This window comes from Homo sapiens, chromosome 22 (genome assembly GCF_000001405.40).
Source record: "Homo sapiens chromosome 22, GRCh38.p14 Primary Assembly".
NCBI lineage: Eukaryota > Metazoa > Chordata > Mammalia > Primates > Hominidae > Homo > Homo sapiens.
The window spans coordinates 38,786,412-38,847,359 of record NC_000022.11 but is presented as its reverse complement, the minus strand read 5'-3'; the positions used below and the strand labels follow the sequence as shown (position 1 = coordinate 38,847,359).

The 60,948-nt window shown below is 51.6% G+C and overlaps 2 protein-coding genes across 2 annotated transcripts in view, besides 2 other annotated features; both read left to right on the top strand.

The window, feature by feature from the left end:
• Positions 1 to 3,331: 3,331 nt before the first annotated feature.
• Positions 3,332 to 28,908, top strand: NPTXR (neuronal pentraxin receptor). Its single transcript, NM_014293.4, has 5 exons — positions 3,332 to 4,125; positions 18,848 to 19,073; positions 20,613 to 20,860; positions 24,098 to 24,277; positions 24,527 to 28,908. The coding sequence occupies exons 1-5, from the start codon at positions 3,502 to 3,504 to the stop codon at positions 24,749 to 24,751; spliced, it is 1,503 nt and encodes a 500-aa protein (NP_055108.2). The 5' UTR covers positions 3,332 to 3,501; the 3' UTR covers positions 24,752 to 28,908.
• Positions 3,744 to 3,813: a silencer, noted in NCBI's record as "silent region_13733". NCBI's record gives its function as "represses an Ori minimal core promoter by ATAC-STARR-seq in GM12878 lymphoblastoid cells {active_cell/tissue: GM12878}" and the evidence as "EXISTENCE:reporter gene assay evidence [ECO:0000049][PMID:35858748]".
• Positions 53,026 to 53,475: a silencer, noted in NCBI's record as "silent region_13732". NCBI's record gives its function as "represses an Ori minimal core promoter by ATAC-STARR-seq in GM12878 lymphoblastoid cells {active_cell/tissue: GM12878}" and the evidence as "EXISTENCE:reporter gene assay evidence [ECO:0000049][PMID:35858748]".
• DNAL4 (dynein axonemal light chain 4) overlaps positions 53,217 to 60,948 on the top strand; it is a 15,636-nt gene continuing 7,904 nt past the window's right edge. The window contains exon 1 of the mRNA NM_005740.3: positions 53,217 to 53,292. The gene's annotated coding sequence lies outside the window, so the exon portion shown is untranslated. The remainder of the gene's footprint in view (positions 53,293 to 60,948) is intronic.

Here is a 60,948-nt window from a genome sequence, read left to right as displayed (position 1 = left end):
ACCACCTGGCTAATTTTTGTATTTTTAGTAGAGACGGGGTTTCACCATGTTGGCCAGGCTGGCCTAGAACTCCTGACCTCAAACGATCCACCCGCCTTGGCCTCCCAAAGTGCTGGGATTACAGGCATGAGTCACCGCTCCCGGCCCTCTGTTATCTCTTTGTAACCCAGTCTCCAGACAACTGCCAGAGTGGTCTTTTAAAAACACAGTCCAGGTGATATCACTTCCGTGCTTCAGCCCTCCAGTTGGGCTTCGAGTCAGACCCACTCCCTTCCCGGAGCCTGTAAATCTCTACACGGCCCCCACCTTCCTGTCCAGCTTCCTCCCTCCCCTACATCTCACTCTGCCTCTAGCCCCACTCTGTTCCTTCTGTTCCTGAAATATATTACGCTCCTTTCTGCCCCAGGGCCTTTGCACTAGCGGTTCCCTCTGCCTAGAACACACCATCTTTCCCCAGACTTCTGCATGGCTGGTTTCCCAGGTCATTTAGGTCTGAGCTCCAATGCAGGCCTTTTCTGACCACCTTATAAATACTGCCCACCTCCCAATTCCCCCTTCCTACTTCCTGTAACTTTCTATAACATCACTTGAAGATTTTTCTTTGTCATTCTCATCATTATTGGAAATTAACTTGTTTACTTAGTTATTCATTTGTTTACTGCCTGCCTCCCCACTGGAATATAAACTGCGTGAGCTTGTCTTGTTCCCAGCTCTCTCCAATGCTTGGCACTATGCCTGGCACAATGTAGGTCTCAAAACATATTTTCTAAAATGAATTCCTATATTTGTTATATATGGCAGAATTCCCTTGGCCTAAGAATGGAATGAAAGTGAAGAAATTTAAAAAAAAAAAAACTAGGAGTCATGACAATTCAGAGGGAAAATATAGGAACTATTCCAGTTTTAGGGAAGTTCCCCTGAGAATACTTCTCTGCCCATCCCTTGAGGAATCCTGTGTTAGGATTAAGGGGGGTCTCTCCCAGGACCCAGGAGAGACGAGTTTTGGGACTTCTCTGTCCTCTCCTCCTTCCTCTGCCTCCAGCAGTGGCATTAGGAACTAGTTCAGCAAACATTCACCGAGAAGCTTCCCTGGGCAGGCTTCATGCTGAATGCTGGGGATAGAGATGGGCCAAGGAAGAAGGGAGAGGCTGGGCGCCATGGCTCACGCCTGTAATCCCAGCACTTTGGGAGGCCGAGGCAGGTGGATCACCTGAGGTCAGGAGTTCAAGACCAGCCTGGCCAACATATTGAAACTCCATCTCTACTAAAAATACAAAAATTAGCTGGGCGTGGTGGCGTGCACCTGTAGTCCCAGCTACTTGGGAGACTGAGGCAGGAGAATTGCTTGAACCCGCAAGGCAGAGGTTCCAGTGAGCCGAGATCACGCCACCGCACTGCAGCCTGGGTGACAGAGCAAGACTCTGTCTCAAAAATAAAATAAAATAAAAAATAAAGTCATTCTAGGAGATCAACAGACCAGTTTAAACACAATTTGACTCCAGCCTCTGGACCCATTTATCCAAACTGTCCCCAAAGTCTCAGGGGGCAGCTCAGGTAAAGGTGGCACCATTTGGTGCCCAAGTCACAGTGGCTCTGCTGCTCTTGGCAGCAGCCCTCTCTCTTGGCATCTCCTGTCCTTCCCTGGACTTCCTATGACAGTTTCTCCTGGGGATGCTATCTCCGTGTTTCTGTCTTCACGGCACACGTGTAGATGTACCAGGAGTCCCGATGTCTCATGCATCCCCAGGACTTTAGCAGGGCCTACCGCTGGCCTTTGCCTTCCAAGAGCCCAGCCCATCTCTCTGTCCATGAGATGCTTCCTCCAAGCCCAGCTGCCTGCCCTGGGTTTTGAGGTTACGACTTCAGTGAGCACCAGCACACATCCACGCACACACAGCACTCAGGTTCCTGGCATACAGCGCTTGTGTTTGCTTCTCTCCTCTTTCACAACTCAGGTATGGATGAAAATCCCTGGCTCCTAGAGATGGGTGAACAGGGTGGACATCATCCTAACATGTGTGGAGAGAGGGAGGTGGAGCACGTGTGCCTGGGAACACTGGACAAAATCCCCGTGGCTGGAGAGCGTCCCCCAGGGTTGTGGCTTCCTGGGAAACATTCCGGTCTCTCCCCACCACCAGCGCTATGTGAAGTACACTCGAAACCACAGTGGTAGCCGTGGTGGTCCAGAGATCCTGGTTTGCGCTTTCCCTTCAAGTCAAAAATGCAGGCTTGGAAGGGAGACAGAGCTGGGAATAACCACAGCCCTCCCAAGGCCCTTCCAGCCCTGGGAATCCGTATTGGTCAGGAAAGACCTCATGGAAAATTGGAGCTGGGGATAAAGTGTGGAGGATAGTAGGATTGTTTTTAAGTTTTTAATTGCAAAGTTAATTTTCAACAAAATATATATAGACATTTTTGACAGAAGAAAGTAAAACGCTCCTCTGCCACCCCCACAGCACAGCCCACTCCCATTCCTGCTGTTCCTTCTGGGCCTGGTCCACATGCCCACCAGGCACGTGGCACCGCTTGCCAACGAAGGCAGACTGCAGTGGGGGTGGGGGGTTTCTCTGGACCTGTGAGGCTCTAAGCCCCCAAGGATTCAGAGGAGAGAATTTCCATCATCCTCTGAGATCACAGGAAGATTCTGTAATGAGGGTGGCGGGGAGTGAACTCTGCTCCTTCAGAAGGTTGGAGGTGGGGGTGACGGGCAGGTGGCCACAGTATAAACAGAAGTTAGGTCAAAATCCGAGCCTCCCCCCAACCCCCAACACTGGCCTCTTCTCCACCTCTAACCGCTCCCACTCCAGCCCCATCCACAGTCTGGTCCGGTGAAACGTGCCTAAGCTCGCAGGCGGCTCCAACGCAGCCACCCGGTGACCTTGGACAGAGGCCTGACCTCAGGTGTCTCAGTTTCCTCATTTCTATTGTGAGCCTGTCCACGGCAAGGCTCAATTGCGACCGAGCTTGTGGCGCGCCCAGTGCACAGCCCCACCCGGAAGAAAGCTCCCTCCCGGGTGGATGTGAACATAACCGGCTTGGGGAGGGGGCCCGAGCACGGGAGGGCTGGGATGGGGGTCACCCAGGAGCCCCGCCGCGCGGCCCTCGGGTCGCCGGCCCCTGCGCTGTGACCGCGGCGAGATAAGGTCCCAGGCGCTGCCCTCGCTCCTCGCCGCATCCCCGGCGGCGCCCCCAGCCGGGCGCCCGGCACTGAACGGGTGCGGGGCTGGGCCGGGGCCAGGGCCGGCCCGGGGAAGCGAGTGGGGCGGGGCCGCCGCGCCCGCTCCCCCTCCCCGCCGCCTGCCGTCTTCTCCTCCTCCCGCCGCCCGGGCTCAGAGCGGCGGCAGCAGCGGCCGCGGCGACAGCTCCAGCTCCGGCTCCGGCTCCGGCTCCGGCTCCGGCTCCCGCGCCTGCCCCGCTCGGCCCAGCGCGCCCGGGCTCCGCGCCCCGACCCCGCCGCCGCGCCTGCCGGGGGCCTCGGGCGCCCCCGCCGCCCGCCTCACGCTGAAGTTCCTGGCCGTGCTGCTGGCCGCGGGCATGCTGGCGTTCCTCGGTGCCGTCATCTGCATCATCGCCAGCGTGCCCCTGGCGGCCAGCCCGGCGCGGGCGCTGCCCGGCGGCGCCGACAATGCTTCGGTCGCCTCGGGCGCCGCCGCGTCCCCGGGCCCGCAGCGGAGCCTGAGCGCGCTGCACGGCGCGGGCGGTTCAGCCGGGCCCCCCGCGCTGCCCGGGGCACCCGCGGCCAGCGCGCACCCGCTGCCGCCCGGGCCCCTGTTCAGCCGCTTCCTGTGCACGCCGCTGGCTGCTGCCTGCCCGTCGGGGGCCCAGCAGGGGGACGCGGCGGGCGCTGCGCCGGGCGAGCGCGAAGAGCTGCTGCTGCTGCAGAGCACGGCCGAGCAGCTGCGCCAGACGGCGCTGCAGCAGGAGGCGCGCATCCGCGCCGACCAGGACACCATCCGTGAGCTCACCGGCAAGCTGGGCCGCTGCGAGAGCGGCCTGCCGCGCGGCCTCCAGGGCGCCGGGCCCCGCCGCGACACCATGGCCGACGGGCCCTGGGACTCGCCTGCGCTCATTCTGGAGCTGGAGGACGCCGTGCGCGCCCTGCGGGACCGCATCGACCGCCTGGAGGTGAGCGCCGCGCGCCGTCGGGGGAGCCGCCCGGGTGGTGTGAGGGGCCGCCCGGCCGCGGTCGTCCGGCGGTCCCCGAGCCTCCGGTCTCCCGTCTGTGTTCCGGGGACGATCGCGCCTTCCTCGCTGGCGAGGCGGGGGGATTTCGATAGGGAACGCGGGCAGGCGTCTGGCACGGTGACTGAGGCACAGAGGGCGCGCCAGAAAGATTCGCTCCCCACCCTTTTCCGTCTCCAGGCACCTCTCTGAGCCTCAGTTTCTGTGTCTGTAAAATAGGTATAACAGTGTCCACTTGTAGTGGAAATTGAATCAAATGTAGGTGTGTGAAAATGCTTGGCACGTACTAGGACCTCATTAAATGTCCCTTTCATTTCCTTCTTCCGGACACCCCCAAATCAGCCCAGCTCCACGCTCACACTTTATGGCCAGGAGATGGATGCGCTGTCCAAAGGACTTGGGGTCCTCCCCTCATTACACAGAGCCGGGAACAGAGTGCCCTATAAGACAAACCTGGGTGCCCCTCACCACCTCCCTACCCTGAATCTCCCACTCTGGCTCAGACTATGACCCAAACCGCAGGAGCTCAGGTGCCAGGCGCCCAGCCTCACACACCTGGAAGCCCACAGCTCTTGGGTGGGGGCTGAATGGAGAACAGGGCCCCCCGAGCTCCTCCTCCTCCACTCACTTTTCCAGGCTTTCCTGACTCAGGCTTGGGGTCAGACACAAGGGGTCCAGCATGGGGGAACCCACTCTTGGCTCTCATGTGACCCTGGGCCAGTCATTTCCCCCCTGGAGTCCCATGGCCACCTTCCTCCCTGTAAGAATGAATTTGGGGCTCCCAGAAGTGCAAGGCAGACAGACTGGGCAGGACAAACATCCGGGACACATTCACTACCCCAGCCATGGCCTGACTTCCAGACCACAAGGAAGGGGGTTAAGCAACAAAATCAGATCTGTGGAAGGAAGAGAGAGAAAGAGGCCAAAGCCCGCGCTGCCCCCTCTGCTACCTCCACCCAGGTGGAGTGCAGCAGGCAAGTTGGAGGGAGGAGAGAGGCGGGGAGTAAATGCAGGGACCCCTTACTCCCGGGGCTTTTTAAGTTAAATCCTGGGCAAGCAGCACTGGTGATGCCCACTCACAAGGCTGAGGATGTCGTGGTCTGACAGCCCTCCAGGACGTCTGTACTGGTGTCAGCACCCTCCCCACAGGGTGTCAGAGTGCAGCCAGTCAGCCATTGCAGCCAACCCCTCACCTTACGGATGAGAAAACTCAGCTCAGAAACGTCCTAAGAGAGGTGGCAGAGGCAGGAGAAAAGCCGGGCCCATACCCACCTCTTCCCCGACTCCAGCTCTGGGGGATTTCTAGGATGAGAGAACCAAGAGCAGGAAAATAATCAGGAAAAAGGTGAAAGTATGCAATGAAGGGAAGTCTTAGTTTTCTCGCCTGTAAAATGGGGATAGTAATAGCACCTACCTCACTGGGATATTAGGAGGATTAAGTACTTTATATGAAAGGCCAAGAATAGTGCCTGGCACACAGGTATGTTCAGTCAATTTGAGTGATGGCTATTTTTATCATTAAGCTATAATATTACTCATTTTTAAAATACAGCCAAAACTCAAAATAGGAACAAACAGGTTTTAGGCAACAGGTTTTAGTCATGTAAAAAACAATTTTTGACTTTCATTGAATAAACTTCCTCGTGCCTGCCATAGCCCCTGCCCCCACGCCCAGATGGCACAGGTGGCTCCTCCCACGTCTGGGGCTGGCAGGCTTGGACCTGCCTTGGACCTGTGCCCCCAGCACCTGCAGCATTTGGCAGGGTGGCCTCCCTTCCGGTTAGCCCGCTGAGGTTGGGGGGATCCTGGCAGCTGGAATTTGGCAACAGGTCAGCCTTCCAGGCTGGGGGAGCCCTGGCTTCCCCATGTATACCTTTTCCTCTTTTCTGAGTGCAGCAGCCACAGACAGAGAAGGGCGGGGCCCTGCTTGGCCACCAGGTCTGCTTTCTGAGCGTGGCAACAGCCACAGCTAGTCTTTTGGGGGCCTCTGGGAGGGGCTGGGGCTGGAGCTGGAGCACAGCAGACACAGGGTGAGACCACTTGGCTCAGCGGAGTCCCATGCACCCGTTAGCCACTGTCCAATCTCTCCCCTCTCTTCTCATTCAGTATCCTCAAAGTGCCCAGATTTTCAGGGTCTCCTTTCCCTCCCAGGATACACTGAAGGTGCTCTTGCTAATGTCCCCAAGATGATAAATGAGGACTTCTCAGTCCTTATCTTGGGGGAACCCTCTCTGACACCTGACCCTGCTGATCATCCCCTCTTGCAGGTCTCCATGCCCTGGGCTTCCAGCCGCCTCTCACAGCAGCCCTCCTCCTCCCTCTGTCTGCTGCCTCTGTCTCCTTGCAGGGTCCTCCTCCTTTAAGGCATGTGCCCGTCTTGGCCCTCACTTTCCCTGGGTACACTCAGCCATGCCCTGAGGCTTCCCACACCCATTCCACGGAGGGGCCCCAAACCAAACTCAGTGTCCAGCCCAGGTTTCCTTCCCAAGCTCCAGACCCATCAACACATCGGCCTCCTGAGCATCTCTCTCTGGTTGTCCCATCAGCCCCCTAACCACACTGTGTTTCAGCTTGAACCAGGTACCTCCATGTGCCCTGAGAAACCATCCTTGGCCCCTCCCTCTCCCCCCAGTTCTGATTGGCCTCATCTCTGTACACGCTTGCAGCAGCCTCCTCTCTGGTCTCATGACTCCAGGCACACCCTTCCCTCCATCCTCCTCCAGGCAGCCCCAAGGGTCTTCCTTAAGCCCACCATGGGGCTCTCCTAACTCCTCGGCCTGCTCCTAGGCTACCACTTTGGATCTGGCCCCCGCTCCTGACCCCTCTCTCAGTTCATTCCTGCCTCTGCCTGGATCACCCCCAGCACATTCCTGCTCCACATCTTAGAGTCTGCTCCAAGTACACCTCCTCTCAGGAGCCATCCCTGTTCACACTCTGTCCCCTTCCTATCCCCACCTGGGCTTCCATAATCATCACACTTCCCTGCTGGTCCCCACCAGGCACATCCCTGCATCACCACCCCTCCTACAAAAGGGAAGGGAAGGTCTGATTGGCCTGTCCTCTCCCCAAAGCCTCAAGTGGGAGCCACATTTAAGGGCTTAGGGGAAAGTGTCTTCTTTTCCATTTTTATTTGTGTTGTTATTGTTGTTCATTGAAATAAATCAAAAGGTTTTGGGGAAAATGCTGCATTCAATTGCGTCATTTTCTCCCTTTTTGCAACCCTCTTTCAGTCCTTATCCATATGCAGCCATTGTTTGAGAGCTGCTGTGTAATTACCATTTTAATGATGCCATAATATCCTGGGATTCATCTGCAGCTCCCCATCCATCAGTCACTTGACTGGCTCCTGTTACTGGAGATGTAGGTTGTTTCTAATTATTTTTCTTCCAGATGTTCATTGCAGGATCCATTTCATACAGAGAGCTGTTTGTTTGTTTGTTTTTAAGTCTGTTGATTTTTTTAGGCTGAATTCCCAGGAGTGGTATTACTGGGTACTGGGTCAGAGGATATTGACTTTTTTTTTTTTTCTTTTTGAGACAAAGTCTAGCTCTGTCGCCCAGGCTGGAGTGCAGTGGCGCAATCTTGGCTCATTGCAACCTCCGCCTTCTAGGTTCAAGCGATTCTCCTGCCTCAGCCTCCTGAGTAGCTGGGACTACAGGCATGTGCCACCACGCCCAGCTAATTCTTGTTTTTTAAATAGAGATGGGGTTTTACCTTGTTGGTCAGGCTGGTCTCAAACTCCTGACCTCAGGTGATCCGCCCACCTCAGCCTCCCAAAGTGCTGGGATTACAGGCGTGAGCCACTGTGCCTGGCCAATATTGACTTTTTATGGCTGAGGCCAGGAGCCACTTTCCAAGAGTTGGCCCAATGATGCGGCTACAGGCCATGCATGTGTGTTCCCCTGTTCCATTTTTGTGCTAATTTAATGTATGTATACAACGGAACTTCAAGATTAATTTCAACAGCATTTCTTTGGCATAAACCACATCCTTAACCCAGCCCAGCAAGCTGATTGCCTCCTCCCATCCTGGAGTGGGAGCCAAATAACCATTATAGCGAACACTTACTGAGCACTTACTATGCGGCAGGCACAGTGCATTATCTTATTTAATCCTTGTAAAATCTCTGTGAGGGAGGTACAAAGAAACCAAGGTTCAGAGAGGTTAAGGAACTGGCCCCAAGGCAGCAGTGGAGCCCACTGTCTGGCTGTAGAGCCCTCGTTCTTCATCATCAACTCTAGACCCATCTGGAGGGGTCAGACGTCACCCACCTTTGGGAGCATGGAAAAGACAGGTGAGCTGGGCGCGGTGGCTCACACCTGTAATCCCAGCACTTTGGGAGGCCAAGGTGGGCAGATTATGAGGTCAGGAGATCGAGACCATCCTGGCTAACACGGTGAAACCCCGTCTCTACTAAAAATGCAAAAAATTAGCCAGGCATGGTGGCGGGCACCTGTAGTCCCAGCTACTCAGGAGGCTGAGGCAGGAGAATGACGTGAACCCGGGACGCGGAGCTTGCAGTGAGCCGAGATCTTGCCACTGCACTCCAGCCTGGGCGACAGAGCGAGACTCCATCTCAAAAAAAAAAAAAAAAAAAAAAAAAATAGCCAGGTGAGGGCGGTGCCTGTGCTAGTCACTGTCCTGGACCATTTCTGCCTCGGAGCCCAGAGTGAGAGGGGTGAAGGCCAGTCCTCAAGGCTTGTCCTGCTGACCGGCTAGATAGCCGAGAGACTTGCTGCAAGACCTTCACTGCTGCTGCTGCTGCTGATAATAACTAACACTTATTAGACACTTACTAGATACATATTAGCTTATTCAGTCTTCAGTCCTATGATAGAGGCTGAACGCATTCCCATCTTACAGATGAGCAAATAGAAGCTCAGAGACAGTGAAGGACACAGACCCAGGCAAATCCCTGCCCCGCCCCCCACCAGCTTCAGTTTTCCCCTCCATACAAAGAATGATATAGCAGGCCAGATACGCCCGAAACATGCTTCCAGCTCTAAAAAGTCTCTGAAATAGGTCAGGAGCGGTGGCTCACACCTGTAATCCCAGCACTTTGGGAGGCCAAGGCCAGCAGATCACTTGAGGTCAGGAGTTCAGGACCAGCCTGGCCAACATGGCAAAACCCTGTCTCTACTTAAAAATACAAAAATTAGCCAAGTATGGTGGCATGTGCCTGTGGTCCCAGCTGCTTGGGAAGCTGAGGCAGAAGAGTCACTTGAACCCAGGAGGCAGAGGTTGCAGTGAGCCAAGATTATGCCACTGCACTCCAGCCTGGGCAACAGAGCGAAACTCTGTCTCAAATAAAATAAAATAAAATAAAATAAAAAATAAAAATAAATAAGTCTCTGAAATAGAAAGGCTGGGAGGCACAGGCTTGGGTTCTTGCTTGTGACTTTAGACTAATCACTTTCCCTCTTGGTGCCTTGGTTTTCTTATCTGTAAAACAGGCGGGAGGAGGAGCTAAGTCCCAGTCCCCTTAGGCTCTACATTCTGAGTTCTTGGGCAGAAGGCTTCTAAATAGGGATTGTGTGGGGTGTAGGTGTGTTTATGGGGGTACATGTGTGTACCGCCCTCGAGCCCCTTCCACCCACTCCCAGAACTATGTTTCTCTGGGAAATCTGCAGATAAACAGCAGCTTCGAGGATCTCTTGGTGTCTTCTCTAAATTCCGTTGGTTGTCTTTGTTTTTCTCTGACTTTGCTGCCCATTCTAGAAGCTTCTGCCTAGTGGGCACTGGTTCCCCTGACCCTGCCTGTTTGGCAGTGAGGAGGGCTTGGGAGAAGGGAATGGCGGGGGGCTGTGGAATGTGGAGAGAGGGCTTCTGCTATTGGGCTTTGGTTGGAGGATGTGGACCCACAGTGTCCTCCCTCCCCCACAGTGCCCCCTCCAGCCCTGAGAAAGCTGCAGTGTGGAACATGTTCCTGGTACAGACTCCAGGGCCAGATCACCTGGGTGCAAATTCCAGCTCTGTCACTTGAGAGTTCTGTGACCTCAGGCAAGGTGCTTAACTTTCTCAGCCTCAGTTTCCTGTCTGAAATGGAGATTTGAAAGCCTGTGGGGGCTGGGCGCGGTGGCTCACGCCTGTAATCCCAGCACTTTGGGAAGCTGAGGTGGGCGTATCACGAGGTCAGGAGATCAAGATCATCCTGGCTAACACGGTGAAACCTCATCTCTACTAAAAATACAAAAAATTAGCCGGGCATGGTGGCGGGCACCTATAGTCCCAGCTACTCGGGAGGCTGAGGCAGGAGAATCGCTTGAACCTGGGAGGCTGAGGTTGCAGTGAGCTGAGATTGCACCACTGCACTACAGCCTGGGCGACAGAGCAAGACTCCATCTCAAAAAATAAATAAATAAAATAAAAAAGCCTGTGTGACTTGTTTGTTTTGAGGTTTATATTACATTCAAGATACGGAAGAGGTCACAGATCTCACTTAAACAGACACAAATCGTAAGTGGACAGCTCGATGAAAATTTGTGGATGGATACCCCTGTGAAAGCGCCAGCCAGATCAGGAATTGGAACACTTCCAGCACCCCCAGAAGGCTCCCTGGTGCCCCCAAAGACAGTAGCCTTCCAAAGGCAACGGCTATTCTGGCTCCTGTCACCGTAGTCAGTTTTGCCTGTGTTTGGACTTCGTACAAATGGACGCAGACAGCTGTGCACCCTTGCGTCTGGTGATCTTTCATTCAATGTCACGTCTGTGGCATCCAGGCTTATTGCGTGTACCCACGGAGGATTGCCGTTTTCATTGCCGTGTGGTGTTCCGTTGCGCGGACGAGCCTTAATTCATTTACCCGTTCTTCTGTGGATGGATCTGTGGGTTGTTTCTGATTTACAAATAAGGCTGCTGTAAACATTCTTGGGATATCTGTTGGCGGCTGTCAGCCCTCATTTCTCCCTGGATCGAGCCACAGGAGTGGGTTGCAAGAGGGGCATATATTTAGCGTCGGAAGGTACAGCCAAACATTTCCCCACAGTAGCTGAGAGAGTTTACAAGCCCGCCCGCGTGTAAACCTCGCCAAACTCGGTATGGTCATTTTAAAAACATTCCCGTTTCGGTGGGCGTGTAGTGCACTCACTGTGGTTTTAATTTGTATTGCTCTGATGATTCATGACGTTGAGCACCTTTTCTTATGTTTATTGGCCATTTTGTAAATCTTTGCCTGTAGGAGGTGGAATGAACTCAGAGGTCGGTGCTCCTCACAGAGTGAAGAAGGTGGGGTGCCGGGGCGGCGGGGGGGCGTCTCCCCAGGACAGTCTTGGGCACATCATCCCCGTGGAACTCTGGGGACAGGGATAGAAGCAACCAACCCAAGGTGGGAGCACTTATGTGCTTCCACAGCCCTTGTTTCACTCCAGGGGAAGCTGAGGCTCAGAGAGGCTGAGGGACCTGCCCACAGCCACAGAGGCTGAGTCAAGACCAAGCCAGGATTTCTCACTGAAGTGGGCTAGGGGTGGGGGACCTCCATCTGCTGAGGATTTTGGGGGCCCGGAAGGTGTGTGGGCAGGCAGGACCTCAGCAGAACTCCCAGCTGGGCTTCTGGAAGCAGCAGCCTGACAGGAGGGACTTTTGAAGGGAGGAGCAAGGGGCCTGGGGCCAGAGGGGTCTTTAGACACGGTCTGGGGTCTCGGACCCAGGAGGTACATGGCCAACCCCATCCCTGCTCCCTCTTCCTCATCCTCCTCCCCATTTGTCTTCTTTCCTTCAGCTCCAAAGTGGTACTAGGAGACCAGGATGATCAAAACCAACCTGTCCTTTGCCCACCACTCACCTGTTCCCCACCTGGGTAGGAGGAGGCGGAGCCACCTGCTGGGTCTGTCCCTGGAGAGGAAGGCAGGGTGGCAGTATGGGGTTTCTCTGAGAAGGCTTCCTGACCCCAAACTTCCACCTTGGCAAGAGCTGGTGGCCTGGCCATCCCAGAACAGCCTCTGCCTCACCGCCAGCTGGGAGCACCGCCAGCTGGGAGCACCGCCACCTGCGGAACCATGGGGCCATATTTGCCTTTGGGGCCACAGCACCTGGCACTTGGCAAGAGGCAGCAGGGGTGAGCTCACCCTCTGCACCAGGCCTGTCAAGGGCCTTACAATTGAATCCCACAAGAACTATGGTACTATTACTATCTCTGTTTTACAGATGAGGAAACTGAGGCTCAGAAAGTTTCAGAAGCTTGTCCAGCTCACTCAGCTGGCATTTCCACCCAGGCAGTCTGGCTCCAGGGCCTGCACCATGACACATTATGCTCTCCTGCCTCTCAATAACAGCAAAGAATAATAGTAATGTGACAACCACGTACTGCCTCTTATGGTTGACCACACTTCATATCTGTTCTTTCATTTTATCATTATTTATATCCCCAAATGTAGGTACTATTATTACACCCATTTTACAGATAAGGTAACTGAGGGCCAGAGGAGTTAAGCAGCTTGCCCAAGGTCGCAGATCTAGTAAGCAAGGAACTGAAAATGACGCTGGCCTGTCTAACGTGACAGTTCGTGTCTGCAACTACGACGCCATGTTGCTGCGGCACACATGGATGGATGGATGGATGGATGGATGGATGGATGGATGATGGATGGATGGATGGATGGATGAGTGCTCTGCAGCCCTGCCAGAGAAGCTCTCAGGGCCCTCTTCTCTCTCTATAGAGCATCTCAGTTCAGGCATCAGGGAAGCTGCCATCTGGAGGATGAGCAGGCAATGGGCAGAGGAGGGGTGGGGGCGGGAAGAATGTTCTTGGAGAAGGAACAGCATGTGTGGAGGCCTTAGGGTGAGAAGGAGTTTGGGGCAGTTGAGCAGCAGAGGACTTTCAGTGGGCGTGACCTATGTCCTGTCGGGGTAAGGGCTGAAGCCAGGAGGACAGGGACTTTATTGGCAGGGAGACGGGGCTGTGGAAGGATTTTAAGCAGGAGAGCAACATGGCTGGATTTGCCTCTGGCCGCTGTGTGGAGGGTGGGAGTGGAAGCTGTGGCACAGTCCAGCGGAGAGTAGCCAGGACTAGGGAGAAGGCTAGGAGCTGAGTGAAGCTCTGGGCGAGACGCAGGTTTAGATTCAAGCATTAGAGACACCACTTCATGAAGCTCTGGGTAAGAAGCAGGGTTAGATTCAACCACTAGAGATGCCACTTTAGGATTGTTTTCCTGTTTTTAAAAGAAAATCATGTCAAGTATTTCAGATGGGCAAAAAGGCATAAATACTACTACCCAGGCCCCTGCCCAGGCTCAAGAACCAAACGTTTCCAATCAGCTGATCCCCATCACAAGGTCAGGAGATGGAGACCATCCTGGCTAACACAGTGAAACCCCATCTCTACTAAAAATACAAAAAATTAGCTGGGTGAGGTGGCAGGCGCCTGTAGTCCCAGCTACTCGGGAGGCTGAGGCAGGAGAATGGCGTGAACCCCAGGGGGGCGGAGCCTGCAGTGAGCCGAGATCGTGCCACTGCACTCCAGCCTGGGCAACAGCGAGACTCTGTCTCAAAAAAAAAAGAAACTCCATCGCAAAAAAAAAAAAAAAATTGTTAGTCACGACATTAATAGTAGACACGCCTGTGATGCTTCCTATGCCTACCGCGCACTAAGCGCTTTCTGTCTATGAACTCAGTCAATCCTCACCACGATGCTATGAGATTTACTCTTTTACCCTTTGGGGCCAATGGGGAAACTGAGGCATGGCACCGTTACATAACAAGGCCACTCAGCTGGTGAAGCCCAGGTGTGAGCCCTAGCAGGACTCAGAACTCAGGGGATGGTTGGATGGGGGAGGTGAGGGGCCGTGGTCCACACTGCTCCCCCTGAAGGCTGCTCACTTTCCACCTGGTCCTGGTGCCCCTGCAGTCTGCCCCTGGTGAGGGAGGTGGGGTGGCAGGATGGGGTTTCTCTGAGAAAGCTTTCTGACCCCAAACTCCCACCGTTGCAAAACCTGGTGGTCTGGCCGTCCCAGAACAGCCTCTGCCTCACTGCCAGCTGGGAGTACCACTACCTGGGTGATCCTGGGCAGGGGCAGTGGTGCAGAGGGTGGGACCCTGACCCTCAACAGACCCAGACCAGCAGTGTAGGCCTGAGGAATGAGCACAGTCTGTGGGCTGTGCAGAGGATGGGACTCTGGCCCTGGAGTCCTGCACCTGCCTTCTGCTCCCTGCAGCAAGGGAATAGACCCCGGGTGGGGCTAAGGTGATGGGGTTTCCCTGCATCCTCCCAGCCTCAGCCACCCCACGCTGGCAGGACCCTCCTATCAGTCTCCCTTTGTGAAGCTGCCCTGCGCCATAGTCTCACACAACCTTCTGGATCTTCTAGACTTCCCGTGGCCATTAGTACCTCTCCTGCTTGCCTTCGAGTTAGGCAGGGCAACCAGCACTGTGCCCACTTGGCAGATCAACCAACAGACCCAGACCATCAGTGTGAGCCTGAGGAATGAGCACAGATTTCAGGATCAGGAAGGCCAGGCTGGAGTGCTGGCTCTGCAGCGTCACAGGTATGTGACCTTAGACAGGCACTGAGCCTCAGTTCCCTCATCTCTGAGTGGGCCTCCCTACTTCCCCAGGCTGTTGAGAGCAGCCTAGAACTGTTTGCACAGATCTTCCCTAGTGCGGGGCCTGGCATGCAGCGAGTGCTCGATGGAGACAGCTGCTGCCGTTAGCATTCTGATTGAGTGCTAATGAGCCCAGCACATTATGGCTGAGCCAGGCCTAGAACAAGGGGCTCTGGCTCTAGGCCCAGCACACTTACGCCAAACCCCACCCCGGACTCCCAGCGGGACAGGCCATGGGTTCCCAGCCTCCACCTTTCTGCCCCAGCAGGAGCTGAGTGGGGGTGCTGGCGTCATCATTCCCTCCATCATCTTAGGTGAGGGGCCCAGTTGGCATCGGGCCGGGAGCCCACGCGGCACAGCCTGCGCCCACAGCAGATGGGAAGTGGGGGTGCGGGAGTCGTGTTCTTCTGATTCAGACACTGGGACGGGGAGGGACTCACACACGATCCGGCGAGCCCACCTCCTCCATGGCCTTCCTGGCCGCTGCAGAGCCAGTGGCTCTGACAAAAGAACAGCTTGAGCGCACACCCCCTCAGCCCGCACGTTTTCTCCTCCAAACAGCGTCTGTTTAAATAGCCTCGACTCCCTGTTCTTGCTGGCAGATCTTCCTCCCTCTGTTCTTCCTGGCAAGTCTTCCTCCCTCTCTCCCTTTGCTGGAGAGAGGAGATGCTGGCTCCAGGGGTATCGGTTTGGCCCAGCCCCATTGCTATAGACAATTCAAAACGACTCCTGCCTTGGTTTCCCATCTGTGAAATGGGGATACGAAGAGTGCCAGCCTCAGCGAGCAGCTGCGAGGATTCATGAGTAAACACATGCCAAGTGCCTATGATGGGCCCGGTGCACAGCCTCACTCCCGCATGCCCCTCTGGCCTCAAGCTTGGCACAGAGCGGGTGGAGAACTGAGGACAGAACAGTACCTGGGACCAGGGACACCCTGCCCCAGCCCGCCCTTCCAGCCCTGAGATGAAATGCGCCCCTTGAGCTGATTGCCTCAGTCCAAGGCTTCCTGGAAGTCCAGCCATCTCGAATGCAGTGGGTGGCTGACCCTGTCACCCTGTGGGCCATCCAGTGTCACCTGAAGGCTCTGGAGGTAATGAGCGCCCCATCAGCTAATGTAGTCAAGCCCCACAGTTGGCATTATGCTTTTATAGTCCATGAGGGCCTGTCACTTGTCCTCCCATCCTTCCATCTGTCCTGGGAATGAACAAGAGGAAGTCTGTTTCACCCCACACACACTTTTTTTTGTCTCGCTCTGTTGCTCAGGCTGGAGTGCAGTGGTATGATCATGACTCACCGCAGCCTCAACCTCCTGGGCTTAAGCAATCCTCCTGCCTCAGCCACCCAAGTGGCTGGGGCCACAGGCATGCACCACCATGCCTGGCTAATCTTTGTATTTCTTGTAGAGATGGGGTTTCGCCATGTTGCCCAGGCTGGTCTCGAACTCCAGGGCTCAAGCGCCTGTCTTGGCCTCCCAAAGTGCTGGGATTACACACATGAGCCACCATGCCCAGCCTGTTCCCGTTTTAGAGGAGGGGAAACCAAGGCTTTGTGGTTAGTCTGCACCAGAGTCAGGGTTTATAGGCACCTTGACAGAAGGAGCCCTCGGGAAAGCAAAGATGAATGTAAGCGGGGAGTGCACTGTAAGGCTCCTCGCCCATCCCATGCCCACCTTCACCTGGCCTCCACCCCATCCTCGTGGGCCAAGTAGGCATCTGCGTGGCTGGGAGGCCGTGACCTCTTACACAAGAGGTGGGGGGGGTGGATAATGGTGGCCAGAGTCCCCCCTCTCCCGCTGCTTTCATGGGTCCCTTTCCAGAGCCAGCCTGGACGACCACAGTGACTTGTGTCTGTTGCCCCATCTTACAGCCTGGAATGGAGAGGTTGATCCTCAGCCCCTCCCACTGCCAGCAGAAGAGGGGGGTTGCTGAGTGTGAGTGGCACCAGACCCCCTGCCCTGTGAAGCAACCTCACCTTTCCCATGGGAGCCAAGGGACAGGTGGGACAGAGAGGGAATAGGGCTTCTGGAGAGGCCGCTTGGCAGATGCCAAGAGAGGCTGCGTGGCGAGTGATGCAGAGGGGGCGGGCGAGCCAGACTGCTAGGCTCAGATCCCAGCTCTGCTCCTGCTCCTGGTGTGATCTTAGTTAACTCACCCTAGTTTTCCTGCCCCTGAAATGGGGACACTGGCATGTTAAGTGGATTCAGAGAGGGAATGTTTGCAAGGTGTCTGCTAAGGCTCAGCCGGCAGCAAGAGCGTCCCATTCAGTCTTCCCACCTACCCCATGCACCCAAAACCATGCCCCCGGCACCCACTGTGGGCCAGGCTCTGGGCACTTCCCTTACACGCCATCATTTAATGCTGGCCAGCCCTGGAGGCTGAGCATTCCGTGTCTCCATCTTATAGAAGGGGAAAAATGATCTCGGAGTGTCAGCCCACCTGTCCCTACTCTCACGGGGCAGTGGCAGAGCCGAGGGCCGGTTCCTGCAACTCCTCAAAATGAGGTCACATTGCTGTCCACACTGGCAGCTCCCAAGTCTCGGGCACTGAGCATGGCAGTGGTCCTTTGCCCCCAGCACTCTGATGCAGGGGACGCACTTCTCCCCTTGTCCCATGGCTAGAAAACAGGCTCAGAGAAGTTAAGGAGGAGTGCACAGCTCAGAAGGAACACGCGGCCCTCAGTCACAGCAGCCACCAGCAGTGTCCAGTGTCACCCAGCAAATGACTGACAAGGCCATTGGCTGGGCCAGTGAGGCTGGACAGGGGATTCTATACTTGTCCCAGGCTGCAAGGCCATCCCCTCGCAGCTTAGGAAACTGAGGAAAGGTGGGGTTCTTGGTTTTCTGTTTTGCCTCCAGCCACAACTTCAGCATCTGGGGCAGTGCCCAGCACAATGGGGGTGCCCTCTGAATGTTTGCTCAGTGACTGAATCACAGAATGCAATGAGTTCGTGTCTGGGGCCTAAGCCTGGGAGCAAGGAACTGACTGAGCAAAAACTTCCCAGGCCCCTGGGGAGTTCGCAAGCATCAGGCCTGGTAGCGGGGACCATGGAGGAGGGGGAATCCAGGAGGATGGTGGAGGATGGTGAAGGTTTAATTTAGCTCCTAGCAGCTCATTGAATTATTAATCTCCTACTGACATTTCTGTGACATGTCTGCCACAGACTGTCCCCTTGAAGAGTCTGGACCTGCGGCCTCACCTGCGTTCCTCCACCCCAGAGGGGCCTTCTTCCAGCAGGAGAAGGGGAAGGAAACCCTCCCAGCTCCTGCCCCAGTTCTGCTGCCCTTGGGGTCTTAAGATAAGACAGGCATGTCATGGGGAACTCTGAACACTTAGACCTCATCCCGGGCTGGATGGGGGATGTCAGAGCCTACCCTGGAACACCCTGCCCTAGACAGCAATTGCAATAAGCAGGCTCTGTTTATTGATATTTAATCCTTAGTCCTCCCCACAACTCTCCAAATAGGTGCAGCTCTCTTTTGAGTAAACAAGTTCAGAGAAGTCAGGATATTTTCTCAGAGTCACATAGCAGATTGGTTACCGAGCTGGTTTTGAACCCTGGGCTGTCTGACTCCAAAGTATGTGATTTCAACCACCTGTCACCCTGGTATGGTCAAGCCACCGGGGCCCTGCTCCAGAAGTCCCTGTTTCACGCCCTGAGTGGGCCCAGTGGCCATACAGAGCCTTTTGCCAAGGACCGTTCTAGAGAAGCTTGCTGAGTGAGGGAATGAAGACTAAGATGGTCCGCCCCTTTACCAGCCTATCAGTGTCTAGCCTTGCTGCTATGAAGGACTAGGGTGGGGCGTTCAGCCCCAGCTGCACCCTGAAACCACCTGGGGGACCTTCACAGCACTCATGGCCACGCCCCACACCCCCACCACAGCCTGAGCTGTCCTTGAGGGCCGGGGCCAGCTCTGCCTGCTGCTCGCCGTCATGTGCCAGCACCAGGAACAGAGCCTGCCAGGGACCCAGGATGCATCTGTTGCCTGATGTTGGCCATTGTCATTCCCATTTTGCATACTGGGGAAGCTGAGGCTCCCCTGGGGTCACTGAGCAGGGGCGGTAGGCATCTGAGTGTTCCCAGCCTGTCCTTCCTCCCCTCAGTTGATTTCTGTTTCTCTGCCCTGTGAACAGCAGGAGCTTCCAGCCCGTGTGAACCTCTCAGCTGCCCCAGCCCCAGTCTCTGCTGTGCCCACCGGCCTACACTCCAAGATGGACCAGCTGGAGGGGCAGCTGCTGGCCCAGGTGCTGGCACTGGAGAAGGAGCGTGTGGCCCTCAGCCACAGCAGCCGCCGGCAGAGGCAGGAAGTGGAAAAGGAGTTGGACGTCCTGCAGGGTCGTGTGGCTGAGCTGGAGCACGGTGGGTCCTGGGTCCTGCAGAGGGCATTGGAGGGGTCCTCAGGATGACAGAGCCATTCAAAAAATATATCCATGCTCCCCGGAGGCTAACATCGACAGACTGGAGGGTGGGGAGGAGGCTGTGGAACACACAGTGGAGAGAATCATTGGGGGATATTGTTATCATTATCAACATTATTAACAGATCTCATTTTCTGGCACTTACTGTGTCCTGGGAGTGGGCTAAGTACTTGATACATCAGCTGATTTAATCCACAGTTTTCACAGATGAGAAGACCGAAGCTCAGAGAAGTCAAGTGACATGCTCAAGGTCACACAGACAAAAGTGGCGGGTCTGGACCTCAAACAAGGTCTGACTCCACAACCATACATTTAACCACCCACAAAATAGCATTTTCAATGACTTGGTCAGGATTTTGTTTAACACTTGTGCCTGGCACTGCCAAGGGGTCAAAGGAACATAATGGGCAGGGTACAGGTATAAGCATAAGGAGACCTGGCTCCTGGTTGCATATCTGTCTCTGGCTTGCTCTGTGACCTCAGAAGTTCACTTCCTTCCCCAGGCCTCAGTTTTCCTCATCTGAGAAATAGGGGTTTAGGACTCATGAGCTCTCAAAGACCTTTCAGCTTTCAATTCTTGTGAAGACCACCCTTAAGAGGCTTACAGACAAGTTGGGGAGAACAGGAGAAATGGTGAGCAGTTAGCTGGGACCAGCTTACATGGGGAACAGGGGTTCAGGAGAAGAAAATCCAGGCCCAGGCATGGTGGCTCATGCCTGTTATCCCGACACTTTGGGAGGTTGAGGTGGGCGGATCACCTGAGGTCAGGAGTTCAAGGCCAGCCTGCCCATCATGGCAAAACCCCATTTCTACTAAAAATGCAAAAATTAGCTGGGTGTGGTGGTGCATACCTGTAATCCCAGCTACTCGGGAGGCTGGGGCAGGAGAATTGCTTGAGCCTGGGAGGTGAAGGTCGCAGTGAGCTGGGCAACAGAGGGAAACTCCGTCTCAAAAAAAAAAAAAAAAAGAAAGAAAAAAAGAAAAAGAAAAGAAAAGAAAGAATATCCAAGCTGCTTCCTGGAGGAGGCAGGCCTCAAGCTACTTCTTGAAAACAGTGGTGAGGAGCAAATTTCAGAATGGAGGGGCCATCGCAGGGGCACAGCTGCAGGGGAGGGACAGGTCTGGTGGCTCAGGGCCAGCATCCTAGGTGGAGCACAGGAACAGGAGAAGCAACCTCCAGCCCTCCTCAGCCCTGCCTCTGGCCTGTCTACCCCGGGTCTCCCAACAAGTTTAATTTGTTGACGGTCACGTGGCTGGGAAGTGGGGGAGACGAGATTTGGTCTCAGGACATCTAAGGTCCAGAGCCCCTGCACTTTAATCACACCCCTCAACACAGAGGTGGAGCAGAGAGAGCCCTGAAGGCACTGGGCATGCAGCAGGTGCCTGGGAGCTGTTAGCCATCTTTCTGAAGTGTGCCCTGTCCACCCCACCCTTTTCGGTGTCCACCGACCTCCACCATGTCTGCCTTGCCCACCCTCAGGGTCCTCAGCCTACAGTCCTCCAGATGCCTTCAAGATCAGCATCCCCATCCGTAACAACTACATGTACGCCCGCGTGCGGAAGGCTCTGCCCGAGCTCTACGCATTCACCGCCTGCATGTGGCTGCGGTCCAGGTCCAGCGGCACCGGCCAGGGCACCCCCTTCTCCTACTCAGTGCCCGGGCAGGCCAACGAGATTGTACTGCTAGAGGCGGGCCATGAGCCCATGGAGCTGCTGATCAACGACAAGGTAGGCAGGGCTGGCAGGGAGGGCTGGCTGGGGGAGGGCCACCCTTCCAGAAGCACCCACTCCACACTGGGCTCTTTCATTCTCCTGCTCATTCTCCTGCTCTGCATATTCAGCACACATTAAGTACCTACCGTGTGCTAGGCTGGGCTCTGGGAATATAAAGACAAGCCAGACATGGAGCTGCCGGAAGAGAGGCTGTGTCCAATAGAGGCTCTAAGTGTTGTTCCATTTTACAGAGGAGGCAAGTGAAGCTCTTGGGGATCCAGTGACTTCCCCAGTGACCCAGCTATGGGACAGGGCTGAGGTGTCTGCCCCCAGGGCCCTGCTCATCATCCTGGACTTAAAGAGAAGGGAGGTGGCCGGGCGCACTGGCTCATGCCTGTAATCCCAGCACTTTGGGAGGCCGAGGCGGGCGGATCACGAGGTCAGGAGATTGAGACCATCCTGGCTAACATGGTGAAACCCCATCTCTACTAAAAATACAAAAAAATTAGCCGGGTGTGGTGGTGGGCACCTGTAGTCCCAGCTACTCGGGAGGCTGAGGCAGGAGAATGGCCAGAACCCGAGAGGCAGAGCTTGCAGTGAGCTAAGATCGCACCACTGCACTCCAGCCTGGGCGACAGAGGAAGACTCTGTGTCAAAAAAAAAAAAAAAAAAAAGAGAGAGAGAGAAGGGAGGTGCACAGACCTACCTGGGGATGGAGGGAGGAAGGGAGTGCTTGTGGCCTCCTCGTTCCTTCTACTTCCCTGGAGCCAGCCCCTCGGGCCCTCCCCGCTATGGAGAGTAGAAAGGTGTTGTGCTCAGGCTCTGGGACCCAAATGCTGGTTTGAGTCTTGGTTCTGCATCTTCACCATTGTGTGACCTCAGACTAGTCTTCTACTTGCCCTGTGCCTCAGTTTGCTTATCTCTAAAGCAGGAATGATAAGAACTCTTGTCTCTTAGGGTTGTAGTGAGAAGTGGCTTAAATGCATGTAGAGGGCTTTGAGCAGATCCTAGCGTTTAGCAGACATCAATAACTGTGAGCTATTTTTATTATACTGGGCACTGTGCTAATAAGCAGTTTACTCACATTATTACCCTTGACCTTCCCAACAGCACTGGGAAGTAGGTACCCTCATTATCCCCATTTTGCAGATGGAGAAACTGAGGCTCAGAGAGGGGAAGTAATGCACCCTGGCCACACAGCTGCTGGGGTGTGATGTGATTCAGGGTCTTGGGCTCCGGAAACCACCTTTTAACCCCTCCCCTGTTCTGCCCTTGGGCCACCCATCTTCCTCATGCCCAGGCCTCCCTCCCCGATGCCCCTCCTTCAGCCTGGCTGGAAGGCAGGACAAGGACAAGGCAGGGAGAATGATGTGGCAGGAGCATGGTAATTGAGGGGAGAGGAAGGGGAGCATCTCATCACTGTCATCCACTCCTAAAGCTCCTCCCCAACCTGCCACATTGTTTTGGGCCTTGCAGGCATGGTGGTCTATTGAGACCCCCCTGGAAATGCAGATACCACATATCGTACCCACCTGTGACCAGCCCACAACACATAAAGCCACTAGGAGTGATTGATACCCATCAGACCCAGCTTAGCAGAAGGTGCATTTCATGGCATTCTGGAGGGGGAGGAGGAGGAGGGAGGAGATGAGTCCAGGGACCAGTGACTTTCCCTTGTGGCCCAATAAACCCTACGACCACCGGGGTGGCTGGACTACATCTAGATCCTGCTGCCTTGTGCCCTTCATCACCCCCTGGCTGCCGTCCTTGGCCTGGCCCAAGTTCAGCACTCAGTTCTCATTAGAAGGAATTCAGCACCCTGGACAGGGCATTGGGCAGCCCTGTTCTGGGACGCTCTAGAGTCCTTTTGAGAGCCAGCCTAACAGACTGCTCACTGTTCCCTTTTTATTCCAGCCTCTAAGCCTTTACTCCTTCTGTGCCCACCACTTGTTTTGCCTAGCAATGGAATGGTGGATCCATTGTCCTTCCAGACGGGTTTTGACGTGGCTTCTGTTCCCATATCCCCTCTACCTCTGGGCCTCGCAGCCTCTGTACCTCCCATATGCCCTCCGTTATTTTGTCTTATAGCATTGCCCCAAAGTCCTTCCCCTCCTGCAGACTCAGCTCATTTAAGGCGTGGACCAGCTCCACATCCCCAGGATCCACAACAAGGCCAGGCACCACGTAGGCCTCAGAGAATGTTACATTAAATTGTGATCTCAGGCTGGGTAAGGTGGCTCTTGCCTGTAATCCCAGCACTCTGAGAGGCTGAGGTGGGTGGATCATCTGAGGTCAGGAGTTCAAGACCAGGCTGGCCAATATGGTGAAATCCCGCCGTTTCTACTAAAAATACAAAAAAAAAAAAAAAAAAATAGCTGGGCATGGTGGTGCACGCCTGTAATCCCAGCTACTTGGGAGGCTGAGGGAGGAGAATTGCTTGAACCAGGAGATGGAGGCTGTGGTGAGCTGAGATCACACCACTGCACTCTATCCTGGGCAACATAGTGAAATTCCATCTCAAAAAAAAAAATGTGACCTCAGGAAACTTACCAGATGAGGAAGCCCTTTGGGAGCACCAAATCCACAGACAGCAAGCACCTTTCATCTTACAGGCCAGCTCTAACCCATCAGCAGTGGCTTTCCAGAGCACTGTGCTGAGGGATCTGAGCTAAATCGAGGCTCGTGATTGATTGGCTATGTCTGCCCTGGGTGGAGGAAGATTTGCCATCCCTTGCAGACTTGTCATCCCTTGTCTGACCTCACTTTACAGATAAGGAAACTGAGGCCCAGGGAGGAAGGAGCAGCCTCCCCAGATCACACAGGGGTTGGTGGCAGAGCCAGGGCCAGATGCTGGAGCCTGGCCTCTGAGTCCAAGGCTCATTCTATCCCTGCCAGTACTTCTTGAGCCCTAGCTGTGTGCTGAGTGCTGTGTGAGGTGTTCAGGGGAAGTTGGGATTATGAGACATCCCTCTCTCCCCAAGTGACCTTAATAGGCCTGTTGGAGAGTGAGTGAACTACCTTGTGACAACTGAAAACCAAAACCAGAGAGTCCCTTGTGATCTGGTTTGGTCTTTGAGGAAAGAGGAGACAGGAGTCAGGGAAAGACACTGGGCAGGAGGATGGAGAGGGTCAGGCCTGGGGTCGGGCCCTGGAAGGATGGACATGGGTCTCCCCAGCCCCACCCCACTGCCTCAGCCATGGGCCTTGGGCCTTGGGGCACCTCTGACCTGGGGTTGGGGGACCTGTGTCCAGGTGGCCCAGCTGCCCCTGAGCCTGAAGGACAATGGCTGGCACCACATCTGCATCGCCTGGACCACAAGGGATGGCCTATGGTCTGCCTACCAGGACGGGGAGCTGCAGGGCTCCGGTGAGAACCTGGCTGCCTGGCACCCCATCAAGCCTCATGGGATCCTTATCTTGGGCCAGGAGCAGGTAAGGCTCAGGCTGATATTGGGGCTGGACCTCCTAATTGTGCAGATGGGCAGACTGAGGGCCAGAGAGATCAGAGACCTGCCCAAGGAACTAGAATCTTGAAGGTGGGGCTAGAGCGTTGGCGGTGGGGCTTCAGTGGGGTTGAAGGTGGGGCTGCCTCGGGGACAAGAGCCTGACTGAGCCAGCCTGCCTGTCTTTTCTGCTCCCTCACTCCATGCCTCTCCTTTCTCTGCTGCTGTCTTGGCCCAGGATACCCTGGGTGGCCGGTTTGATGCCACCCAGGCCTTTGTCGGTGACATTGCCCAGTTTAACCTGTGGGACCACGCCCTGACACCAGCCCAGGTCCTGGGCATTGCCAACTGCACTGCGCCACTGCTGGGCAACGTCCTTCCCTGGGAAGACAAGTTGGTGGAGGCCTTTGGGGGTGCAACAAAGGCTGCCTTCGATGTCTGCAAGGGGAGGGCCAAGGCATGAGGGGCCACCTCATCCAGGGCCCCTCCCTTGCCTGCCACTTTGGGGACTTGAGGGGGGTCATATTCCCTCCTCAGCCTGCCCACGCACTGGCCTTCCCTCCTGCCCCACTCCTGGCTGTGCCTCCCATTTCCCCTCACCTGTACCCACACCTCCAGAATGCCCTGCCCTGCGAGTGTGTCCCCTGTCCCCACCTGAGTGGGGAGGAGCGTCTCAAGTGAACAGTGGGAGCCTGCCCACCTGGCACTGCACTGGAGTTGTCTCTTACCCCACCCTCCCTGCCCATCAACTGTATCTGATTTCACTAATTTTGACAGCACCCCCAGTAGGGTAGGATTGTGTATGAGGGGGACCCCACTATCTCAGTGGTGGGGGTGGCCGCCCGCCCCCTTGTCCCCCATGCAACAGGCCCAGTGGCTTCCCCTTCAGGGCCACAACAGGCTGTAGAAGGGGATGACGAGGACATCAGAGGTTAGACTTACCCTCCTCCCTCTTTCCACCAGCTGCCAGTCAAGGGCAGTGGGATCTCGATGGAGCCTCCCCCCCCCCCCACCCATGCCTCCCTCTTCCTCCTCTTTCCTCCTCTCTTTGTGTGTAGCGGTTTGAATGTTGGTTCCATGCCTGGCCCAGCCCCACCTCAGTCTCCAGGACATTCCTTTCCCAGCTCCAGCCTGGAGGGAAGGGGACAAAGACCCCAGGAGGCCAAAGGGCTGCAGTCACCCCTTGTGCTCACCCATAGTGATGGCCACTGGTATAGTCATCGCTCTCCCTCCATGCCAAGGACAGGACTTGGACCGCTTCAGCCTGGGCTGGGAGCAGCCCTAAGGTAGAGGCCTCATGGCCCAGGAGACCCCACCTCTGGCAGAGCCACATTACCTACCCTGTGCATGGTCCTGGGGCAGCAAGGAAGAAGCTCAGAGGGTGGGGAGAAGCATGAAGCAGTGAGCAGAGCACTGGGTGAGAGGGAGAAGACCTTGGTTCCTAGCCAGCCCTGCTAATGTGCTGTGTGGCCTTCTGTAAGTCCCTGCCCTCTCTGGGCCTGGCCTTCCTCATTCGTGAGCTGAGGCCCTCGCTTTGGTCATTTGCTCTCCAGATTGGGTGTGAGCTTCTCTGTGATTCCAGGTGGATATGTGGGGAAAGCTCTGGTGACCCTGGGCTTCGCAGGGGTAGATCCCAGGACTCGGCAGTGGATGGGATGCAGCCAGTCATGGGTTAGGGTCAGCAGAGACTCAGAGTCCAGGGCAAGGTTCAAGGCAGACTAACCTCATGCATGGATTGTAAAAAACCAGCTCCCTTTGGATCAACCCAGCCTGGCACCCTTGCCTGTCTGAGAGTGTCTCAAAGGGCTGATGGCTTCCTGGTCCCCTTGAGTCATCACCAGCTTCCCCAAGAGAGTGTCAGAATCTTAAGAGCTGAGAGGCCGGGCACGGTGGCTCACGCCTGTAATCCCAGCACTTTGGGAGGCTGAGACAGGCAGATCACTTGAGGTCAGGAGTTCGAAGTCAGCCTGGCCAACGTGGTGAAACCCCATCTTCACTAAAAATACAAAACTTAGCTGGTTAGGTGGTGCATGCCTGTAGTCCCAGCTACTCGGGAGGCCGAGGCAGAAGAATCTCTTGAACTGAGGAGGTGGAGGTTGCAGTGAGCCGAGATCACGCCATTGCACTCCAGCCTGGGCAACAGAGCAAGACTCCATCTCAAAAAAATAATAATAATCTTAAAGATGAGAAAAGCCACCCCATCTGGCACCACAGCTGCATCTTGCTTGTGAGAAATGGGGAAGAGTTCAGGGAGGACACGTGACCTGCACAGGATCACAGAGCATGGGGCAGAGCCAGGACTAGAGCTCAGGGCATCTGACTCCCTCTTCAGTGTTCTTCCCCCTCCATGTTGCCTGCCCCTGAAGACCTTTGAGTTCAGTCTACACCTAAGCAGGTAGACATCCGCGAGGTCAGATGCTTTCCAACATGACACCTGAACATCTTCCTTTATGCAACACCCAAACATCTTGGCATCCCCACCCCAGGAAGTGCGGGGAGGAGGTTATGATCCCTGGGCGCTTCGGCAGAATGGAGAGCTGAGGTGTCCCTCCCCTGCTAGTCACCTACCAGGTGTCTGAGCAGCTGCATGCTCCCTGGCTCAAGTGGGCACTGTACCTTTTGCCTGCCTTTTTGTTCCCTATCTCCACTCCCTGAGGCCACTTAGCCTGAGACATGATGCAAGAGCTGCAGGCCGGGGGGCTCAGTGCCATGGAAGCTACTCCAAGTTGCATTGCCTCCCGCGCCCAGATCCTGCTTTCCATTTCGAGAACATAAATAGATTGCCCAGCCCCTCCAGTACAATCCCACTGGAAGAAAAGGCAATGGCGGGCTTCAGCCAGACCTGCTGAGACCTAGGTTGCCACGGTAACAGCCAAAGACATCAACCCAAGTGCTGGGTCAAGTGTCTCATCATACTGGCACTGTTGCTGGGGTGACGGCAGAATTCAGAACTTCAATTTCAGTGACGCCAAGCTTGATGTGTTTCTGTTATTGTTTTGAAGAAGGTAGCTCTTGTGGAGGACTTGGGAGAAGGATGGGGTCTTAGGAAGGAGGTGACAGCACTTGCATGGTCACTTGAGCCCACACACACGCTCAACCCCAAGTCCTTTATGCTTTGTCACAGTGAAGATGAGACCTCTGACGTCCAAGCCTTGTTCCTGTGCTGCATCACCCACTCAGCCTTCCAAAGGGAACAGGAACAAATTTCCCCAGCACCACTGTTTGGGTCCCGCTTTTCCTATCTTCTGCTGCCCCTGAGCACATCCAAGCAGACAGGGAAAGAGGAGTCAGACATGGCCCAGTCACATCCTGAGCTGCTCCTGGCTGATAACCACGATGGAGCCCGTGTTTGTCCTGCCATCTGGCACTGCACTGAGTGTGGCACAGGCACCGTCCTGTTGATCTCACAACACAGTTCTAAGTTAGGACGTTCTTGGCTCCGTTAGACAGGTGAGGAAACTGGGGCACAGAGAGGTGATGTCATCTGCCTGGTGTCAATCAGCTAGCAAGTGATGGAGCCCAGATTTCAAACCAAAGGGGGTTACGTCCAGGGGCTGAGTTCCCACTCACCTGTGTAGAGTGCCATCTGGGCACCATTGCTCCAGACGTGTTCCGACCCCTTTCCCAGCCCACAGGGCTTGAAGTGAAGGAACAGAGGCAGGGGGTGGGCCAGCCCCAGGGCCAGGGTCCCCTTGGTGAAGCCGTGCCAGGGGGCTCAGCTGCTTCAGGGAATGTGTCCCTCCCACCATGGGCCAGAGCTTCAGCCCTTCTTTAGCTCAGCTAGAGTTCACAGGAGAGCCAAAAAAGAAAAGGAAGCTGAGCATCTCCCGAGTCCTGGGCAGGGAAGGGGAGGGAAATTGCTGCTTCTCCAACTCTTGCTTGGGGCCAAGCCCTGCACCAGTTGCTTCCCAGCTGTTATCTGCCAGATCTTCCCATCTTGTGGCATGTGGTGCCCCCACCAACATCCCAAGGGGACCAATCCCCTTGCCACCACTTTGCATCACCTGGGACCACAGATTTGGACAGGAAGGGCTCTGAGAAGAGGCCAAAGCCCTCATTTTACAGATGAGGAAGCTGAAGCCCGGGGAGGGGAGCGACCCTCAAGGCCACCCAGCTGGACACGGGAGACTTGAGCCCAGCCTTCTGACTGCATTCAGCCCTCTCTAGGACGCAGCAGCCTCTCCCCAGCACTGAGTCCCCCCTCCTTTGTGTGTCCCAGCACCCTTGGCCTGAGTAAACTTGGAAAGGGGCTCCCTCCCAGAGAAGGGACTACTCTCTTCACCCCTTTATTCCAGCTGCCTGCCACCCCAGACCCCCACCTCCCACCCTGACCCCCGACCCCTGGGTGGGGAAGGGGCTCACATGGGCCCAGGCTGAGTGTGAGTGAGCATGTCAAGTTGTCTGACACTGTGACATTAGTGCACCCTACTGACAACCCCTCCCCAGCCTTGCCCCTTTCTCCTCTCCCTGTTTTGTACATAAATTGACATGAGCTGCAACATGTGTGCGTGTGTGTGCGTGTGTGTGTGTGTGTATGTGTGTGTGATCTGTGTCATGGTTTTGTTACCTTTTTGTTTTTGTAAACTTGAATGTTCAAAATAAACATGCTGTTTACTCTGAGGCTCTTCTTTGCAGGGATGGGGCTGCCCTAGGGGGTGCTGGGCAGGAAGGAGGGGGCTGCTTTGGACAGGGCCACAGGGAAGCGCAGAGGAGACGCCTGATCCTGGACAGCCCCAGGGCCACACACGCTCCTAAATATGCCCCCCAGCTGACAAGTTCTCCCTGTTCCAGGCTTAGACACACCCCATTTCCCAGGATTTATGCAGGAAGGATGTAAAGAACCCAAGTCCCACATGGAACGTGTCCCAGTTCTGATAACTGGGCTTCGGCCTCATTCCCAATACCCCGTCCACATCTTGTGCTCTAGTTCAGGGATCCGGGTCCCTGACTTGTTTCCTGGGACCTAGTCTGTCCCAGTCACTTGCCTGGACCCCCAGAGTGTTTCATCTCTTGGAGTCCTAGGGAGGGGTGCCGGGGTGAGGGGCCCTGGTTGTTGTATTTCAGCCGCTCCCTTCCCCACACTACCCAGACTCCTCTGATATGTTTGGCCTCTAGACTGGACTCTAAGACCAGCATCAGGGTCAGCTACCCCACCCCACCCCTGCAGCACCTGCCCCATCCTTAAGAGGTTCTTGATTAGTCCCCAGCCCTCCCTGCACACACCATCTTAGGGGCACAAAGCCTTCATCCTCCTACTCTCTCAATACTGTCACTGTTCTTGGTTGGATGTCTTCCTCAGATGATCCCTGTGAAAAGTCAGGGTGCTAGCCAGGGATCAGGGGATCACACCGGCAGGACAGGGCTTTCCAGACTTTTCCAAAGCTTCCCAAACTTCCAACAAGAGTAGCGTCACCACATGAGGACCAGGGGGTAGGTATCCCTGGAAGTGGCACTTCAAAACAGAGAAACTGCATTTGAAGTCTGTTATCTGACAAATTCATGCGCTTTTTTCATTCTACTCCAGAATGAATCCAGATTTGTTTTAAGATAAAAATATTTGAATTACCACTGAGCAAAATTAAGCTACAGGCAGCTATGCCTTGTTTATCCTCTTTTGCACCAGTTTACTTGCAAACACCCCATCTCCCTCTGTCTCACTCAGCTGGCAAGGTCCAACCCTGGTGAAATCCTGCTGTCCACCTGCTTCGTGCCAGCACCTGCACAATTGAATGCGGATGTGAAAAAGCACGGATTTTGATGTGTGTTGACTCTCATTTTCTTTTCTATTTATTTATTTATTTTTGATATGGAGTCTTACTCCATCTCCCAGGCTGGAGTGCAGTGGCACAATCTCGGCTCACTACAACTTCCGCCTCCCACGTTCAAGTTTCTCCTGCCTCAGCCTCCCGAATAGCTGGGACTACAGGCACATGCCACCATGCCCAGCTAATTTTTTTTTTTTTTAGTAGAGATAGGGTTTCACCATGTTAGTCAGGCTGGTCTCAAACTCCTGACCTCAAATGATCCACCTGCCTCAGCCTCCTAAAGTGCTGGGATTACAGATGTGAGCCACCGCGCCCAGCCTGACTCTCATTTTCAGTCCTTGGCCAGAGATCTCCAACCCTGCCCTGCAATCTTAGTACACATTCCTTGTTTGGGGTCTTACTCTCCAAAGTGACTACATCATATTCCCTCTCTCCTCAAATCTACAGCCCTCCACTCCCAGCTCTGCACACTCAAGGGTGGCCTCACCTCCTAGTTCATTGAGAAAACCATTAGTTCAGTGTTCCCCCATCACCCCACCACCAAGTCTGCCTGCAAACCCGCACTGTACCCAGATTTTCTGGCTTCCCCTGGTTACTCTGAATAAACTGTCACTGTTCCTATCAGAGGCGCTGTGTAATGGATCCCCTTCCACTTTATCTTCTCAATAACATTTCTCCTGCATTACCAACCTATCCTTATCTACTTTGTCATTTCAATGGGCCTCCACGTCTGCCCCAGTATCTCCTCTCTTACACAGAATCCCCATCTTGGGCCAATACCTCCTGCAGCTGTCACTCATTCCTTTTCTCCTTTCACTGCAAAACCTCTTGAAAAATCAGGAGTATCAGGGGTCCCCAAGACCACCCACAGGTTTGATGATTCACTGGAAAGACTCACAGAACTCAGAAAAGCTGCTAAACTCATGGTTACGGTTTATTACATTGAAAAGATACAGATGCAAATTAGCCAAGGAGAAAGGCATATAGGGTGGAATCCAGGACAGACCAGGAGCAGGATTCCAGTTGTTCTTTCCCAAAGTCCTACGGAGAGCACTTCATTCTCTCAGCAATGATGTGTGACACACACACAAGAGACTTGTCCATCAGGGAAGCTCACCCCAGTCTTGGTGTCCAGGGTCTATACTGGGGGATGGTTATGTAATGGAGCACCCGTATGACTGACCTTAACTACTCAGTCTCAGGACCCTCTCCAGAGGTCAAACTGATACAGTGTGACCAAGGGCATTTGGCATAAAAGACTTTGTCAGCATAAATTATCTGGCATGGCCCAAGGTAAACAAAGATAGTCTCATCAGGCAGGACCTTCCAAGGGTTTAGAAGTTACCTGCTGGGGAGCTGCTCCAGGCCCAGTCCTTTCTTTGGAATGCACAGGGTTCCATCAGCCCAAGCCTGCTGAGTTAACCCTTTGCTAGACAGTGGGTCTACAGTTTTTTGGGGGTTTTGGGTGTTTTGTTTTTGTTTTTGAGATGGAGTCTCACTTTGTCACCCAGACTGGAGTGCAGTGGCACCATCTTGGCCCACTGCAACCTCTGCCTCCCGGGTTCAAGCGATTCTCCTGCCTCAGTCTCCCGAGGAGCTGGGATTACAGGCATGTGCCACCACACCCGGCTAATTTTTATATTTTTAGTAGAGACGGGGTTTCGCCATGTTGGCCAGGCTGGTCTCAAACTCCTGAGCTCAAAATAATCCTCCTGCCTTGGCCTCCCAAAGTACTGGGATTACAGGCGTGAGCCACCACAGTCAGCCAGGTCTACAGTTTTGATGCCACTTCATCCCACTTTCATTCACATCTTGTCCAGTTCCCATGAGGCTGCTGTTCCCCCCACACCCCCACTCCACCGAAGTCTTACCTGTCCAGGCCAACAATAACGTCCACGTTACAAAATCCAATGGCCAGGCCTCTGCCATTGTCTTAGCCACACTCTCAGCTGCATCTAACATACTCCTTCCTTCTTGAAAAATGTATCCTCTTGCCTTCCAAAACACACCCTCTCCTGGTTTGTCTTTCACCTCAGTGGTTCTCAAATTGTAGCCTGCATTACAATCGCCTGGAGCGAGTTAAAGCACTGGTCGCTGACCTCTGGGCTCCACCCTGGAGGTTCTGAGGCAGTAGATCTGGGGTGGGGCCCAATCGTCTGCTTCTCTAACAAGCGCCAGATGATGCTATGGCTGCTGGTCCTGGGACCACACTTTGAGAACTACTGCTCTATTTCACTGGCGGTTCCTACTAGGACTCCTTCTGGTGCCTCCTCATCTCCCTGGTCCCTAAATGCTGCACTACCCCAGGGCGCAGTTCTGGGTCTCTTTATTCTTTCTACCTAGATGCTCTCCCTAGGAAATCTCATCCAAGCCCATGGCTTTGACTCCCTCCTAGATTTTTCCCTGAACTCCACATTTGCATATCCAGGTTACCCAATAGGAGTCTCAAAATGTAGGTATCCAAAACTAAGCACTTGATCTTCCTCTCCCTACCCCACTCACCCCCTTCTCAATAAATAGGCTCAAATAAATAGGCTCAATTCCGGTTGCTCATTGACTTCTCTCTTTCTATTGCCCATCTATTCAATCCATCGCCCATTGACTCAACTACTAACCCATATCTCAACCCACGTTCACTCCTTTCCACTCTGCTACCACTCTGTTCCAAGCCACCATTGTCTCTTAAAAATGCAGTTTCCTCTCTTAAAATCCATTCTCTGGCCGGGTGCAATAGTAACTCACCCCTGTAATCCCAACACTTTGGGAGGTCGGGCAGGAGGATTGCTTGAGCCGAGGAATTCAAGACCAGCCTAGGCAACAGAATGAGATCCTGTCTCCACAAAATTTTTTTTTTTTTTTAATTAGCTGGGCGTGGTGGTGCACACCTGTAGTTCTAGCTACTCTGGAGGCTGAGGCGGGAGGATCACTTGAGTCTGGGAGATAGAGGCTACAGTGAGCCCTGATTGTTCCACTATACTCCAGCCTGAGTCACAGAGTGGGACTCTTAAAAAAAGAATTAGTTCTCCTTATGACACCTACAATGATCATGTTGCAATCAAAATATTGTCACTCCCCTCTGTAAAACTCCAAAGCAGCCCGGGCATGGTGGCTCACGCCTGTAATCCCAGCACTTTGGAAGGCCAAGGCAGGTGGATCACCTGAGGTCAGGAGTTTGAGACCAGCCTGGCCAACACAGTGAAACCCCGTCTCTATTAAAAATACAAAAATTAGCTGGGCATGGTGGCAGGTGCCTGTAAGCCCAGCTACTCAGTAGGCTGAAGCAGGAGAATTGCTTGAACCCAGGAGGCGGAGATTGCAGTCCAGCCTGGGCAACATAGCCAAGACTCTGTTGAAAAGAAAAGAGAAGAGAAGAGAAGAGAAGAGAAGAGAAGAGAAGAGAAGAGAAAAGAAAGAAAAAAAATAGAAAAGAAAAGAAAAGAAAAAAGAAAAGAGAAAAGGAAAAGACAAGACAAGACAAGACTCTCCAAAGCTTCCCAGTTCGCTTAAACTAAAATCCACGCCCTCGTGGTGACTCTCAAAGCCCTCTGGGATCCTGTCCCTGCCCACCTCCTGGATTTTATGTGGTCACTCTCTCCCCTCTGCTCATTCCACTCCAGGACACACTGGCCTTCTTGCTGCCCCTCAAACGTGCCAGATTCAGATAACCTGCATGTGTCATTCTCTCAACCTGGAATGTTCCTTCCCCAGGTCTCAGTGGACTTGCTCCTTTTGATCATCCAAGTCTCAGCTGTCATGCAGCAATCACAGATGTGTTTGCTGACCACCTGGCCATAAGTAGCTGCCTGGTCGCTCTCTGTCATTTGCCACATACCCTCTATTACCGCAGACCTGGGAACCAAGCCCTCCCTGCTCAACCTGGAACCAAACCTGCCAGGGTACCCTGCTCTATCATCCTTTTTCATTCTCACCACAGTATGAGTCTCTCTTTGACAATGGTATTTTACTAACTTCCTATGATAAGTCACCAGAGTGTCCTCCTGAATAAACTGTCAGCTCTACGAGGGAAGGGACTGTATTTGTCTTTTTCACCACCATATAGATCCAGTGCCCTGGCACAGAGTAGGTGTTTAACACTGATTTGCTGAATACTAATAACTGGTATATATTGAGTGCTTTTATATGACAGGAACTCAGTTCTCTGAGTACTTGACATATATTAGTTTATTTAATCCAAGGAGGCAAGTTCCATAAGAAAACTGAGGCCCAGAGAGGGAGACTTCCCCAAGATCACATGGCTGGGAAGTGACAACACTAGATTTTTATTTTTATTTATTTATTTATTTTGAGACAGAGTTTCACTCTTGTTGCCCATTGCCCAGGCTGGAGTGCAGTGATCTCGGCTCACTGCAGCCTCCAACCTCCACCTCCCAGGTTCAAGCAATTCTCCTGCCTCAGCCTCCCAAGTAGCCTGGATTACAGGTGCCCACCACCACGCCCAGCTAATTTTTGTATTTTTAGTAGAGATGGGGTTTCACCATGTTGGCCAGGCTGGTCTTGAACTCCTGACCTCAGGTGATCCACCCACCTCGGCCTCCCAAAGTGCTGGGATTACAAGTGTGAGCCGTCACGCCCAGCTGCAACACTAGAATTTAATCCAGTCTGACTCCTGAACAAGCACCCAAATGCTGCACAATATGGTCTGTAATTAAGGGGTTCCCCTTAGTCCCTCAAGGATGTCAAAATATTCGTGTGAGAAACAAAGGCTGGTGCAGATTTCTGTTGCAGACCAGCTTTCCCACTGAGAAAACCTAGAAAGACAGAACATATTTAAGACATCCAAGGAAAAGGCAGGTACAGTGGCTCACACCTGTAATCCCAGCACTTTGGGAGGCCAAGGCAGGCAGATCACTTGAGGCCAGGAGTTCAAGACCAGCCTAACCAACATGGTGAAACCCTGTCTCTACTAAAAATACAAAAATTAGCTGGGCATGATGGTGCGTGCCTGTAATCCCAGTTACTCGGGAGGCTGAGGCAGGAGAATCACTTGAACCCGGGAAATGGAGGCTGCAGTGAGCCGAGGTCATGCCATTGCACTCCAGCCTGGGCAACAGAGTGAGAATCCATCTCAAAAAAAATAAAAGAAGGCATCCAAGGAAGGCATTGGAGAGGTATCAAGACAAGTCAGAGTTGAGGGACAAAGATCCCAGGAAGAAGAGAAGTTCAGAGAGGTGAGCCTGGATTCTGGGGCAGCAGCCTTCCTCTTATGGCCCCTATCCACTAACAACAAATCGCTAAGTTGAGCAGCCAGTTAATATCTTCAAGAAATTACACGACAATGAGAACTAGAGCTTCCAGCTAAAAACTGAAGTTTAGGATGAGGAGCTCTGGTAAATGACCCAGGCTTTTAGTGGGTTACACACTCTGAGTAGGGAAAAAGTCCAGCCCTCCCACACACAGAATGGCAGTTTCCAAGCATCCCATTCATTGATTGAATTAAGGTGTCTGCCTCTTCACCAACAGCTTGCCAGAAGCCAAGTAAATTCTCTGGAGGAAGAGAACAACGCCATCCAAACTCTCACATTATATTTTTGTTACACAAAGTTTGGCATTCAATAAAAAAAAAATTACCCGACATATCTGGAAATGAAACAGAATGACTGAAAATCCAGACGGGGGAAAAAAATTTTTTTAAGGCCACTAGACCTACACATGTGATAAAATTGCCTACAATTAAATCTCACACACACACATACACACACATACATATATACCCACAAATATACACAAATACACACATATATACACACATGCACACACACGCACACACATACACATACACACACATTACACACATATATACACATGCTCATGCACATATGCACATACACATACCCACACATGCACAAACATACACACATACAAACACTCACACACAAACACACACACATGCACATACACACATACAAACACATACACACACATGCACACACATACACACAAACATACACAAACACACACACATTACACACACACACATATACAGACACACACGACCACAAGTAAAACTAGGGAAACCTAAATAAGACAGTATCAATGTTAATATCCTGGTTGTGATGTTGTACTATACTCTCATAGGATGTTACCATTAAGGGAAGCTGGGTAAAGGGTACATGGGCTCTCTCTGTGTTATTTCTTACAACTGAGTGAGTCTACAATTATTTTGAAATAAAATGTTTCATTTAAAACAGGCCATGATGGGCCTGTTATCCAGATAGTGGTGTTATGAGACATAGACTTGAAAATAATTATCATTAATATATTCAGGGCTTTTTTTTGAGACAGTGTCTCACTCTTCCCCCAAGGCTGGAGTGGCTCCATCTCGGCTCACTGCAACCTCCAGCTCCCAGGCTCAAGGGATCATCCCACTTCAGCCACCTGAGTAGCTGGGACTGCAGGTGTGCAACACTGCACCTGGCTAATTTTTGTATTTTTTGTAAAGATGGGGTTTCACCATGTTGCTTAGGCTGGTCTTGAACTTCTGGGCTCAAAGGATCCTCCTGCCTTGTCCTCCCAAAGTGCTGGGAATACAGGGAAGCCTATTCAGGACTTTAGATGACAAATGGAAGAATTTCAACAGAGGATTGTAAACTGTAAAAAAGAATCAAATGGAAATGATAGAACTGAAAAATACATTAAACGAACTTATGAACTCAATAAATAGATTTAACAGCAGATTAGATACAGCTGAAGTGAACTCTATTAGAAAGACCAAAAGAAATTACCCAGAATAAAGACTGAGAGAAAAGAATGAAAAGTGCAGAAAAGGGTATAAAGATTAATATGGGACATAGTGAAAAGATCTAACATGTAAGGAGACCCAGAAGAAGTAAACAGCACAATTAGGGCGGAAATAATGGTTTTTTTGTTTTGTTTTGTTTTGAGACAGAGTCTCACTCTGTCACCCAGGCTGGAGTGCAGTGGCATGATCTTGGCTCACTGCAACCTCTGCCCCCCAGGTTCAAGTGATTCTCCTGCCTCAGCCTCCCAAGTAGCTGAGATTACAGGCACCTGCCACCACACCTGGCTAATTTTTGTATTTTTAGTAGAGATGGGGTTTCACCATATTGGTCAGGCTGGTCTTGAACTCCTGCCACCACACCTGGCCGGAAATAATGTTTTAATAGAGACCATCTAAGAATTTTCCCAAATCTGTTGAAAGACATTAAGCCACAGATTCAAGAATCTCAGGGAACCCCAAGCATGAAAAGAAAACTACAACTAGGCCCCTAATAGTGAAACAGTTGTAAATAGTGAAACATTTGTAAATCAAACACAAAGAGAAAAATCTTAAAAGCATCCAAAGGAAAAAGATGCATTACCTTTCAAGGAGCAGTAGCAAGACTGAAAGCTAACTTTTCAACAGAAGGAATGGAGAAAGGAAGACAATAAACCAATATCTGCAAAGTGCAGAAAGGAAATTACTGCCACCCTGGAACTCTAGAGACAGTGAAAACATCCTTCAGAAATGGAGATGAAATAACGATATTTTCAGACAAAGAAAGAACTAAGAGGACTTATCACTGGTGTTTTTTGTCGTCAACAGAACTTCACAAAAGGAAGTGCTTTAGGGAGCAGGAAAATGATCCCTGAAGGAAGCGTGGTGATTCCAGTGAAGAACAACAGAAAGGGTACATATGTGGATAAATCTTACTTAATGTTGATTGAAAATAAAAGCAAGTACGTCTTGTGAGTTTTACGATTCATGACAATAAAAACAAAAATTGGGAAGAGGTGAATGCAATTAAAATATTCTAATGTCCTTACATTGTCCTGGAAGTAGCAAAAGTATTAATTTTATATTAAACTCTAATACGTCCAGGATCAATGTTATATTTTCCTACAGTAATCATTAAAGGATTGCAAAAGAGTATGTAACTAACAAGCTACCAAGAATATAAAAATAATTCAAAAAAGGCCCAAAAAGGGGAGAAAAAAGGGACTCCCAAAGGAAAGGACAAATAGAAAATAAATAGTAAGTGGGCTGATTTAAACAATTTTAATGTAAATTAGTAATTGCACTAAATATAAAAAGATACGTATTCCAAATAGTGTCAATCTGGGTTTAAAAAAAACTACATAGAAAGATTGAAATTAAAAGGATAGAAAATATATAGCATGCAAACATTACTTCAAAGGAAGTTGGTATAGCTATATTAAAGTAGACTTAAGGGCAAGAAGCATTGCTAAAAATAAAAAGGACATTTCATGATGGTAAAGAATCAATCTCTTAGGACGGTATGATGGTTTTAAATTTGTATGCACATATGAACATAGCTTCATAACATATAAAGTAAAAATTGGCAGAACCAAGTCTGGGCGCGGTGGCTCACACCTGTAATCCCAGAACTTTGGGAGGCAAGGCAGATGAATCATCTGAGGTCAGGAGTTCGAGACCAGGCTGACTAACATGGCAAAACCCCGTCTCAACTAAAAACACAAAAATTAGCTGAGCATTGTGGCAGGTGCCTGTAATCCCAGCTATTTGGGAGGCTGAGGCATGGGAGTCGTTTCACCCTGGGAGGCAGAGGTTGCAATGAGCCAAGATCATGCCACTACACTCCAGCCTGGGCTGGACAGAGCGAAACTCAGTCTCAAAAAAAAACCAAACCAAAACAAAACAAAAAATTGGCAGAACCAAAAGGAAAATTTAACAAGTGCAAAACAAGAGTTGACTAAATGGAATATTTTAACACACTTCTCTCAGTAACTTATAGGACAAGCAGATAAAATTTTTTTTTTTAATTTATTTTTTTATTGATAATTCTTGGGTGTTTCTCACAGAGGGGGATTTGGCAGGGTCATGGGACAATAGTGGAGGGAAGGTCAGCAGATAAACAAGTGAACAAAGGTCTCTGGTTTTCCTAGGCAGAGGACCCTGCGGCCTTCCGCAGTGTTTGTGTCCCTGATTACTTGAGATTAGGGATTGGTGATGACTCTTAATGAGCATGCTGCCTTCAAGCATCTGTTTAACAAAGCACATCTTGCATCGCCCTTAATCCATTTAACCCTGAGTGGACACAGCACATGTTTCAGAGAGCACAGGGTTGGGGGTAAGGTCACAGATCAACAGGATCCCAAGGCAGAGGAATTTTTCTTAGTGCAGAACAAAATGAAAAGTCTCCCATGTCTACTTTCTACACAGACACGGCAACCATCCGATTTCTCAATCTTTTCCCCACCTTTCCCGCCTTTCTATTCCACAAAGCCGCCATTGTCATCCTGGCCCGTTCTCAATGAGCTGTTGGGCACACCTCCCAGACGGGGTGGTGGCCGGGCAGAGGGGCTCCTCACTTCCCAGTAGGGGCGGCCGGGCAGAGGCGCCCCTCACCTCCCGGACGGGGCGGCTGGCCGGGCGGGGGGCTGACACCGCCACCTCCCTCCCGGACGGGGCGGCTGGCCGGGCAGAGGGGCTCCTCACTTCCCAGTAGGGGCGGCCAGGCAGAGGCGCCCCTCACCTCCCGGACGGGGTGGCTGGCCGGGCGGGGAGGGCTGACCCCCCCCCACCTCCCTCCCGGACGGGGCGGCTGGCCGGGCGGGGGGCTGACACCCCCACCTCCCTCCCGGACGGGGCGGCTGGCCGGGCAGAGGGGCTCCTCACTTCCCAGTAGGGGCGGCTGGGCAGAGGCGCCCCTCACCTCCCGGACGGGGCGGCTGGCCGGGCAGGGGGGCTGACCCCCCCCACCTCCCTCCCGGACGGGGCGGCTAGCCGGGCGGGGGGCTGACCCCCCCACCTCCCTCCCGGACGGGGCGGCTGGCCGGGCAGAGGGGCTCCTCACTTCCCAGTAGGGGCGGCCGGGCAGAGGCGCCCCTCACCTCCCAGACGGGGCGGCTGGCCGGGCGGAGGGCTGACCCCCCCACCTCCCTCCCGGACAGGGCGGCTGGCCGGGCGGGGGGCTGACCCCCCCACCTCCCTCCCGGACGGGGCGGCTGGCCGGGCAGAGGGGCTCCTCACTTCCCAGTAGGGGCAGCCGGGCAGAGGCGCCCCTCACCTCCCAGACGGGGCGGCTGGCCGGGCGGAGGGCTGACCCCCCGACCTCCCTCCCGGATGGGGCGGCTGGCCGGGCGGGGGGCTGACCCCCCCCACCTCCCTCCCGGGCGGGGTGGCTGCCGGGCGGAGACGCTCCTCACTTCCCAGATGGGGTGGCTGCCGGGCGGAGAGGCTCCTCACTTCTCAGACGGGGCAGCTGCCGGGCGGAGGGGCTCCTCACTTCTCAGACGGGGTGGTTGCCAGGCAGAGGGTCTCCTCACTTCTCAGACGGGGCGGCCGGGCAGAGACGCTCCTCACCTCCCAGACGGGGTCTCGGCCGGGCAGAGGCGCTCCTCACATCCCAGATGGGGCGGCGGGGCAGAGGCGCTCCCCACATCTCAGACGATGGGCAGCCGGGCAGAGACGCTCCTCACTTCCTAGATGTGATGGCGGCTGGGAAGAGGCGCTCCTCACTTCCTAGATGGGATGGTGGCCGGGCGGAGACGCTCCTCACTTTCCAGACTGGGCAGCCAGGCAGAGGGGCTCCTCACATCCCAGACGATGGGCGGCCAGGCAGAGACACTCCTCACTTCCCAGACGGGGTGGCGGCCGGGCAGAGGCTGCAATCTCGGCACTTTGGGAGGCCAAGGCAGGCGGCTGGGAGGTGTAGGTTGTAGTGAGCCGAGATCACGCCACTGCACTCCAGCCTGGGCACCATTGAGCACTGAGTGAACGAGACTCCGTCTGCAATCCCGGCACCTCGGGAGGCCGAGGTTGGCGGATCACTCGCGGTTAGGGGCTGGAGACCGGCCCGGCCAACACAGCGAAACCCCGTCTCCACCAAAACCAGTCAGGCGTGGCGGCGCGTGCCTGCAATCGCAGGCACTGGGCAGACTGAGGCAGGAGAATCAGGCAGGGAGGTTGCAGTGAGCCGAGATGGCAGCAGTACAGTCCAGCTTCCGCTCCGCATGAGAGGGAGACCGTGGGGAGAGGGAGAGGGAGGGGGAGGGGGAGGGGGAGGGGGAGGGGGAGAGGGAGAGGGAGAGGCAGAAAAAAATTTTACATCTGGCCGGGCACGGTGGCTCATGCTTGTAATCCCAGCTACTCAGGAGGCTGAGGCAGGGGAGTCACTTGAACCCAAGAGGCGGAGGTTGCAGCAAGCGGAGATCGCACCACTGCACTCCAGCCTGGGTGACAGAGGGAGACTCTGTCTCAAAAAACAAAAAAATTATATCCAGTGTGGTTATAGAAAATTTGGCAAAATGATTGAACAAATTTGACCTAATAGAGCAACTACAGAATAGATATTCTTTTCAATTGCACGTGAAAAATTTACCCAAACTGGGCTGGACATGGTGGTTCATGCCTGCAATCCTAACACTTTGGGAGGCTGAGGGGGGTGGATCACCTGAGGTCAGGAGTTCGAGACCAGCCTGGCCAACATGGTGAAACCCCGTCTCTACTAAAAATACAAAAATTAGCCAGGTGTGGTGGTGCACACCTATAATCCCAGCTACTTGGGAGGCTGAGGTAGGAGAATCGCTTGAACCTGGGAGGCAGAGATTGCAGTGAGCCAAGATTGCACCACTGCACTCCAGCCTAGGTGACAAAGCAAGACTATCTCAAAAAGAAACAAACAAACAAATGTCCCGCCACCAAGATGTCTACATCCTAATGCACAGATGCTGTAAATATGTCACATGCAAAGGGAAATGTTTCAGATGGAATTAAGGCTGTTAGTTAGGTAGTCTTGAGATAAGGAGATTAACTTGGCTTATCTGGATAGACCCAATGAAATTGTAAGGGTCCTTAGATGTGGAAGAGGGAGTGCCAAACAAGTGATACTCAAATAGTGGAAATGCTGCATGAGAAAGATTCAACCGGCCACTGCTGGCTTTAAACATGCAAAGGGACTGTGAGCCAAGGAATTTGGGAAACCTCTAGAGGCCAGAAAAGGAAAGGAAACGGAGTGTCCTTTAGAGACTCATGAAGAACAGCAGCTCTGGGGACACCTCGATTTTAGCCCAATGAGACACATTTCGTTTTTCATTTTTATTATTTTATTTATTTATTTATTTATTTATTTATTTATTTATTTATTTGAGATGGTGTCTCTCTCTGTCACCCAGGCTGGAGTGCAGTGGCACGATGTCAGCTCCCTGCAACCTCCACCACCTAGGTTCAAGCAATTCTCCTGCCTCAGCCTCCTAAGTAGCTGGGATTACAGGCGCGCGCCACCATGCCCAGCTAATTTTTTTTTTTTTTTTAAGGTAGAGACGGGGTTTCGCCATGTTGCCCAGGCTGGTCTCGAACTCCTAACCTCAGGTGATCCGCCCATCTCGGCCTCCCAAAGTGCTGGGGTTACAGGCATGAACCACCATTCCTGGCCCCAAGGAGACCCATTTCAAACTTATAATCCATTTGTGTTGTTTTAAGTCACTAAGTTTGTGGGAATTTGAAACAGCAGCCATAGAAAAGTATGACGATGATTGACATGCCTGGGTTAAAAGTAAGTTTCAATGAATTTTTGAGAATGAAAGCATACTAAGTAGGAAGCCAGAAATCAATGTTTTTGAAAAAATACATAGCCCCTGCTGGGTGTGGTTTCTCATGCCTATAATCTCAGCTGCTCGGGAGGCTGAGGCAGGATGATGAGCCCAGGAGTTCAAGACCCAGGAGTCCAAGCCCAGGAGTTCAAGACCAGCCTGGGCAACATAGCAAGATTCCATCTTAAAAAAAAAAAAAAGAATCTAGATAATATCCAAATGTTTACAAATTAAGCAAAACACTTCTAAATAACTCACGGATAAAGGAAGAAATCATAATAGAAATTAGACAATTTTAACTAAATGATAATGAAAATGTGGAACAGCAAAGCATGTGAGATGCAGTTGAAGCTATGTTTAGAGGGATATTGGTAGGCATAAATGTATACATTAGGAAAGAAGGAAGGCTGATAGTCAATTAAGGCTCCATCTCAAGCAATTGGAAAGAGTAAATCCAACAGAAAGAAAGTAGAGGAAGTAATAAAGATAATAGCAGAAATTAATACAATAGAAGACAATTTTTTTCTTTTTTGAGATAGAGTCTCACTCTGTTGCCCAGGCTGGAGACTAGTGGCGCGGTCTCAGCTCACTACAACCTCCACCTCCCGGGTTCAAGCGATTCTCCTGCCTCAGCCACCTGAGTAGCTGGGATTACAGGCACTACCACACCCGGCTAATTTTTGTATTTGTAGTAGAGACGGGGTTTCACCCTGTTGACCAGGCTGGTCTCAAACTCCTGACCTCAAGTAATTCACCCATGGCCTCCCAAAGTTCTGGGATTACAGACATGAGCCACTACGCCCAGCCAGAAGACAAAAATATTATAGAGAGAACCAATAAAGCCAAAAATTGGTTCCTTCTAAAATAAGGATTTAGGATGGTTAAGTTTCAGTGAAGCAGAAAGAAGAGAAAGGGCCCTGGCATGGTGGCTCATTCCTGTAATCCCTGCACTTTGGGAGGCTGAGGGCGGAGGATCACTCAAGGCCAGGAGTTCAATACCAGCCTGGCCAACAAAGCAAGACTCTGTCTCTATATAGAAAAGAAAAGAAAGAGAGAGAGAGAGACAGAAAGAAGGAAAGAAGGAAGGGAGGGAGGGAGAGAGAAAGAGAGAAAGAAAGAAAGGAAGGAAGGAAGGAAGGAAGGAAGGAAGGAAGGAAGGAAGGAAGAAAGAAAGAGAAAAAGAAAAAGAGAGAGAGAGAGAAAGAGAAAGAGGCCGGGCGCAGTGGCTCACACCTGTATTCCCAGCACTTTGGGAGGCTGAGGTGGGCGGATCACGAGGTCAGGAGATCAAGACCATCCTGGCTACCACGGTGAAACCCCATCTCTACTAAAAATATAAAAAATTAGCCGGGCCTAGTGGCAGGTGCCTGTAGTCCCAGCTACTCAGGAGGCTGAGGCAGGAGAATGGCGTGAACCCGGGAGGCGGAGCTTGCAGTGAGCCGAGATCGCGCCACTGTACTCCAGCCTGGGCGACAGAGCGAGACTCTGTCTAAAAAAAAAAGAAAAAAGAAAAAAAAGAAAGAATGAGAGAAAGAGAGAAGGAAGGAAGGAAGGAAAAAGAAAGAGAGAGAGGAAGGAAGGAAGGAAGGAAGGAAGGAAGGAAGGAAGGAAGGAAGGAAGGAAGGAAGGGAGGGAGGGAGGGAGGGAGGGAAAGGCAGGGAGAAAGTTCTGGGAGCTAGGGAGTGCCCGGGGTGGGGAGCTCCAAGAACAAGCCCCAGGGAGCTGTAACAAAGACTTTGTCACAGCTAGCCTGAAGCTAGCTGTGCTCTGGGAAAGGATCCAAGCTTACAGCTGAGCCACATTCCCCACCTTTGGGTCATCTGGACCTAGCATGAAGCAACCCCCAGGAAACTGGAGAACTGCCTCGTCAGGAATGGAGTGAGAGGTGCTCAGGGATGGGGGTAGGAGAGCCTAACACCTCTTCCCCTTCCGCTCAACTCTGGTCCACACAAGGCTTTCTCTTTTTTTTTTTTTTTTTTTTTTTTTGAGACAGTCTCACTCTGTTTCCCAGGCTGGAGTTCAGTGGCGCAATCGCGGCTCACTGCAGCTTCCAACCTCCACCTCCCGGGGTTCAAGCGATTCTCGTGCTCAGCCACCCGAATAGCTGGGATTACAGGCATGCACCACCATGCCTGGCTACTTTTTGTATTTTCAGTAGAGACAGGGTTTCACCATGTTGGCCAGGCTGGTCTCAAACTCCTGACCTCAAATGATCCACCCACCTCAGCCTCCCAAAGTGCTGGGATTACAGGCATGAGCCACCACTCCCGGCGACAAGGCTTTCTCTATTTTAAGAATTCATTAAACATTTCCTGTGCTCTAGAAACCATACTGAGAGCTGGGGATTTGGAAATGAACAAGGCAATGGGAGCATGGTGCAGGAGGAAGAAAATGGGCTCTCATGATGCAGTTTGGGGCTCAGATTCTGGCTCTGCTACTGAGAGACAGGTGACTCTAGTAAACTCAGAGCCTCAATTTCCCCATCTGCAAAATGGGGACAATAAAACTGTTCTTGCTAGGTGGTAGTGAGAACTAAACAAGAAAATATAAATCAAGTGGCAAATAACAGCTGCTCAATAAATATAATGATTTTTCCTGCTCCCAGGAGCTTTCAGTCCAGAACAAGGCAGCCATATACACAAACAAGTGACACTCAAATAGTGGAACTGGAGGTACATCCCTGCAGTATCTGAACAGAGAAGCTGTTGTTCAAGTCTATCTGTTTTGCCTGAGTAGGGCAACATGTGTGTGTGCTGTCCCGGGAGAAGCTTCATAACACTCAACACACACTCACCCCAGGTGTCAAAAACCTATACTATAATCTCAGGTTCAGATCTTTGCGTCCAGCCCCCTATATGATCTTAAATCTCCTTCTCAACTTCCCGCTAAGTGATCCTCCAGCCAAGCCTTAAATACCTCTTCCTCCAGCAAGAGGACCCAGGAGTCTAGGTCACATAGAACCTTAGAGACAGGGCTAGAATTCAAGCATGAGTCCTTTCGCTGGAGGGAAAAGAGGAGAGCGACAGACATTTAATCCCCCGTAAAGTGCTGCGTGCAAGTTATGCCATCCAACCCTCATGACCCTTCCCATTTTATAGATGAAGAGGGTTGGGCTCAGAGAGGTCTAGTGACTTGCTGAGATCACAGAGCTGAGAAGCTGAGATTTGAAATCACATCTGCCTTATTCCGAAGCCCCACTGTGGCAGAGGCGCTAGTTGGACATCAATACCTGTTCTCCTATCTCCTTCATGGAAATAGAACCCCTCGCACACACCTGGTTTTTAGCTAGGCGCAAATATGGCCATCCAGAATAAAGACTACATTTCCCAGATTTCCTTGTGGTTAAGCCACACAACTAAGTTCTGGGCAATGGGATGGAGTAAAATGATGCACGTTGCTTCCCAGCTGAATCTTTAAATGGAGATGGCATGCCGTTCCCCTCCTCTCCCTTCCTTCCTCCATCCTGTCGCATGGGATGGGATGTGGTGTGAAATAGCTTGGGCCATGAGAGCAAAACCCTAGGGATAAGAGCATTGACCATAAGCTACATACGGTGAAAAGGCTTTTTCCTCTAACCAAATTGGTACATGTGTTCATTCATTCATCACACCAACACTCTGTGCCAGACCCTTTGTTAGACACTAGAGTTATGGATTAGTCAGTTCTCACACTGCTATAAGGAAATACCTGAGACTGGTTTAAAGAAAAGTAGTGTAATTGGCTCACAGTACTGCAGGTTCTATAGGAAGCATGGCCGGGAAGGCCTCAGGAAACTTACAATCATGGCAGAAGGTGAAGAAGAAGCAGGCATGTTTTCACATGGCCGGAGCAAAAGGAAGAAGCATGCGGGGAGGCGCTACACACTTTTAAACAACTAGATATTGTGAGAACTCACTCACTATCACAAGAATAGCACCAAAGGTGGAAATCTGCCTCCGTCATCCAATCACCTCCCGCCAGGCCCGCCCCTGCAACACTGGGGATTATAATTTGACTTGAAATTAGGGCAGGGACACAAATCCAAACCACATCAGGTTACAAAAATAAATCAGTCACCTTGGCCTGAGGTTTTCTGTGTCTTGTAGTACTTGCCCCCCCAGGATTGTGACTGTCTATATCTGTCTTTCCATTGGGTTGTGAGGACTGAGTCTCAATAATCCCTATGTCCTCAGCAGCTAACTCCAGCAAAGAATTGGCTATAAAAAGGCAACCAAGTGGAAATGTGAAGGATGGGAAGGACTTAGGTAGGGGAAGAAGGAGGTTCAGGCCCCATGTGTGTCAGAAGTAACAGAAATTCAACCTGAACCAGTGTAGGCAAAAAGTGGGGCATCTATGAACTCTCATAATCAACCTATGGGAACAGCTGGCCTCAAGGACAACTGGACCTCCAGCAAGGCTCTTTGGTTCCCTGTCCCTCATGCCTTCTGAGTGTCTGTATTCCTCCAGGTTGGCTTGCTCTAAGAGGCTCCTTAGCATGCTCAAGTCTATGCTTAGTTTAAAAAAACAATCTCAGGGAAGGATTATGACTGCTTCAGCTTGGATCAGGAATCCTTCCCCAGGGAGGATGAGGTACAATGAATACCATCCCCAACTAGAACCACAGGGTTGAGTGAGGATAGGAGTTCCCCCAAAAAAGAAAGGGTGCTGTTTCCCAAAGGGAAGGATGCTAGACAGACAAATCACAAATATCAGGTATTTTCAGCTGCAAGTAGCAGAACATATGGTTAAAATGTGGCTTATACAAGAAGCCTGGAGGTAGGCAATTTCAAGATTGGTCAACTCAGCCACTCAAAGACTCGATGAAGCCAGAATCTCCCATCTCCCTGCTCCACCATCCTCCGCATTTGGCTTCCTGTAGCCCTGACCACTCATGGATGTAGCTTACCAAGGCTATTTCAGGATCACGTCATCGCCCAACTGTGTTCAAGACAGGAAAAAAGGGAGGTGATTACCTCATCACATCTGTTTCTTTATGAGGGAGGAAAACTCTCTGGAAAGCCCTCAGAAGGCAATTATGTCTCATTATCCAGAAGTAGGTCACATGCTCACCCCAAACCCATCTCGGGCGGAAATGGGAGTACCATGACTGGTTTAAACTAGACAGGACTCATCCTTTGGGACTGGACCCAACTTCCCTGAGTATGTGCTACTCAGTACCCATACTCAATAGCAACTCTCACAGCAAAGAAGGCTGGGAAGATGGCAACTGGGTGGGTAGGCAGACTCAGTGTCTACATTTCCCTGCTTCCTTACAAACAGAACCACAATTCTATTGGAGGCTGCAATAGGCCCTGCTAAAATATATTCTCCAGCCTCCCTTGCAGCTAAGATCATCATGTGACATCATTCTGACCAATGAGATGCTAGAGGAAGTGTCATTTAAGGGCACTGACCCAGTTAGCAATCATTAGTTTGTCCTTTGTCCTTCCCCCTTTTACTACCTGGGTGCAAGTGAGATGCTGGAGGTATGGGGGTGTGGATCTTGTGCTGGCTCAGCTGGGTCCTTGATGAGACCATGGAGACCCATGCCTGGTAGCCCTGAATTACTTCTTGTTACATGAGAAAAACAAACACTTTGCATTGTTTAAGCCACTATTTTTCCAATCTCTGTTACTTGCAACTGATCCAATTGCTGATTCCTGGGTGTCCACCATCAGCCACTTTAAACAGCAAGAGCAGCCCAAGAAAGGGTGTAGCTGGTACTAGGCTGAGTCTTGGAATTGACAAGAGCTGAGTCTGGGAGCAGTAGAGTCTGACCCTCTGCACCTCAGTCATTCATTCACACACTTATTCACGAAGCATTGACTGGGCACCAACTCTTGGTTAGGTCCTGTGTGGTACATGGGATGCAAAGATGAAGAGGGCAAGGCCCTTGCTCTCCAGGAGCTCACAAAGGGAGACAGAGAATGAAACTCAAGTACAAAATGGTGACGAAGGGCAGTGACAGGAACATGCACCAGATGAGACAGGAACACAAAAGACTCTTCTGACTGCAAGAGATGAGATCCCAAAGTATACAAGCTTAGGCCAAAACCTTATGGGCTCATAGAACCAAAAGGAGGGAGGGAGGAGCACAGGGAGGATGTGGGCAGAGAGAATTTGTGAACAAAGGCAGGGAGGTGAAAAACAGCTTGGCGTGTGTGGAGAGCCATGAGAGTTGGTGTAGTGGAGGCGTAAAGCACAGGGGATGGAGCAGCAAGAAGAAGATGGGGGAGCCCGGGGCCACGCCATGGGGAGGCTTAAATGCCAGGACAGGGCAGGTGAATGTCACCCTTAGGCAATGGGAAGCCATGGAAGGAGAGAAGAAGTTATCGGACGGAGGAATGCGGCGGTGAGATTTGGGTTTTGGCAGGGTCATGTTGACTGTGGTACAGAGGATAAATTAGAGAGGGGCAAGACTGCAGCCAGGGAGTCCCACTAGGAGATTGTTGCACTCATGGAGATGGGACTGTGGTGTGGTGCACATGGAGGATACCATGAACATGACCAGAAAGGCTGTATCAGGAAACAGTTAGGAGTCAAAATTGGCATGCTTTTGATTGACTGGAAGTGGACGATGGTAGTGGGAAGTGTGAAGGACGACTCCCTGGTTTCTGATGGAGGCAACTGGTGGGGGGTAGGGGGTAGCACCATTTACTGAGATGGGGAATGCAGGAAGAGCAGATTGGAGGGAGATGATCAATTCAGTTTGGGACACACTGAGTTTGAAGGACTTGTGGAGCATTCTGGTGGACGTGGCCAGGAGGCAGTTGAATATTTGGGTCCAGAGCTCCAGAGAGAGGTCTAATATAGAAAAAGAAATACAGGAGGCATCAGAATTTAGAAGGACATTGACAATGGAAACCTTGGGAGTGGAGGAGACCCCCAGGGGAAAGTACCTAAGGTAGCAATCCTCAACAAGATATGCATAGGGTGGCATAGCTCCCTGGGACAGTGTTCAGGATCACCAGGGAGGCTTTTCCAAAAGTGCATACCCTACCCTCAATTCCAGTAAATACCCCAGGGAATGTGACTCAGGGGAACACTGTTACTGATGAGGAGGTGACCTCAGGTACAAAGAATTTTGAGAGCATTAGTGAGAAGAAAAGGGGGTCAAGATAGGCACAGAGAGCAAAGAATGAAAAGTCCAAGGCTAGGTTCGGTGACTCATGCCTGTAATCCCAGCACTTTGGGAGGCCGAGGCAGGCGGATCATGAGGTCAGGAGATTGAGACCATCCTGGCTAACACGGTGAAACTCCGTCTCTACTAAAAATACAAAAAAAAAAAAAAATTAGCTGGGCATGGTGGCGGGCGCCTGTAGTCCCAGCTACAGGAGGCTGAGACAGGAGAATGGCATGAGCCCAGGAGGCAGAGCTTTCAGTGAACCGAGATTGCGAGATTGTGCCCCTGCACTCCAGCCTGGGTGACAGAGCGAGACTCCATCTCAAAAAAAAAAAAAAAAAAAAAGAAAAAGAAAAAGAAAGAAGAGTCCAAGAAGGAGGCCGAAAAGGAGGAGAGGTTTGAGGACATGCAGGAGAGTGAGGTTCCCTGGGTGTTGGGATAGAGAAGTGATTCTCTACTGTGCACCATGGGTGCTGATGAGAAATACACATTCCTGCCTTTCACCATCCTGGAGCAGTAGGGCCCTAGAATCTATATGGTAAAGAGTTCTCCAGGTGCCACCAATGGGGTACAGAAGTTCATTTAGATGGGCATGGTCAACAGGCTCACGCCAGAAGTGGGGCTGGGTCCAGTAAGTTAAAGACTGAAGGGTCTATTGGATTCCGCTCTTCAGGAGGTCATTGGTAACCATGGAGGAGGAAATTTCAGTGGTGTCGTGGGAGTGGAAGCCAGATTGCAGTGGGCTGAAGAGTGAATGGGAGGTGAGAAAGAGAAGACAGCAACTGTGGACCCCTTTTGGGAGAAATTTGGATGAAAGACGTAGGCAAGAGCATCCTCCCCCTCAAAGGCTACCTTCCGTCTCCTAGAGAAAGTTGGCAAAGAGGATTAAGGAAATCTGGAGGCTGAGTCAGACATTCCACGGACCATCAGAACGCACCAGGGAGGCATCTTAAGAACCAGCAAGGACCTAGCACCCTTCAAGCTGCCAACTCTCAGAACCAAACCCACTGTGCCTGCCTCCTGTCTACCCACTCGAAATCCAATTCACCGTCTTCACCACCAGAGTGATCTTTCCACAACACAAATGTGACCACATCTTGAAACCCTCCAACAGCTACCGTGCCTATTCTTACCTCATCCCAGGGAGCACTCAAGTCCCTGAACTTGGCATTCAAAACCCTTCTCACTACTTCCCTACTTCCCTTAGCATCTTCACCCCTATCACCTCCCACCTACACCTACATTCGCCCTCCACCCAGACCTTACGAAGCCACCCACAGTTCCCCAGTGAAGCATGCTGTCCCACCCTCAATTAGCCCCCCGGGGTCATCCTGGACTCGGCCAACTCAAGTACCACACTCTGAGAGTTAGTTACTCCCTCCTTGGAAAGAGCCAGAATCTTGCCCACACCTCTACCATAGCATTGGTAGAATGAATTATTCTATATCTATTTGTTCACATGGCTGTCTGTTCACTGGACTGTGCCTTCCATGGGATCAAGGTCCTCATCTTACTCCTCTCTGAATCACTAGCACCTGACGAGGGCTGAGCTCCCAGTAGATGCTGTAACTGCCCAATGGGTTCACCTTGCCCACTGCCTAGACAGAGCCGATGTATCAAGACAGGGGGATTGCAATGGAGAAAGGTAATTCAAACAGAGCCAGCTGTGCGGGAGAGGGGAGTTTTATTATTACTCAAATTACTCAAACAGAGGAATGCAGCGGTGAGATTTGGGTTTTGGCAGGGTCATGTTGACTATGGTACAGAGGATAAATTAGAGAGGTGCAAGACTGCAGCCAGGGAGTCCCACCAGGAGATTGCACTCAGGTAGATGGGATTGTGGTGTTGTGCACATGGAGGGTGCCATGAACGTGGCCAGAAAGGCTGTATCAGGAAATAGTGAGGAGTCGAAATTGGCATGCTTGTGACTGGAAGTGGGCTGTTGTAGTGGGAAGGGTGAAGGACTCCCCCCTGTTTTCTGATGGAGGCAACTGGGTCGGGGGTGGTGCCATTTACTGGAATGGGGAATGCAGGAAGAGCAGATTGGAGGGAGATGATCAATTCAGTTTGGGACACACTGAGTTTGAAGGGCTTGTGGAACATTCTGGTGCACATGGCTAGGAGGCAGTTGAATATGCTACCCAAGCATTCAGGGATCAGAGGTTTTAAAGATAATTTTGTGGGTAGGGGCTTGGCAAGCGAGGAGTGTTGATTGATTAAGTCGAAGATGGAATACTGAGGGGGTCGAAGTGAGGTTTTCTTGCTGTCTTCTGTTCCTGGGTGGGATCACAGAACTGTTTGAGCCACATTACTGGTCTGGGTGGTGTCAGCTGATCCATCGAGCGCAGGGTCTGCAAAATATCTCAAGCGCTGATCTTAGGTTTTACAATAGTGATGTTATCCCCAGGAGCAATTTGGGAAGGTTCAGACTCTTGCAGCCAGAGGCTGCTGTGTGACCCCTAAACCATAATTTCTAATGTTGTAGCTAATTTGTTAGTCCTACAAAGGCAGACTGGTCCCAAGGCAGGAAGGGAGCCTTTTTGGGAAAGGGCTATTGTCAATTTTGTTTCAGAGTAAAACTATAAACTAAATTCCTTCCCAAGGTTCGTTCAGCCTATGCCTAGGAATGAACAAAGACAGCTTAAAGGCTAGAAAGGCAAGATGGAGTGGGTTAGGTCTGATCTCTTTCACTGTCATAATTTCCTCAGTTATAATTTTGGCAAAGACAGCTTCAATGCTAGTAAATGTGGCAGTGGGGTTTCACCCCAAGTACTCATCACAATAATAAAGGTTTAAACTACGAAGTACCCAACTGACCCTTTGATCTACCAATCAAATAATAGAATCCGCCAGTTCTTCCCCTTTCCCCTTTTCCTTCTCCGTACTTTCGGATTAATTTTCCCTCCCAAGGGGAAGAAAAGGCAGGCTCTGGGCAACTGTGTCTGAAATTAGGTGGTACAAATGTCTCCTAGTGACTAGAGCTAGGTGACCATACAAGGGTGTGGCACAGAGGAAGGAGCCCCTGGGTTCCTTCTCCAGGGAGATTACCTCCATCCTTTACCAAGTTACTTAACCTCTCTGAACTTTAGTTCAGATGGGATGACGAATATTATCACCTAAAAGTACTGTAATGAGAATCAAGTGAGATATTAATTGTACAGCCCTACAAAAATGCTAGTTATTATCAGGCTTTTCAGATCCCAATAAAGTAGTGGCTAAGTGTCACGACACCAACAAGTTGCATTTGTTATTTCAAGTGACTAAAAGAACCTCCCAAGGCAGTACTGCTTTTCGAAGTTTGTTTCCCTAGAAAAAGAACTTCAATGTGTCCCCTGCTCCTCGGGCACGCTTAAGACAACTATAAGTGAAGTCCCGCCTCCCTGGCCTCTAAACCACGCCCCTGTCCTTGCAAACGCCTGACTTATAAGGGCCTTTCACTCTGATTGATACTTTTATCCACCAATAATAAGTGAAATTCTCGTCAACGTCCGGTGAGGGGGCAGGACTTCCTTGCTGGTTGCTAAGACACTCTTGTTTCGCTCCTTGACAACCCTGGCGGGGGTTCGCTGGCTGCGGCCCCGGCTCCGGCCCCCGCAGGAGCAGGTGAGGCCCCGGGGCGCGGCGGGCAGCCAGGCGGGGAGGGCCGGCCCGGAGGGAGGGCGGGAGGCAACGCAGGGCGGAAGAGGCCTCGCCCGCCGCCGAGGCCCCACCTCGGTCTCCTGCCTGCTGTTCCCCTGCCCCAGGTCTTCCCATCCTCAACCCCCACCCTCACCCCCACTTCGGGACCTGCGAGCTCTGTCGTGACAGGTTTGCCATCGCGACTCTGCCGGCTGCTCTTCCCCACCCACCCAAGGCCTGCCCAGCTTCGTGGTCCCGCGTCCCCCTTTAGCCGACTTCCCCCAGCACCTTGATCCCTCGACCTTTCGCGGAGTAATTCCCTCTCCCGCGGGGTCGCCATCAACTAGGTCAGACCGCTCTTGGCTTGGAGAGTTGGCGACTTACTGGGATTCTGGGCTGGTCATTTCCCCTGTTTGGGCCTCAGTTTCCCCATCTGTAAATGAGAAGTTGAGTTGAGTGATCTCTAAGGCCTCTTCCACTCTGACGTTCTAGGATGTCGTTGTTCTTTGACCCAACTTTAGGCTTCCGAGAGGATGTGCTCCCCAATGGGAGGTATCGTGTATTGTGAAAATAACTTGGCAAACCTAATTTGGATTCCCAGTCTCAAGACCTACCCTCCCTGCGCTTTTAATCAGTGCATATGTAAAATCAGTATACGTCGGTGCATCTCCTTTGGTAATTCTGAGGCTAATATGAAGTACAGAGTCCAGTCCAGTATAGATTCAGTATTTGTTAGTTTCTTTCCTTTGTCTCTTCACCACATTTTCCCTCTCTGGGAAATGTTATCAACCCGGTCAGCATGAACTGTCATTTCTCCAGTTGACCCTCTCTGATCTTCCTCCTGGGCTTCCATGGTTAGGGTTACTTAGGGGTGGGGAGGGGACAGATGGAGATTGAAATACAGTCATGTACCATATAACAACGTTTTGGTCAAGAAAGACCACAGATACCACGGTGGTGCCCTAAGGTTATAATGGAGCTGACAAATTTCTATCACCTAGTTACATAGCTATCGTAATGTCAAAGCAAAATGCATGACTCACGTGTGTGGTGATGCTGGTGTAAGCAAACCTACAGTGCTGCCAGTCATATAAAATATAGCACATACAATTGTGTACAGGACATCATACTTGATAATGGTAATAAATGACTGTTACTTGTTTATGTGTTTACTATCCTACACTTTTATTGTTATTTTACAGTGTACACTCCTCCTACTTATAAGAAAATAAAATTTAACCGTAAACAGTCTTAGATAGGTCCTTCAGGAGGTATTCAAGCAAAAGGCTTTGTTATCATAGGAGATGACAGCTCCATGCGTGTTATTGCCCTGAAGACCGTCCAGCGGGACAAGATGTGGTAGTGGAAGATAGTGACACTAAGCATCCTGACCCTGTGTAGGCTTAGGCTAGTGTATCTGTGTCTGAGTTTTAACAAAAAAGTTAAAAATGTTAAAAATAAAAAATAAAGGCCAGGAGCGGTGGCTCACGCCTATTAATCCCAGCACTTCGGGAGGCCGACACAGGCAGATCACCTGAGGTCAAGAGTTTGAGACTAGCCTGGCCAACATGGTAAAACCTGTCCCTACTAAAAATACAAAAAATTAGCCAGACGTGGTAGCGGGCACCTGTAATCCCAGCTACTCAGGAGGCTGAGACAGGAGAATGGCGTGAACCCGGGAGGTGGAGGTTTCAGTGCGCCGAGATAGCGCCATTGCGCTCAAGCCTGGGCAACAAGAGTAAAACTTTGTCTCAAAAAAAAAAAAGTAAAAAAGAAATAGAAAATTTATAAGTAGAAAAAAGCTTATAGAATAAAGATATAAAGAAAGAAAATATTTTTGTATAGCTGTACAATGTGTTTGTGTTTTAAGCTAAGTGTTACTACGAAAGAGTCAAAAAGTTAACAAAATCAAAACTTTTACAAAGTAAAAAGTTACAGTAAGCTAAGGTTAACTTATTATGGAAGAAAGAAAAATATTTTCTATAAATTTAGTGCAGCCTAAATTTACGTAAATTTTTTACGGTGTTTATAAATAAAGTTACAGTAGTGGCCAGGCATGGTGGCTCACACCTGTAATGCCAGCACTTTGGGAGGCCAAGGCAGAGGGATCACTTGAGGTCAGGCGATGGAGACCAGCCTGCCCAACATGGTGAAACCCCATCTGTACTCAAAAAAAAAAAAACAACACACAAAAATTAGCCAGGCATGGTGGCAGGCGCCTGTAATCCCAGCTACTTGGGAGGCTGAGGCAGAAGAATCATTTGAACCCGGATGGTGGATGTTGCATTGAGCTGAGATCACACTACTGCACTCCAGCCTGGGCAACAGAGTGAGACTCCATCTAAAAAATAAAAATAAATAGGCTGGGCGCAGTGGCTCACACCTGTAATCCCAGCACTTTGGGAGGCTGAGGCGGGCAGATCACCTGAGGTCAGGAGTTTGAGACCAGCCTGATCAACATGGAGAAACCCCATCTCTACTAAAAATACAAAATACAAAATACTAAAAATACAAAATATAAAAATACAAAAATAAGCCCGGCTTGGTGGCACGTGCCTGTAATCCCAGCTACTCAGGAGGCTGAGGCAGGAGAATCGCTTGAACCCAGGCGGCGGAGGTTGCAGTGAGCCGAGATCACGGCTTTGCACTCCAGCCTGGGGAACAAGAGCAAGATTCATCTCAAAAAATAAAATAAAATAAAAATTAAAAAGTAAAATAAAGTTATAGTGGTGTCCAGTAATGTCCTGGGCCTTCACCACTCATTCACTGATTCTCCCAGAGCAACTTCCTGTCCTGTACGCTTCATTCATGGGAAGTGACCTATATAGGTGTATGATTTTTTATCTTTTATAGCATATTTTTACTGTCCTTTTTTTTTTTTTTCTAGAGGTGGAGACTCGCTCTGCTGCCCAGGCTGGAGTGCAGTGGTGTGATTTCTGCTCACTGCAACCTCCGCCTCCCAGGTTCAAGAGATTCTCCTGCTTCAGCCTCCTGAGTAGCTGGGATTACAGGCGCGCGCCACAACACCAGCTAATTTTTGTATTTTTAGTAGAGACGAGGTTTTGCCATGTTGGCCAGGCTGGTCTCGAACTCCTGACTTCAAGTGATCCACCTACCTCAGCCTCCCAAAGTGCTGGGATTACAAGCGTGAGCCACCGCACCCGGCCAACTGTACTTTTTCTATGTTTAGATACACAAACACCATTGCATTACAGTTGCCTACAGTATTTAGTACAGTAACATGCTATACAAGTTTGTAGCCTTGGAGAAATAGGCCGTACCATATAGCCTAGGTCTGTAGTAGGCTACATCATCTAGGTTTGTGTAAGTACACTCTATGACATTCACACAACAAAATCGCCTAACGATTCTCAGAACATGCCCCTGTCATTAAGCAACGCATGACTGTGTTGATGCGATAGTTGGACTTGATGGCTTCCCTCCTGCCCCGATAGCCCATGACTTGGTGATTTCTTTCTCCTGACTAGATACCTCCATCTGCGTATCTTACCAGCAACTTAAACTTTGCAGCTCTGAAATGAAACTGACCTGCTTCTCTACCCAGCTGTGCCACCTGGTTTCCCCTCTCCCCATCAGTGGCATCACCATCCTCCTGGGCATCATTCCTCACTCCACCATGCTCATTCCATTTGGGCAGTTGTCAGGTTGTTTTGATTCTGCTGCATGCAGAGCTCACATCGTCTCCATTCCTGAAGCCACCACTCTCCTTCAAGTATTTCATGCCTGTGACATTAATACCCCTGGACCATTACTGCAGCTTCCTAGCGACTGCTCCTACCTCCGGTCTCTGCTCCTGTCAACCCAGCCCACCCATGTCACCAGCCACCTAGAGACCTCCAAAGGGCTTCCCATTCACTATGAAAAAGATCCACACATCTTGCCAGGCATGGTGGCTCACACTTGTAATCCCAACACTTTTGAGAGGCTGAAGTGGGAGCATCACTTGAGTCCAGGAGTTCAAGACCAGCCTGGGCAACATAGAGACCCCATGTCTACAAAAATATGTAAGCATAGGTTTCAGGACCCATCTACACGTCCACAGCCCAACCCCAGTCTTTTTCCCCAGATTTATTTCTCCCTTCTTTGCCAAATTCTATCTTCTAGCCAAATCGGACTGTTAGACTTTCCCAGAAGATGCTTTGTACTTTCTGCCTTGGCACTGTTGTGTTCATCCGCCTGGAAGGTCTTCCTCACCTCGTCCACCTGTTGCAATTCTTCCTCACCTTTCCAGGCCTGACTCAAATGCTGCCCCTGCCAGCAAGCTCCTTTTGCTGTCTTATCTCACCCTCCTCACCACTGCAAGTATGCCTGTCTTGTGGCACTACTTTCTGCCAGGCTGCCAGGAACCATAGTTAGTTCCTTGTGTATGCCTGTTGGTCTCCATATTAGATTGTAAGCTCCTTAAAGGCAGGGACTGTCTGATGATTATAGTCGAGTAGTTGAAAAAGCATAATCAGGCCAGGCATGGTGACTCACGCTTATAATCCCAGCACTTTGGGAGGCTGAGGTGGGCAAATTGCTTGAGCTCAGGTGTTTGAGACCAGCCTGGGCAACATGGCAAAACCCCGTCTCTCCAAAAAATAAAAAAATTAGCCGAGTATGGTGGCACAAGCCTGTAGTGTGCCACCACTGAGTGTGGTAGCATGAGCTACTCAGGAGGATCATCTGAGCCTGGGAAGTTGAGGCTGCGGTAAGCTGTGATCATGCCACCGCACTCCAGCCTGGGCAACAGAGTGAGACCCTGTCTCGAAAAGAAAAGAAAAAGCATAATCTTTGAAGTCATATATACCTGCAATCAAATCCTAGCCCCTTTGTTTATTAACTAGGTGGAAACTCTCTTTTTTTCAGGCTGTGTGGCTATACCAGTAACGTAGGGCTAGTAGTACCTGTCTGACAGAGTGACTGGGGGAGGGACATCCTGTATGTAGATCGCCCATTCTGGTGCCTGGCTCAGGATCAGTGTTCAATAAATAGTCTTGAATGGATGTGATAGGTCCTCTCCCCTCCCATGGGGCAAATGAAATATAAGTTAATTGCAATTTGGATAATTTCTGGGCTTCTGCCGTGTGCCAGACACTGGCCTTTGTGCTCTGGGGCATCTAGAGCCAAATCAAGTTCCTCAGCCCCAGGGAATCTGGACTCACGGGCACAGTTAAGTCGTGATCGGTTGTGAGATGTCACTGGTAATTAGCAATTGTGAATGAGTTTCTAAAAAATAAATCCATGCTAAGTCCAATTTATTTCTGTGATAATGTCACTCTTACTCCCTTAGATTCAAATCTGTTCTCTTGAGTGGGAGAGAGCGGGGCGGGAGCCTGCCCTGCTGTGTGTGGCGAGCAGCTGTTCTCCGGGAGCTAATAGCTGTGATGGTTGTGACTTTCCTTATACTTTGTATCTTGACAAAACTGTCTGGGATTTCATCCAAGTCTGGCTAAGTCCTTGAGGGTGCATGTGTGAGTCAATGTCACTTATCACATGGTGTCGGACATGAGGAAATGTTGAGAATTGCAGATCCAGACAGCAGGCCTCTCTTCTCTCCCTCCCTCCTCTCCTTCCCTCCACTCCTCCCTCAGTCCCAGGCACATTAAGTTTTCATTGGACCGCAGCAAAATGAGAAAAAATAAGGACCACGTAAAAACAACTTCGTGTGTTTGACTTTTCTTGAGGAGGGCTGATCTTTATTCTGCCAAATTTTCCTCTTTTGTAGTAGATGATGTATCTTCTAAGGCCCTTTTGCAGCAGAATTTTAAAATGGCAGCCCTGCGTCTGCCCACACTTTAAACTGGTCTGGGAGCCTGGCTTCTGCATCATTTCCTGACCTTACTACGAGCGTCTTGGACGAATGCCCAAGTCCTTAGGATCCTTTTTCCTCCCCTGTCAGCTTTGTTCTTCATTTGTTCGCTAGAAGGCCAAGGAAGACTGGAGTGCCCGCCTGTGTCCCCAATGTGGCGGGAAGCAAGAGGCAGGCCTGGACAGAGGCTGGATGGGTGGATGCTGAGTATCGAAGTCATCTGTGTTACTGGCTTGTCTCCTACTTGCTTGTGCCAAAGGAGAAAGCACAGAAGGTCGAGTCAGAAGGATGGATTGGGGTTCCGATCCTGGTTCTACCATTGCCGGCTGTGCACCCTCAGGCCACCCATAAAACCTCTCTGAGCTCCAGTGACTTGTCTGAGAATAGGGAGCTGGATCCTTCCCTCACAGGTGTTAGGAGGATGAAATGAGATGGTGGATGTGAAGGCACACCATAGCCACACCACTACCACCTCAGCCCCAAGAGGTTTCACAGAATTTCCTTGTGACTCTTTCCTCCTTCATTACTACCACAGTGGTTTGCACATAGTGGGAACTTGGGAGATAGTGGTTTGTTTGGCTGCACGTTTAGATGTGTAGCAGGTTGGTCTATGAAGAAGGATATCGCAGTTTCCTTCCTACTGCACCAGTAACAGGAGCTGAGTCCTTAGCCCCAATTTCCAGATGAGAAAACTGAGGCTGCCAGGTGCAGTGGCCCACGCCTGTAATCCTAGCGCTTTGGGAGGCTGAGGCAGGTGGATCACCTGAGGTCAGGAGTTCGAGACCAGCCTGGCCAACATGGTGAAACCCCATCTCTACTAAAAATACAAAAATTAGCCAGGCGTGGTGGCGCGTACCTGTAATCCCAGCTACTTGGGAGGCTGAGTCAGAAGAATTGCTTGAACCCGGGAGGCGGAGGTTGCAGTGAGCCGAGATCGCGTCACTACACTCCAGCCTGTGCAACAAGAGCAAAACGCTGTCTCAAAAAAAAAAAAAAGAAAGAAAGAAAGAAAGAAAAGAAAAGAAAACTGAGGCTTAGGGAGGTAAGCCCTTGTCTAAAACAGAACCAAGATGTGAATTCAGATCCGACGGTGGAGTCTGTACTCAGAACCACCATGACATGCTCCAGGTGTGTCCTGCAATCTCTCAGGTGCATGGTGGGTGGTACAGGGAGGCGAGCCGTGATCTAAGGGCCGCGGATGTTCCAGACATTGAATGGCTGCCCCCCTCCCAGGGGGCTGGCAGATATTTTGGGCCTTATTTCCCAGAACGCATTCATTTTTCCCAGTCCCTCCCACACACCCTAACCCTCTTTAGGATTCTTCCCAGACGCTTCAGACACAGAATAGTGAATGGTGACTGAGGTCAGTGCCACAAAAGAACAAGGGATAGCAGGACCAGGAACACTGGCCTTGACCAGGCAATGAGATAAAGGGCCCTTGTCTGTGCCCACTGTTGCTTAGGAAGAGCCTCACATCAGAGGGGGTGAGGATATGTAAAGCCCACAGATGGCCCTTGAGTGAGGAGGAGAGCAGGGGTAGTGGGAGAGGGAATAAGGCTGCCCCTGGCTTTGCACCACTGTGGGCCAGATGGGCTGGAGTCGAGCTTCTGTACCCAGGAGATTCAAGTACCCTGGCGGTGGGCACAGTTTTGTTTTTGTTTTGTTTTGTTTTGTTTTGTTTTGAGACTGAGTCTCACTTCTTCGCCCAGGCTGGAGTGCAATGGTGTGATCTTGGCTCACCGCAATCTCTGTCTCCCGGGTTCAAGCCATTCTCCTGCCTCAGCCTCCCCAGTAGCTGGGATTACAGGCATGTACCACCACATCCGGCT